Consider the following 72,089-nt stretch of genomic DNA (forward strand, 5'->3'; position numbering starts at 1 on the left):
TACCCAAAAGAAACAAAAGGTGGTTTCTTTTATAATCCTCAGGAAGATAAGATATTTTTGTCGACAAATTCAATTTTCCTAGAGGAAGATTATATAAAGAACCACCAACCTCACAGTAAGCTAGTAATAGAAGAAATGTCCAGAGAAACGACAAACATATCAACAAGAGTTGTTGATAGAGCAGGTTCTTCAACAAGAGTTGTTGATAGAGTAGGTCCTTCAACAAAAGTTATTGATAGAGTGGGTCCTTCAACAAGAGTTGTTGATAGAGCAGGTCCATCAACAAGAGTTGTTGATGAAATCGATACTTCACATCCTTCTCAAGAGTTGAGAATGCCTCATCGTAGTGGGAGGGTTGTGTAATGAATTATGTGGACAAAGACCAATGGATTAAAGCCATGGACCTTGAAATGGAATCTATGTATTTCAATTCTGTCTGGGATCTTGTAGATCAACCTGAAGGGGTAAAACCCATCGGTTGTAAATAGATCTACAAGAGAAAACGAAACCAAGCTAGTAAGGTACAGACCTACAAAGCTAGACTTGTGGCAAAAGGGTTTACCCAAAGAGAGGAGTTAGATTTTGAAGAAACCTTCTCTCCAGTTGCCATGATAAAGTCTATTAGAATACTCTTGTCCGTAACCACATTTTATGATTATGAAATATGGCAAATGGATGTCAAGACATCTTTTCTGAATGGCTATCTTGAAGAGAGTATCTATATGTCTCAATCAGAAGGGTTCATACAGCAGGGTCAAGAACAAAAGGTTTGCAAGCTTAATCGATCCATTTATGGAAAACAAGCTTCTAGATCCTGGAATATGAGATTTGACGCTACGATCAAATCTTATGGCTTTGAACAAAATGTTGACGAATCTTGTGTATATAAGAAGATCGTTAACAAAACTGTCACTTTTCTGGTGTTGTATGCTGATGATATTCTGCTCATTGGGAATGAGGTAGAATATCTAGCTGACGTTAAGAGATGGCTGGCTTCACAATTCCAAATGAAAGATTTGGGAGAAGCACAGTATGTTATTGGAATCCAAATAGTTCAGAATCGCAAGAACGGAACATTGGCATTATCTCAAGCATCTTATATAGACAAGATGTTGTCTAAGTATAAAATTCAAAATTCCAAGAAAAGATCTTTACCTTTCAGGCATGGAATTCATTTGTCTAAGGAACAGAGTCCTAAGACACCTTAAGAGGTTGAAGAGATGAATCGAATTCCATATGCATCTGCAGTTGGGAGTGTGATGTATGCAATGTTGTGTACTCATCTCGATATATGCTATGTCGTAGGAATTGTCAGTAGATTTCAGTCCAATCTTGGTCATGACCATTGGACTGCTATTAAAAATTCTTAAGTATCTTCGAAGAATGAGAGATTATATGCTCGTGTATGGTCTTAAGGATCTAATCCTTACTGGATACACTAATTCTGACTTTCAGACCGATATTGATTCCAGGAAATCAACTTTAAGGTCAGTATTCACTCTTAACGGAGGAGCAATTGTGTGGAGAAGCATCAAGTAGAGTTGTATTGCAGACTCCACAATGGAAGTTGAGTATGTAGTTGCAAGCAAAGCAGCAAAAGAAGCAGTATGGCTCAGAAAATTCTTTACAGATCTGGAAGTAGTTCCTAATATGCACCTTCTTGTCACTCTCTATTGTGACAATAGTGGAGTAGTTGCAAATTCAAAGGAACCACGAAGCCATAAAAGGGGAAAGCATATTGAGCATAAGTACCATCACATTAGGGAGATTGTACACAGAGGAAACGTCATCGTCACCCAGATTTCTTCCCAAGACAATTTAGTTGATCCATTTACGAAGGCCCTCTCGGCTAAAGTGTTCGAGGGTCACCTAGTAGGACTAGGTCTACGAGTTTTGTATTACTAGGGCAAGTGGGAGAATTGATGGGTATTATAATGCCCTAGTTTATTGTATTTGTACATTTTATTCTCTCCATGTAAACTCAACATTGTATATATTTGTATAAATTGATCCACTGGAGTTTTAGTCCAAGTGGGAGTATTGTTGGGTTTTATGTCCTAAAACTCATAGTTTGTAAAATGATAAACATTTTCTATAATCAATAAACTTGTTATTGATTTCATAAATTGTATGAAAGTCTAAATCCAATAAACTAAGACTCGTGACTATTGTATGAGTACTTGAACTTTATGTGGAGACATAAGAGTGGATCAGGTTCGAGTAAATAGTCAAAATGATCTATGGCACATGAATAAGATTGGGTACCTTATTCTGGTAACATCATTGAATGCAACTTACTCTATAGTTGTTACAAAAAGTTGTAAAGTGCTACATACGATGTGATCCTAATTCGTACATGTTATGACATGAGGAGTAGGGGCATCCTATGCAATGAGTTTGCATAAGATCAGACCAAGAAATAAGTCACTCTTACTTTATAACGATGTTTACTGTATAAGACTAACTATTTCACCTAGATGACTTAGGTAACTCGATTTTAATCCTGAACTAACTATGAATTCCTGTTTATTCAGGATTGCCCTGAGATTTGCATAGTTGAGGGTTGGCTCAACAGCACTGACTCAATAAGACTCCCATTCCAGGGGTAAGATCGGATAGATAGCTGGGGACATAGGGTGCAAGATGGAGTTTACGCCTACTCGATTTAGAGATAGGAGAAAGGTTGTTCTCTCAGGTACTGAATCCAGGTCTTGAACAAGAGGCCCCACCCTCTCACTGGGATGAGAGAGTTTGGTTTAGTGATTGGATCACAAACTAGTTGTTCATTAGATGATTAGTAAAGACTTGAGGAATAAGACGTAATCTCAGAGCTAAAACAGATATTTGACCCAGCCTTTATTACGAACAACATGTGAAGGGTTGACTTGCTGATTATGATTAAATCATGTAGACATAATATATCTACAGTGAGGGGAGTGCAACTATGGGCTTTAGTGGAGTGATCCATTAGTTAACGAATGGAGATTAATTTGGTCTAATGAGTTTAGCCAATTAATCTCGGATCGTTGGAGCCCATGATCTGTAGGTCCGCGAGGTCCCCCTACTAGCTCGTAATGGACTAGCTCTAGAATAGCGTGATAAGTTAATTTGAAACGTTCAAATTAGAATTAAGGGAATTAGTAATTATATGAGATATAATTACATATTTAATTTTAGAATTAAATGGAATAGGAGATTTTATATATTTAAATATGATTTAAAGATATAAAGATGGATATGTGTCAAAATTAATTTAATATTTGATATTAAATTAATTAAGTTTTATTTAATAATTAATTTATGAAATTAATTAAAATTTTTATTTTTTAAATCAAAATAGATTTTATAAAATCAAATTTTGATTTTGTGATAAAATTGGAAAAAGTACAAAAAAAAAAAGCAAAACACTAAAATGAAAAAAAAAAAAAAAAAAAAAAAAAAAAAAAAAAAGAGATTTTCCATTATCCATATTTGAAGTAGCTCACACATAATGCATCTTCTTGGCTTTGTCTTCTCCAAACATGAGCTGCAACTTATGCAACTCACTCCTTTGCATGTTAATCTGCAATATAGTGAAGAGATTGGAGTGAAAAATGACGAAGAAATCTATAGAGATTTTGAGAGAAAATCTAGTTTGAAGAAAGAGTTCTTCAACTAGTTTTTTGTAGTGAGCATTTCTCCTTCTTCCCTTGATTCAAGCTTGTTTTGAGTCCCACAACTCAATCTAGAGCACCAAGAGAATAGGGGGAAGATCTTGAGGTGGTCTACAATAAGATTTGGAGAAGATAGCAGCTGCAAAAGGAACTTTGAAGAAGTTCTACAAGAGGTATGTCTTGAAACTCACTTGTTTTTCTGCAAGAGCATGCTTAATATTTTGCCAAAATTAGTAAATTTGAATTCTTAGATGATCCTTGTGCTTTCGCTCTTGCTGATACAATCCTACATTTCAATCACAAATTTATCCTCAATATCTCCATACAAATTACACAAAGTGTGATCTTATTTAAATCCTAGTCCAAAATTTTGCACAATATTCCAAACTAAATACAAACCACATACATTGGATTATAAATCCAATTTGCAACAATAGTAACCACTCCAAATGAATTTCAAAACCTTAATACTTACAACAGAAAAAAAAAAAAAAAAACCTTATGAAGCACCCTCGCACCTGCTGGAGCATGGCTCAAACCACGTGTCTGGCAAAGGGCAGTGGCTGAAACAGTATGGTGTCACAAATTGGTTACGGCATAAGTTCTGGAGAGTAGCTTAGTTCACTATTATTTATCATATTTGGAGAGAATGTAGTCTTTGTTTTGGTAGAGCTATCTTATGACCTCCCCAGGTAGTTAATTAGATTATGAGGTCTAATGTTTTGCTTTGTTGTTCCTAGTGGCTTGGGGCCTATATACAAGAGATTTATCTTGGCTCTTCCCCTTACAACCTATTCCCTTGAGTTGTATGAGCTTTTCTATGTGGTAATTGGTTTCTTTGTTCTTTTTTTTTTTTTTTTTTTTCCATCTCTACTAAATGTGGTTTGCTTGTGCCTTGACTTTAGGTTATGAGGTCCCTTTATCATTGCTATACTTCAATACCTAACAAAATAATAATAATAATAATAATTTATTATTATTATTATTGTTGTTGTTGTTGTTATTATTATTATTTGTAACTTATTTTGCAATGTAAGGGTAAATGATATGTATTATCGACTTAATTTGCTTCTTAAAAGAGGTAGAATGAATTACTATTTATATTGTTGGGGAGTAAATTTTAATCTATCAGAATAATGCTATAAATCAAATAATATAAGATAAATCAAGATAATATGAGATAAGATTAAATAAGATAAGATTAAATTTTGCTTAGGATTAGGAAAATCTCATATCCTAATCCTAGTAGATTTAAGATAAATCCTAGATCAAATCCCCTATAAATACACCATTATGGCTATAGATAAGGTAATGAAAAAAATTTTACTTCTTCTCTATTCCTCAATTCTCTTATTGACTTAGACATCAGAGCCATTTTTCTTTGTTTTGTAGGTTCTCTCTTCCTTGAATTATAAATTTATCGTTGTTCTCACATGAAGGTCAGATCTGTTTTTCCTTGGTCAAAATTTGACATCAATATATATATATATATAATCTCTTAACATATGTTTAAGAGTTAAACTTAAAAGTACAATTTTATTTGTATATAGAGACTTCTCTATAAAAATCGTTACTCCTTGTGCTTTGGAAAATCAATACAAATTACTATCTTGTACGTCATGTCTATAACACAATTGAAATAAGGTTGGCAATCTAAGAATTCATAATTTTAAAATATTCTTAAATCATCAATTGACTCAAAAACTTAAGCTGATGATGAAGGTAAATTTAATTATATCATCTAATAAATATATCCTAAATTACACATTATTTCAAGATATGTTTTATAGGAAATAATATCATTAGAGACATTCTAAGAACTCAATGTTTTCTTTCACCACGATTTTCAATTCACCAATGAACGATATAGCTAGGGCCTAGAGAATAGAGAATTCTTTTCCATATTGATTTTGGTGATTTATGTGAAATGTAATCTATGGTTTGGTCTCTTACTCTTTTATCCCATATTTTCTTACAATATGTTTTGTCTATTTTACAATATGTAGGTCTAATTTCGAGGTTAATGATACATACTTGATATTAATCGAGCTATGCTCAATTTGACATTTTTTATTTACCTTCATGTATTATTAAACATTTTTTTAATTCAAATTCAAGATTGAATATATATATATATATATATATATATTTAGAAAACTTGTTTTTCCGACTTAAAAAAAATGGTTTGTTTTTAAAAATAGACAAATAAATCAAAATATTTGTAAAATATAGCAAAATTTTAGAACTATCAATAATAGACGTCGATAAATATTGATACTATAGTATCTATCAGCGTCTATCATTGATAATTCTAAAATTTTATTATATTTTGTAAATATTTTTAACCGTTTTACTTTTTGAAATAATTTTTCTAATAAATTACTAGGATGCACGTTTTTAATAAAGGGAGAAAGAAATAGAAAAATTATGATTTACGTTTGCCCTTCCATGAGCAACAAAAAGTGAAGATGTCTTTCCACGTGGCACCATGTGGATCTTTAACATATAAACATTAAAATTCTTATTATATTTAAAATATAAATTTGGTTTAAATATTATTTTTGGATTTTATTTTATTTTGGTCCCTATATTTCTATTCAATTTTATTCCTGTTACTTTTAATCATTTTAAAATTAGTTCATACAATTAATTTTTTTGTTTTTTTTTTTTTCAAATAATTTAATGCTTTGTTTTGCATTGATGCTTCTAAAATAATTAAATTGATGACAATTGTTCTTCTAGAAAAATCAATTGTAAAGCCAACGAGAGCGTAACTCAACTGGCATACTGTTCATTAAAAAAAAAATTAGTTGTAAAATAGAGTAAATTAGTATTTGGTAAATTTCAACTGTAACACTAAAAAAATATAGATTATAGTATTTAATAAACAATGTTAAATTGTTGTGATTAACATGGATGATTAAATGGACCCATTATTAAAATTTGTATGTTTTTCTATTATTTATATTTTTAAATATTTTTTTAAAATGTTATGTGGCATATATGCTTTCAACTTTAATTATATGTTGTTTTCTTTATATCATTTCTCAAGTATAAGATTTCTTTTTTATTAAATATAAGAGGAATTAGGTGCAATTTTTTTATAAAAAATATAAAATTATTCAATATGAAAATTTAGATTATAGAAATTTATTTTGTGTGGAATTTATTAAATATAAAAAAAAATCAATTTTCATGTATAAAGAATAAAATTGAGAAATGAATTTTTGTTAGGAAATAAATACTAATTCTACCGGCATCTAATTTTTTAAAAGCTAGTAAAGAATAGATTTTAAAAATGAGAATGAATGTGTGAAACATCCAAAGTGATTGAGCTTTTTATGTAATCAGTTTTAACGCTCTCAAAAGCAATCTCAAATATAATTATAGTCTCTATAACAATCATTTTTATAAATTATAAAACCATATTCACATAGTGTCTTTTCTTACATGAAAATGGGGTATTCAAAAAATCCAATGACCTAAAAAAATCGATCAACCCACGGTTTGGATTGGGATATCAACTCATTTGGGTTGGATTGGGTTCAAATAAATGAAATTTTATGGGATGGGTTGGTTCATAGGTTGATCTAATATAACTCAAACCAACCCGAATTTATTATTAATTTTAAAATATATTTTTTATTACTTATAACACAATTATTTATATTTACATTGATTTCAATTTTATTTAATTCTAATATTTTTTTAATAACTTATTTTTCAACAACTCTTAAAAGTAGTTTCTTTGCACTTTAGAAAAAATATATCACTATATAAATTGAAATTGAGTTGTTAATCTCAATTCAATACATGAAAACAATTAAATTAGATTTTTACATATTTACATTTTGCTTCTTTTTATAACAAAATTTTAAATAAATGATCCGATTAACCCGAACCAACATAACCCAAATATTTCATGATTGAGTTCATTTTTTAATAAGGTGTTGAAAAAATTTACAATCCGAACAATTGGGTTGGATATAAAAAGTCTTTCAACTCAACCTAACCCAACCCATGAACACCCCTACATGAAAATATAGTTATCATTTAACCAATTTTGATAAAAATTAACATTGAAAGACTAAATTAAAGATTTTTAAAGTAAATAAACTAAATTTAAGATTTTTTAAAAGTATATGGATTAAAATTGGAGAGTTGAAACAATATAGGTCAAAATAGAACAAAATCCAATGTACCAAGAACCAAATGATATTTTAACCAAAATATTTTGAAATGATCCATAATGTATATATATTTTCTCGAGCAAAAAAAATTACTAAAATCATCACTTTTAACTATAAGGATCAGTCTAACTCATGGTATTCCAAGGTTCCCATAGAATGGACAAGATTTCCCTTTGATTTTTAGGATATAGAATACCTAAGAATTTCAATATACTCAGACATCTTAGAACGCCCATATGGAATATATAATCAATTTTTTATGCCTTTTTGACTTCAAAATAATTTAAGCATATAGTTAACTAAATATTTTCGAACATTCTTAGAAATTATTCCTTTGAACAAAATAGTCATCTAAAATATCAAGTATATGCCAAAATGAGCATAACTCAATTGACATGAACTTATACTATCAACCTTGTGGTACGAGGTTCAATCCCTCACCCTACATATTATCAAAAAAAAAGTCATAAATCTATGTTTTCTATTATCTATGATTTCAAGCATCTAAATATTTTTAATTATCTAGATTTTCAAAAAATGGACATGAATACTCTCACATATTCAATTATATGTATATAATACACAAGATAATAGAGTCGAAAAGATTATTTGAGATAGAACGGCAATAGCTACACTATTATGTAATTTGAGAGTCCAAAAAAGGTTTTTTTTTATTTTTTTTAATTAAAAAAACAAAACAAACAAACAAACCCTTCAATTTTTCATGTCAATTTGGTTCAATTTTTTTAAAAAAAAAAAAATGTAAAAGGGCTAAAGTAGAGTTAGTTGTCTTGTTTGCTAACAACACTCCAAAGTGTACTCATTAAAGCAAATCCACTCATTGAACAGATCTTGATCAAGTAAAAGTTAAAAGAGTTTTGATGATAGTGTTGGCTTTATGCCAATGTTGTTATTCATCTCATTTCTATGCTTTCTCTTATGGTTTTGGATACCCATTTTAGAGATTAACTTGGGTGTTTTTCTTTCATTTATGAGCTTTATCACCATAGTTATGTTTGATAATCATCTGATTTTTTGACTTGTTTTTTAAAATTTAAGTTTATAAATACTATTTCTATCAATAAGTTTCTATATTTTGTTATCCACTTTCTACTAATGATTTAATAAACTAAGTCACGTTTTAAATATAGTTAAATCACCCATCAACCCAAAAAGTAAGCTAATGAGTTATAGTAAATTTAATATTATATCAATACCCTAACAATCCCCCACCTGCTTTGGTACCATGTTAAATTACCTATCAATCCAATAAGTTATGATAAATTACTTCAATATCATAACTAAACTAAAAATATAGTTTTCAATATTGTTTTTATTTTTAAAATTTGACTAGGAATTCAAATATTTCATACAAAAATGTGAAAACCATAATTGAGAATTTAAAAGATATAAAAATAAATTTCATAACAAAAAAACTAAAAATGAAATTATTATCAAAGGAGACGTATACTTTTCAATCTCCTTTTCTTGAAATTAGGTTAGTATTAGAGAATGAAAGTTTAAATAATTTAGTGGCAGGTTTTCCTAAATAGGTGGCATTAGTGATTTACAGATATATTTAATTTAAAAGATAGCTTATAAATTAAATTTGTATTTGATAATTACAAAAGTTAACATTTATTCAAAAGATAGGTTTTACAAGCTAATTTAATTGTAAAACCATTAATGTCATAGATAAACAATTTCACATATGACATAACAAACATCTAATTGCCACCAAACTCTTTTTAGAATGAACTTCAAAAAGTTGATTTTCCAAATAAGGTTTTTCTTTTTTCTACAATAAATTTTAAAAATAAAAAATAAAACTTTTTTATGTGAAACTTAGGATAAAAATAAGATAAAAGCACAAAATGAAAGCGACATTTTTCCATTTCCAATTAATTATATAATTCAAATTAATGAAAATAAAATTATACAAAAAAAACAAGAAAACGAAAAAAGATATATATTTTAATCAACCTTTTATAAGAAAATATGAAGGAGAAAAATGAAAGAAATAATGATAGTGCACATCAGTTTGAAAAATCGAAATATTTCTTTTAAATGAAAATTTTACCGCAATCCAATTTCTAATTCTAAAGAAATTACTCGAAATTCCTATATATATATATATTTATCATCAATCATCATTCTATTTTTTTTTTTTTTTTTTTTTTTGCAGTCCTCTAATTCTGAATCATATGTACATTTAATTCTTAAATTTTCAAAACATACATTTTTAGTTCCTAATTTTTCTTAGAATAAATATATTAAATCTCTACATTTTCAAAATATACTTCTTTAGCCTTCAAATTCTTAAACATAATTTATGAGGTTTATGAACTAATCTTTTACTTTCATTTTATATAATTATATGAAATTTTGAATTACAAAAATATATTTAAATTTAATTTTACGAGAGTGTAGATAATTTTAAAATTTAAAATTTTTTAATTTAAAATAATAATAATAAAATAACGTAGAAACCTTTTAAACCGATTAAAATATATATATTTTGAAAACTTATGACTCGTTTATATACTCTTCCAAATTTATAGATTAAAAAAATAGTTAATTTTCTCTTTTGTAAAAAAAGAAATAGAGAAAAAGAAATAATGTGGTTTAACAATTATTGGAATATGATGACCGTGAGGTACATGAAGGTATGTTTTTATTGGTCCAGCGCGACGACTTTGTAAAGTTGTCTGCCACAAGGAGGAAGGAGTGGGGCTCAGAAAAGATCACAGGCAGGTAAGCGTATCTTAGTCAACAGTGTATTGTTATAAATCATTTGTCATCTATTTCTTCTCAAACATTTCAACTTTTCCTCACAAAACTCAACTCTCTTTTTCAATTTCTCTTCCCAAAAAAAAACAAATAAATAAATAAAATCTCTTTTTCAATCATTTGAAAAAAAATAATAGGTGAAAAGATAGTGTAAGAAAAATATGTCTATTATTAGCACTTTGACAGATTTTGCATTATTTCTTCAAGGGCATTCAAGATTCGTTTTAAAGTAAGTTTACTATAATAAAAAAAATAATAAAATCAATGATAATGTGAAATATAATTATCTTTGGTGTTGTTAACTTATGTTCTACATCCATACTGATATATGGGATCCACTTCCAAATTTGTAATCAAAAAACGCAAACTCATAGATGAGCAAAGTGTGCTCAATCTAGTTGTGTCTGGAAATTGCATTGTATCATTGCGTTTATCATTATTGTTACTGTTCTAGAGAAATAATTATTAAATTTGATACATTTACTATTACTGCTACAATTATCGTTTAACCTTCAGAGATAATGGTAACGATAACAGTAACGGTAGCAATAAATGTCATAAAATTCCTAACTCTAAGTAAACGCAATCAAAAGCAATCCAATTAAATTTGCAATTTAGACTCATTACAATTGATCCATCAATAAAATTCAATTACGATTACACCAGTTTTTATTACAACTTGGTAAAAGTAGCCTAAGAGCTAAACTGAAACTAAATAAAAAAATTGAGAACTAAATCGATCAGAATCAAACAACAATATGGCATATTTGAAACCAAAGCGTGCTACAAAATCACAAAAGGAAAACAAAAAAAAAATGACTAGGTTCGATTCAATTTTAAATTTGGTTTAATTTTGCCCAATTCAATAGGTGCACCCCCTCTTTTTATTTTCAACTTTATAATAATAAAAATTTTCTTAACATCGACTCATGCAAATCAATTAAAATTGAATCATCACAACTCAAATGAAGTTAGTTAATTCCGTTACTAGTTTAACCAAGGTTCATGTTGAATGAGAAATTTCAACCAATTTCAAATCAATACCTGATTATTTATAAATTAATAATGAAATTATATTTAGACCCAACGTTCTAAATTAAATTTAAAAAAAACAAACAAACAAACAAAAATGGCAACTCCAAATCATGTCACTTGTCTTCATTATCACCATTTGATCAATTGGACCTTATTGCATTTGGCCCAAGTTCAAAGGAGCCAAAAAAAAATGTTCATAAAGCTTAAGAAAAACCCAATGAAAAATGGCTAAAAAGTTTTTAGGTATTTAGGGGAATGATTAACATGATTTTAATTTTAGAAGAAGAGAGTAAAGAGTTTTCTAACTATTTATACCTATCATGTATTCATAGTCCAATCAATCTGACTAAAATTTGATATTTATTTAATAAAAAAATCGAGATATATTTTGTATTTACACCGTTCACGAATAAGATTTTAGAAGAAAATCATAGTAAAGAGTTTTCTTCTCATTTATAACCCTAGTATATCTAGGCCCAACAAAAAATTGACATTTTTTCTAGGAAAAAAAATGATGAAGTTCCATTTTATATTATGCAACGCTTCACCTTTTTTTCTAAAACAATCCAGATATATTTTTTCCTCACACTCACCATTAAATTCTTCTATATTTACATATTTTTCATACTAAGAGTAGTTACATATATAGTAAAATGGACTAAACTATTTACAAAAATAGCAAAGTCTAAAAAATTATAAATATGGCAAAATCTAAAATAATCTATCAATAATAGTCCGTGATTGACTATTATATGGAGGGCAATCTAAGCATATCCATATCAAATCATATTCATTTTATTTTATTATTTTATTATTTTTTCTGCTTTTGTAAGAAGATCAACCAACCATAGAAAAAGTTGTGTTACTATTAAAATAAAATAATACAAAAGACCATTGTTTTGGTTGTTCATAAGCTTTTCAAATTCCTTTTCAATCAATATTTCAGCTTAAATTATATTGAATAATATTTGTCATTTCATAAAAGACTTACATTTTGTGGTAATTGGAAATGGGTCAAACAATTCAAGATGGGCTAAGAAGCACAGATACATATACGAATACAGGATACGACTACGACATGACAATACACGAATTTCTAAACAACTAAGATACGGATACGTTGAACATATATTATTATATATACGTGTGTGTATATATATGATAATGCTTAATTGATTGTTATAATACTTATTTTAAGTTAGATTAAAATAGATAAGAAGACCGTGAAAACTTGAAAAGAAATCCAATAACAATGAGTGGTGGTTGAGCGATTAGAGCAAAGAGTAGGAAAGAAGTAGAGAATGAAGATTGAATAATGAAGTTGAGGATGAAAGAGAGTGAGAATCATGATTACATTTCGAGTTTTTCTTTTAATTTTTTATGTTTTTATCATTTTTAATTTATTTTGTTCTGAATTGCTAGATTTAAGTGAACTTTTATGTTTGAAAGTGATTTTAAAATGGTTAAAATTACTTTTGTCATTTTTAAAATACCTAGAAACATGTTTAATCCTTCAAAACTAATTTTGATGACATGAAAATTGTATTTAAAAGTGTAAAATTTAACTAAATTAACTTTGAGTAATTAAAAGTGTGTTTCCGAGTAATTTTAAAAATGAAAAAAGTAATTTTGATGATTTTAAAATCATTCTCAAACACACACTTAAATAAAATGGGTTGTGGATTAGGCTTTTTAAGTGGTTGGGCTTAAATTTGAAAAGAAAAATGACCCGGTGTATCCCTTCACGTATTTGGAAGCAGATATGCGTATCTGAAAATTAACAAAAAAAAATTTAAAAAAAAAATACGTATCTGAATGTATCTGTATCTGATACCAATTCTCTAACAATTAGAAGTATTTGTGTTTCTCGAAGATGGGGTTTGCCAAATGAATCATAGAGGGGGTTTTAAGAGTGTAATAATTGGGTAGTTGTTTTAGAACTACAACTTGAAATTTTTCTAGTAGTTCTTTTATCAATGTCTATTAGTGATAGTCAATGATAGACTAACATCAATATCTATCAGTGTAAACCACATCAACATTCAATAGTGATAGCAAAAACCTTGCATCATGCTAATAGACAATGATTAAAAAAAATGCAAATAAAATTCTATTACTCTCTCCTTGATAGATAGTGATAATATAACATCATTCTTCATCACTGTTTGGTAATAAGTGATAGCATCAACTTATTAAAATTGATTTGAAAGATATTGTTTTATTTGTTTACAACTCAAGAAGAGAATGAATCAAAAAATAACTTTGATAGACATTAATATCAATCTATTTAGTAATACACATAAAAGAAAGAAAAAGTCAATTGTCATGATTACATCATTGATTAATCAGGGTAAATTTGCAGGTCTTACGATTGAGACCTATATGCGATCACAATTATTGCATTTTGTTGAACTTTTAGCTTCACCTATAAATGACATTATTTGTTTTCGAGGTGTTTCTGCTTGACATTTAACGATATGAAGTAATGTTTTAATGTCATCATTTACAACCCTCCAATCAGAATGAATCCCAATAGGACCAATACAATCTTTATGTGATGATGACAATGTCTTCGGAAAATAATGCTCAAACATGTAAGAATAAGTATCCACATTAAGCATTCGAAGAACGAATGCATCAGCATATGGAACTTCATTGATATCTCATACTCAGCAACTCAAGATCGTAAGTCCAGCTTCACCATGAATTATTTATCACTATTCAATACTTTGTATTCAATATTGCTAATAGGGTCAAACTAATAAATAAAAACAAACAAAAAAATTAATCAATATCAATCTAAAATGGTATCAAATAATATTAAAATTTATCACTATATTGACTACTTGGGTTGAGTAAAGAATGTAAACCTCGTGATAAATTAAGAAGTTTTTTTTTATATGAGTTCTTTGTTCTTTTTGGTTTTGTTTTCAAATAGAAGCAAGTGTTGTAACAGTGACAAAAATTGTAGACTACTTATGAGCCGTTTGGGACAAAGAGTTAGTTATTATAGTCCTAAGTTTAGTTGGGTTATAATAGTTGTGTTTGAGATGTAGAATATTTTAGTTTGGGTTATAATTATATATGTTTGAGGTGTGAACTATTTTAATTTGAGAATGAAATAGTAAATATTGTAACAAAAAATAAAAAAAGTGATCCATATAAAATAGTAAATACGGTAGCAAATGAGGATTTTGAAATAGTGTTGATTGTAGCTAATTGGGGGTTTCGAAATAGTATTTGTTGCAGTAACAGGTGGTTGTTATAGTCTTATGATAGTCCTTACCTCTAACGTCCCCTTACTATCAGTGATAAAATTGTATCATCATCTATCAGTGATACAAGTCTATAGTGATAGACATTAACATTATTTGATAGAATTTTAGATTGACACTTATTACTTTTATTTATTTATTTATTAAGTTGATCTCATTAGCAATATTGAATACAAAGCAATGAATGGTGATAAACAATTCATGGTGAAGTTGGACTTAGGATTTGTAATTGTCGAGGATGAGATATCGACGAAATTTCATGTGCTCATGCACTCATCGTTCTTCGGATGCTTATCGTGGATACTTATTCTTATGTGTCTGAGTATTATTTTTCGAGAACATTGCCATCAACATATAAAAATTGTGTCCGTCCAGTTCAATTCATTCTCAATGAAGATTATAGATGATGACATTGAAGCATTACCTCCTATCGTTAAACGTCAAGTAGGAAGACCTCGAAAACAAATGATGCTATTGATAGGTGAAGCTAGATGCTCAACAAAATGCAGTCGTAATCGCATAGGTCACAATTGTAGGACCCGAAATTTGTCCCGATAAATCAAGAATGTAATCGTGACAATTGAATTTTTTTACGTATATTACCAAATGGATTGATATTAATGTCTATCAAAGTTATTTTTTGATTCATTCTTTTCTTGAATTGTAAACAAATAGAAGAATATCTTTCAAATTAAATCTAATAAGTTTGATGCTATCACTTATTATCGAACGATAATAAACCGTGAGTGTTCTATCACTTTTTATCATTGATAGACAATGATAGTATCTTACCATTCTCTATCAGTGATAGTCAGTGCTAGACTAACATCACTAATAGACAATGATAGCTTCCTATCAGACATTTGTTTGAAATAAGAAATTACAATAAATTACTTACATCATTTGCCTGAAATATATTCTTATGAAGATTTTGCCACTCATCTAGCTTCATGCGTATTTCTAATAAATGATTCTTGGACTTCGGTTTCCTAATTTCCATTCAATTCCAATATTTAAATCTGAAAGTTTGTGTTATTTTAAAAGCCCAAAATACTAATGCAAGTGGCAAGCCTCAATTGAAGGTTCATCTTTTTCCTCCAAATCAATTGAAGGAAACTCGTCACCTTTTAATCCCATTATTAGACAATACTCTTTTAATCTAAATTCAACATGTCCATTAAAGTTGAAAGCTAGGATATTAGATTTAATTGTAGTACACTATCTTCTAATGAGATAAGAGAGGAATTGGTGTGCTATTTTTGCCATTTTGAGATTAAAAAATGGTCAAAAGGTTCATCTCCAAAGGTCCTTAGACAGGTAGGCTAGCACAGACGCTTACGGATAGAAAAAAAAAAAAAAACTAAAATATTCAATCCCATAGTTTTCTAGACTTAAATTTTAAATATTACAACAACATAGTCTAAGTTTCAACTTAAATATTTCTAACATGCATGATCATAAATATTAAAATATCTAAATGTATTAAAATACGGAAAAGTTTGAATGAAAAATTAGAAAATGGCTAACTGATAGAGCCATGATTATATTTAAGGTATTGGGGAGTTGGGGCCAAAGACAGAATATAATCCATCCCCATCCCTGTGTAGCCAACAGGGAAAAAAAATTCCCTATTCTCCATTTTTTTCATCTAATCAAGGATTCTCCACCTCGTTCAAGACGAGTTTGTGTAGGATAAATCGACATCTCTACTCACATCGCACTTTTATGCCTAGTTACCACTGAACACGCCACATTTGTTGTATATTTCCTGCTATGCATTATTATATCAAAGGAAATTTTTTGAATTCGACCCAGGAATAGTTACTAGGTATCGATTGAATTGTTGGCACGTTAATACGTGCATTGGGTGAAATTTTATTGCGTCTTTCTCGGATAAACTATCAATGTATATGTGCCAAACTTAAGTGCTTTATATACAAAAATTCCATAACACAGTTGACTTGATATGTAGATTATGGGGTGAAAAAACACCAAAATATGTCAGGTCAGGTTAGATGAGTATTGGGTTGAAAATGGACGCATATTCATCCTTCTCATCTTCTTCTTCTTCACAGGCAACAAAACGACCACCTTAGATCGTAACTTCTTCTTCTTCAGCTTTGCCAAGGACGGCAAATATAATATAATTTTAAGTGCCGTCATCTCATATTATTTCTTGCTCGTATTTTTGTCAATAAAAAAGTTGTGCAACTTTGAGTTTGCGTGGTATTTTTCAATTAATTCTTCTTCGAAGCCCACAACATCCTTTACACTCAAGTCCTAGATCTTCCAAGTTTCCATTTCATTTCACAACTTTGAATGGGTTCTTGAATACCATGTGTTTTACTCGCAATATTTGCAATTCCAAACATTATTTTATTGAACAAAATTCAAAATTATTTATTTACAGATACCGTGAATAATAATCATTCATGTTTTAAGTTCTTCCCACACTTCAGAATTGACGAAGGATATGTCAACTACTTTGCTAGGTCCAAGATAATTGTAGTACGAAGAGATGAATGTTATTGAATAGATTTGTCTTTCTTTATCGTTTTTCATAACCATGAGTTCTTTTTTCTTTTATCTTGAACATTCTTTTAGCATTGTAGTATTCTATTCTTGGACGATACATGCAATCTTCATTTTAGTTTCCATTTTGAAAATTGACATCAGCCCAAAATTTTCAAAATTATAAAAAATTTGCTCTAATGCACATGCTTCGGTTTTTTTGTAAATCCTCCAATACTCTCAATAATATCTAGACCTAGAGTGTAATTAAATTTTGCCCTTCTTCTATTTGAATATCAATAGGATCAAAATATAGCATAAAAATAGCCATAAATTTTTTATCTTAAGATAGGATCCATTTTTTTTTTTTTTCAAATCTCACTTTATCTCAACTTTCTATTTTTCCTTTCTTTTTTTAATTATATTGTTTTTCCGCATTATGACACTTTTGTCTCAATTTACCTTATTTTTCTGCATTGATCTTTAATCAACTATGAACTTGGTGAGCATTTATTGTATTTAACTAATGATACGGTTTTATTCTTCCTAAGGATTTTGATTGATAGCAAGTGAGATGAAAATTATCGATATCATGACTTAGTATCAAGATGTCTATTCCTAGAAATTCATTTTTCAATCACTTTGTAGATTCATTGGTTTTCCCCTTTCAACATTATTTCTTGTTTGACTATGTACCGTGATTGCTCCAACAAGTCTAACACTAATAGGATTGTTGAAAATAAAGATGTATGATGGTTAAAAGTTTGTTAGTTAAAACTCCCACCACAACAATGTGTTGTGGTTACCATGTTTCATCCGTTCCCCAAATTCGGTAATTACAGTGCATGCAAGTGCCAATATCCTTGAAAAAGGTGCTCCATTAGATCCTTTGATAACCCTATCAAGATCTCTAACCTTTCAGATCCCGATTCATGTGACCTTGACATTAACAGAAGAAAGTTATATACTTGCTCACTCTTAAAAACAACTTCAAACTTAAGATCTCTAGGTCAAATCAAACTTCCTTTGAACTTTGTTGCAAGGACTTTTCAAGTAGTTGGTAATGGACATGTAGTTGGTAATAGGTATCTAATAGTCAAAAATTGTGGTTTGTGGATTGTCTGCAATTTCAATAAGAACATCAATGTATCTAAGTTGTAAAAAATGGCCATAGGCAAGCCATGTTGTGCATTGTATCTAAGTTTACAAAGTCTTATATATGAACAAGTTGTCTTGTTGTCTATGCAATGTCATAAGCTCATTAAAAGGCAACATGACATTAATATAAGTTATGATAAGGCTTAGAGAGGCTAGGAACTTCATTCAATTCAATCTAGGTCACTTCTGATACTACTTTATTACTCTCTTCTCATCATGTCCATTGACGGTGCAATGTTAAAGAAAAAAATTGGTATATTACTATCTACTTGCAAATTAGACGAAAATTCACAAATAGTTCCCCTTGCATTTTCCATTATCATTTCTAAGAATAAAAATTCATGAGCTTGATCTTTCTACAATTTAAAATCCACTTTTTGAGTGAGCCAAATGAACTCGTCATTTTTTCGAATGAGTATCAATCCCTAAAGGTGTTAGCGATGCATACAATTATTGAACATGGTTTGTGTGTTTTTTACTCGCTTAAGCATCTTAAAAAAGCCACAAGTCGGCTCTCATTAACTACTCATTCCATATGTGTGCTAAGGCCTATATAGTCATTGATACAACTGGATAATGTTTCTCCATCAATAACACTCCAATTAGAACATATAGGCAAACTTAGATGAGTTAGGGAATTTTGTACAAGAAAACAATATTCTTTGATGACCACGAATATATCTGAAATTATGAATTCAAACTTGAAGCAAGCAAGTAAGTTATGTTCAGATTCTTCTTGAATTCCTTTATGGTTTAATCCCGAGATGGTTTTATGAACATAGTAGGAATTTGAGCTTCTAGCATTCAATACTCTCTCCTCATATGCAGATGACATGCTTCAATTGGCAACAACACACCTCCATGGATCTACTTTTCCCTAAAACTAATCAAAACACTTCATCTACATATAAGAAAAATGTTGAACGTTTGGAAACTCAAATTACTACAAAGTTCATAAAACCATCTCTAAATCAAATTACTAATGGATTCAAGGGACCTAGAACAGGTAACTCACACGCTTCCTTCAAGTTTGAAATCATACTTCTAGACATATTCGTGGTTATCAAAGAACATTGTTTTCTTGCACAAAATGCCCTCACCCATTAAGGTTTGCCTACTTGTTCTAATTCGAGTGCTATTAATAGGGAAACATTATCAAATTGTCTCAAGTAATATTCATAGTCAATGACTGTATATGTCCTAACACACATGGAATGAGGTGGTTAATAAGAGCTAACTTGTGACTTATCTTAAGATTCTTAAAGTGAAGAGCACATAAGTCATGTTCAGCATAATTGTATGCAACACTAACACCCTTATGGGTGCCTCAAACACACCCTTAGAGATACTCTTATAACCATTAGAAATAATGACAAATTTTGTTTGGCTCAAATAAAACAGATTTCAAATTGTAGAAAAACCAAACCCATGAATTATCGTTCTCAAAAACAACAATGAAAATGCAACGGAAACTATTTGTGAATTTTCATCCAATGTGCAAGCTAATAATAATGTACCATAAAATTTGTTCTTTAACGCTGCACTATCAACTAACGTGATGGGAAGAGAGTAATCTCATGCATGAATTAAAGCAGCAAGAGCAATAAAATAGTATTTGAATCTACCTTTGTCATCTACTTCTTGTGACAAATCATAATAGTTATGATTAAAAGTGATGTATGTATTTAAACAATTCGTTGTATTTGTAATACGACGCACCTGGATTCTTTTCAATTAGAATGAGAGAGAATGCCGGCAGAAGAACATATGAGGACTTGGGAGTGCCCCAAATTGAATTCAATGCGAGCTCCCCTAATTATAACTCAACGCCATACAGCCTTTTCATTAAGCTTATGACATAATATGGACACCAATGCACCTTGCCGTTCATTAAAAAAACAAAAAAACAACTTCAAACACTTAAATACAATCCACGACGTAACCTGTACATGTCCACATTTAACAATGTCAAAGGAACATTGATGAACATTATTTAATTTGCAAACAATCCACAAATCACTTTTTTTGTAAGCAAATGCTCGTATATACCAACCACATGAAGAGTTCTTGCAACAAAGTTCAAAGGAAGTTTGATTTGATCGAGAAGTTTAAGTTCAAAATTTTTATTAAGAGACAGCAAGTACATAACTTTCTTAAAAACAAACTTACTGTTAAAAACAGAATCTTCTTTAATGTCAAAGGCCAATGTACATGAATCCAAATCTGAAAGGTCAAGGATAATACATGTCTTCAACAATATTATTAATGTTAGACTTGTTGAAACTATCATCATATATAGTCAAATAGGAAATAATGTTGCTGGAGGAGGGGAAGAGCTTACTTTCGATTAAGTCTACCAATTGATTGAAAGATGGATTTCTAGGATAGAAATCTCAATAACTCGAAAGTCATGATACCGAGAATTTTTATCACTTGTCATCAAACAAAATCCTTTGTTTTTTAAGAGTCATGGAACGAGGAAAATTTGTCAAACAAAACCAAAAAATAACTGTTAAATGATGATGGATGATGACTACTTACTTCAAAATCATTAAGAATAAAAATGAATTATCGGTCAAATAAAATAAATGCATAACAAGTTCACAATAGAACAAGTATCAAAATACAGAAAAATAAGATAAAATATCATAATGCGCAAAAAATAATATGAAATACAAAAAGATGGGGAATTGGATAAAGTGAGATTTGGAAAAAAAAAAAAAAAAAAAAGATTCTATCTCAAGATTCAAAAAAACGGGAGGGGAGGCTTTTAGGCTATAATCTAATTTAGTTGATATTCAAATATATGGACAAAATTTAATTACACGGTAGACCAAAGATATTGTTGAGGACATTTTAGGATTTGCAAAAAGCATCGGAGAAAATTTGATATAATTTTGAAAATCATCAATTTTTGTCAATCTTCAAAATGGAACCTAAAGTGTTGCTACTCAGTCCAATTTCCCATGGGAAAGTTATCAAGAGGGACTTGGATGCCCTGATCACATAGAGCAGTTTTAATTCAAGGCAAAAACCATCTTTTCATCGCAACAAACTAGGGCAAAACATTTATAACTGGGGCAAAACAATTGTAGTTAGAACCATGGCATTAAATTTTCATCATTAATGACGACCTTGAATATACACAAGTTGATGGTTTAGTGCTTTCTTGAGTGATGCAAAAAGTCCTACTTAAGGTGGGCAGGATAAAAAAAGGAGAAGAGGTTCTTGTCAATGAACTTTGCATGGTGTACCTCTTTCTATTGGAGGTCACTACAAAGACCGACCAAGTCATTTGTGATGTGTTAGATGTGGATGCCTGTCAGATGTTACTTGGAAGACCATGTCAATATGACAATCAAACTATACACCGAGGAAGCAACAATACATTTGAGTTTGATTGGATGGAGAAAAAGATTGTTCTTTTGCCTATCAATCCTAAATTAATCTCAACCAATGAATGGATTAGGAAAACAAAAGGGATAATTTTTTCCTCTGTTGCCCAATAAAGAGGCCTTCATAAATATGCTTTTAAGTTTACATTGATTCTGTTCATTCAAGAAGCAGCACATCCTTTGTTTACTACCGCTATGGACAGCAAGGTTAGTAAGCTTTAGAAAACTTTCGTCCCCAATGGTCTTCCCTCTTTAAGAGATATCCAACATACATTGACCATATACCCAGATCTTCTCTCCCACATGACCTCATCACAAAATGAGTCCTACAGAATATCAAGTCTAACATGACATAATCCAAGAATTGCTCAACGAAAAGCATATCTAAGCAAGTCTCAACCCTTGTGTTGTTCCAGCTTTGTTGGCCCCAAAAAAAGGATGGATCACAGCTCCTTTGTGTTGACAGCTGCACAATAAAACGCATAACCATAAATTATCGCTTCCCACCACCACAAATTTCTGATCTAGTGGACCAACCAGCTGCATCACAATTTGTTTCTAAAATTGACTTACACAGTGGATACCATTAGATCCGGATCAGACCTGGTGATGAGAGGAAACTGCACTTTAGACAAATGAAAGGTTATTTTAATGGTTGGTTATGCCAATCGGGTTGTCCAATGCCCCCAACACATTTAGGAGGTTAACAAACCAAATTTTTCTACCCTTCCTCAACAAATATGTTGTATTTTACTTTGATGACATTTTAACCTACAGCAAATCTATTGAAGAATGTCTTGATCACCTTCAGGTAATATTTGCAACTCATGATCAGAACACTTTTTATATTATCTTGAAGAAGGGTGTTTTTATGACTGACATAATCTCTTTTTGGGTTTTATAGTTAGCCATGCGGGGATACAAGCTAATCCTTTAAAATTAAGGCAATCAAGGGCTAGTTTATCCTATCTTTAGTTAAAGAGGTCCAATCTTTCTTTGGTCTTGCCTCTTTCAATCGCAAATTTATCAAAAACTCACCATTCTTGATCCTTAAACAAACAGTTTAAGAAAAGGTGGAATCAAACAGCTTTTGACAGTTTTAATTCTCTCAAGTCCAAGTTAATGTCACCTTCAGTTTTGGCCTGATTTTTTTAGACAATTTGAAACACCGGTAGATGCTAGGGGTGTTCGTGGGTTGGGTTGGGTTGGGTTTAGGGATATTTTAGGTCCAACCCTATGCTTCGATTTGTGTATTTTTCTAACCCAAACTAACCATGTTCAATTATGAACCCGAACCAAACCAACCAAAAAAAAATGGGTTGGGTTGGTTCAGTTCCATCAGTTCCCTTAAAAAAAAAAACTTGGAATCACCAATAAAAAAACCTACAAAATCTACATTTCTTGATACTTGTAATTTTTAATTACTTGATGTTTATGTGGAAAAAACATCAAGTAATATGATTTTGGACAAAAAAAGTCAAGTATAAGAAGCTCTTACTTGACATTTTTTTCGTGTCAAGTAAAAGGGTTAAAAAAGCGGAAATTGACGGAATATTTCGGATATTTGATAGGCCTCCAATTTAGTAAGCGAATCATATAGCATTTGGTAGTTCCGGGTAAGCGATCACGGGGTCTTTGTGGGCGATCATCTAGTGTTACTCAACGATCGTGTAGCCGAGCTCAGCGATGGTATAGCATTTGGTAGGCGATCGTATAGCATTTTGTTACTCAGCGATCATGTAGCAGAGCTAAGCGATCGTGTAACCGAGCTCAGCGATCATGTAGCATTTGGTAGACAACCATATAACATTGGGTAGGCGATCGTATAGCATTTTGTTATTCAGCGATCGTGTAGCCGAGCTAAGTGATCATGTAGCCGAGCTCAGCGATCGTGTAGCATTTGGTAGGCGATCGTATAGCATTGGGTCGGTTCAGTTCGAACCGAACGGTTTTCCTACGAACCCGAGAACAGAACTGACCTATTCGGGTTCATTAAAAAAAACCCAAACCAAACCAATTTTTTTTAACCAACCCAAACCAGGTGGGTTAGGTTGGGTTGCTCAGTTTTTTCGGATCTTCGATTTTTTTGAACACCCCTAGTAGATACTAATGGCATTGGAATTGGAGCAGCTTTGTCCCAAGACTCTAACCCAATCAAGTTAATTTTAGTTAAGAGCTAAGTGATCCTAGACGAGAATGGGTTACATATGAGCTGGAGTGGAATTTTATTCATTAGTGCAAGCTCTTCATCAATGAGAATACTATTTGATTGGGAAAGAAGTATATCCTTCTCACTGATCATTATTCTTTGAAATTTTTACATTCCCAAAAACATCAATCACATGCATGCCAGATGGATTTCTTTTATCCATAAATTTGACTTTGTGATTAAGCATAATTCGTTCCAATAATTGATTGTCTCCCTTTAAAATAATAATCCATAAAAACAGTTTTTTTAAAACTTTTGAAGTGCAAACCCAAAAAAAGTCCTAAAAATGGCATTTCTCAAGGTGGGTGGGGAAAGACAGTCATCTTGAGATAAAAGGAAAAGGGAATAATGATACGATATGATACATTCTACCCTACAAATTTGCCGCCACGGAAGCAGTTTACACGCCCCAACAAATATTTCACTCAACAATTCGCGGCAACCATACAACAACTAAAGCATAATAATTATGGACTCTAAATATTAATTGCAAAATGTGTACCTGTTCTGATGATTATTTCCTATTAAGCTTTTATGCCATCTCTAACTAGACAGATCAACCAGCTAAGCTATAGTATCCACCTGGACAAGCACCATATCACAAAACTAGTGGCTTTGGCTCTGCATGTGGTTTAGTTATATTTCAAAGTCAAGAAGTTTATCACATGACAATGGAGCAAAAACAAATTCTGTAACTTGATCAAGCATATGTTTGTGTAAAAGATCATTTCACGACTCACCGTTCTCCATTTTACTATACATTTGGTCAGTACTTACTCCCATTGCCTTCCCGGAATTGGATTTGGTGGCCAGTCTCTTTTCCTTTGAAGAGCTCAAAGAGCCTTCTACTGTTCAACAGGAACATGGATATCAGAATGTAGTGGAGATAGAAAAAGATAGCATGTCAGGTTTCATATCCCTCACCCGGATGCATGGGCATTTCACTGACCCGTTGAGCCTCCAACACATAAATTCCTTTTAGTGTTTCTAAGCTTTAAGAAAATAGGTTTAATTCCTGTTTTGGACTATGACCTTCCAAATTTATTCGTCTTCGTTCCTAGTTTTCAATATTCTGTTTTTAACTCTTGACTTGAAAAGTTATGTTTCAGTGCCTCAATTATTATAAACACCTATTTTAGTCCTTATCATTAACCTTTTAAAAATATTTAACGGTAACCCAGATCCAATTGCAAATTCAATACTAAAATCCATTACATGTGACTTAAAAATGTTTGGGATAAACATTCACTAATTACACAATTTAGAAATATACGAATTTTCTTTTTCAGAATATTTCATCTCATGTGAAGTTGCAGATACAAGCCTAGAACCACTAAGCTACACTCATGTTGGCACGTGTTTTCTGCATTGTTGAATTCTTCATCCACTCACCACAATTTTATCTATAGATGAGAATGTTCCATTCTATATAAGGTAGAAAGAGAAATAAAAGAAAGAGCAATACTTTCATACCTTGCCATTCCCATACTTCTTTTCCATCACCCTTAACTAGTCTCGGGTAACGATCTATTCGTGAGTCTTCCTGAACCAACTCCTCTACCTACATATGATAAATTAATTGTCAAACCTTATTCAAGCAAACAAACTGATAAAATTAAATAAATAAATAATAAAAATAAAAATAAAACAAAAAGATCTCAATGCACTTGTGTGGTCAAAAATTACAAGGGAAAGCATCAAGAATGAATTGAGATTATAAATTGGCAACTGGAGAGGGCGAGAAGACCATGTGATCTCTTTACTGATGGAGTTCATTAGCACTGCATAGGCTTGCATATAATTACTTGGTTAACAAATTTTAGCCAAGGCTAAATCCAAAAAGAACCTATTTAACAGAATAAATCTCATAATGAATCGAAAAATTATATCATCTAAAGTTGTGATACGGAAAAAAAATCTAATTTTAGGTAGGTTTCAATGAATTTAAGCACCCAAGTAGAATAGCAAACTCCGAAGCCCAAATATTCATAACTCCATTCACCAATCAGATTGTTATTTCAGAAAAAAAGTTTAACATTAAAAAAAAATCATGCAACACAAAACAAAGTGATGAAATAATTTATAACTTGATAGCTCTTGAGAACCAAGTTAAATTGTTCTTCAGCTCTAGGTGAGATATATTAATTATAAATGAAATAAGAGAAAATGAGAGTCAAGGAGGGACATGATACCTTCCTCCATAACAAAGGATTCTTCCTCTCTCGTGGCAAAAGAAGGTGATCACGTAACCTCGAAGCAACAACCCATGATTCACATTGACCACTGTTTCTTGTTGACATCAAAGCATTTTCCTCAAGTATTTCACAAACCTGCGAGGAAGACAGACAGAGAGTAAAATAAATTTGTATCTGCAAAATGTCTATGCTTCTATTTTCTTGACAATAGAAGACATTCTCGATAATATAAAACAAAAACTTTAAGGCAATAAATACAAAAAGGTTTTGGACTTCAATAAACTCAATGCGATAAACCTCAAAAAGAATCTTGTTTGGGAAATCAAAGAGTTAAAAGATGCATACTCAAGCATAGATAGGACTCTGCATCTCAATAAAGCTTAAATGAAGGAAACTGATTTTTTTTAAGCAACCAAACTTGCATTCAGGAAGATGAAAGGATAGAAAGGGGAAAATAATAATAATAATAATAAATTTAAATTATTATTATTATTATATTATATATATATTAATTAAAAAAAAAAAAAAAAAAAAAAAAAAAAAAAAAAACCACCCTCAAACCCAATGTAGAAAGGGGCTCCAATCGAAAAGAATCCTATTGAGCTGATTGTTTAAAAAAAAAATCATATTAACAGACACCCGATGGGATGGGTTGAACCTAACCACATCCCAAAATCACCCCCCAAACCACTCAAACCCACTAAAAATTATACTATTCCTCTCATGCCAAATGTCACACGAAAAAACCAAAAAAAAAAAAAACAAGACTGCTAAAGAACCCTTCATTTGTCATAAAAATGAGAATTCAAGAGAACCTCCTCAAACACCAAACAACAACCTCTATTGCAAGCAAGCACAGGCCCAAATGTCCTAAAGGACCTATTCCACATAGAGGTAACAAACTCACAATTCCAAAGTAAATGGTAAAGATCCTCTTCCTCTCTCCTACAAAGAACACACCATTGAAGACGTATTACCATGGAGAAAAACCACTAGATATGATTGTGTGTACTCACTTCCCCATGGAGAAAAATCTCGAGCTATCCCCCAAAGGAAGACCCAGATAGGATCCAAGAAGCTGACCAACTGCACACCCCACCAAATAGGCCAGGTAACTACTTAGCATCCTCACAATTCACTCCAAAAATGTTCTTCCAACAATTGATTTTTAGACCTAAGATAGCTTAGAAGGACAACATACCAATGAGATTGATAAAAATCAGTGTTTTCAAAGCGCAAGGCAAACCCTAAGGCAACAAGTCTCCCAATTGCCTCAAGGCGAGGCGATAAAAAGGCATCGCCCGAGTTAAGCAAGGCGCACCTTAATAAAATAATAAATAAATATTATCTAAAACTATAATAGGTAAAATATAAGAGTATTTAATTTTCAAAATACAAAAAATATCAATCAAGCTATTTAATATTTAATTAAAAATCAACTTTTTTGATAATTACAAAAAAAAAGCATATGTAATTTAGAAAACAAATAGTTCTATGAAAGTGAGTTTATGCAATTAAACAGAATATGTTTATAATGTCATTTGTTCAGTGGTTGGCTTTTCTTCTTAAATGGAAAATGATACTAGCAAGATACTGATTGGAAAAGAGAAATAAATGCCATCTGGCAGTCATGGAGAGTGGAAGAGAGAAATAGATGGCCATTTGGCATTCATGGAGGAGAGATACTACATGCAACATGCAAACAACTCTCTTTATTGAAAAATGAAGGCGTGCATTTTCATAACTAAGACTTTTCTTCTTCTTTTTCTTCCCTGACTCTTCCTATTCTTCTTCTTGTACGGTAATTTTTCACTTTTCTACCTTTTCTTCCACTTCTACTTCTTCTCCTCTTCTGTATCTTCTTTCTCGTTCTTTTTCATTTTTTATCTTTCTAATCTTTTGACTCGTCTGGTCTTTATATAATCAATCTTCTTCTCGTGATTTTTCATTTCTCACTAGTTACAAAAAAAAAATTGAATGAAAAAAGGAAGAGAAAGGAAGACAGGCACTCACCTTCATGTATGATGAAGGCACAGCAAGGTGACAAAAGGCGCAACCAGGCGAGCGCCTGGTTGAAGGTGCTCGCCCTAGCTATCTTCAAGGCACAATGGCTCAAAGTCGCTGATAACTTGTAGAAATACAAGTTATTTATTTGCGTCCTTAACGAGATTGACGAACTTGCGATGTCCCTTCCCTCTACTCATTCTTTTTCTTATTCATTCACAAGACTTGCCATCGCATTCATTAAATTCTTTTGTACAACTTCACAGCGAGTCCTCGCCCTGTATCATAGTAGTTTAGACATTTATTTTATCATCGCAATTTACTTTAATGCAATTAATTTTCATCGCAATTTACATTTCCGCATAAACCAAATTCTTTATTCTTTATGACAACTGGTCGCATTTACCACATTAGTATCGCATCTAAACGATAACAATCCCCGTGTTCGACTTCAGGTCATTCTGAGAAACTTGCGTTGGAATTATACTTGGTTCCAACACAAGGAAACTTGTGACACGCACTACATCATCGCATACTACGAAGCATATTACCATCAACGCATACACTTAGGACGTAGTATCGCAATAATATCTTTATCGCAAAGCACTTGAGCGCATATAGAGCATCATCACATTCATTCATAAGTAGCGCAATAGATAAAAATAGAGATTCATTTTTATCGTTACAAGTTTATGACGCCGTTGTCGAGGACGTGAACTTGATCCATTCATCATCAGTAGTGTGCATAAGCGATACAACATAGCATAACATTTCATTTTTTATCGTTACAAGTTTATGGCACCGTTGCCAGGGATTGGTAACGGTTTAGTGTTGAATATTCTTGTGGTATTTTGCAGGACAGATCTCTGCTGAACTGTCTGTTTATCGCGAAGAGTAGGCTGACGATTTATGAGTACTGGAACTGATCCAGAATTCAAAGCTGACCCAGAGATCGAGCGTACTTTTTGCGCAAGGGCACGCCAGAACCGAATTAGGCGAAGAAGAGCAAACATGACAAATAATGAAAGGCCCGAAGGAAATCAAGGGGCGAATCGGCCAGCGCAAGATTCTGTCTTTCTTGCTACCGACCGCAATATCCCTATGAGAAACTATGCGGCGCCAAATCTTTACGACTTCTCGCCCGGAATTTCAAGACCAATGGTTGAGGAGAATGCACGCTTCGAAATTAAGCCGGCCATGCTTCAAATGATCCAAAACGCAGGACAGCTTGGAGGTATGCAAGGTGAAGACCCGCACGCCCATCTGACCAGTTTCGTGGAGATGTGCAATACTTTCTCCATTCCTGGCGTGACTCCTGAGGGAATTAGACAGTACCTCTTCCCGTACACACTGAGGGATGAGGCAAAGAGGTGGGCTCATTCGTTGGAGCCAAACGAAATCACTTCATGTGACCAGTTGGTAGAGCGGTTTATGAAGAAATTCTTCCCGCCAACCGTCAACGCAAGGAGACGGAGGGATGTGTTGAATTTCGAGCAGATGGAGAATGAGACTCTAAGCACCGCCTGGGTGCAATTCAAAAGACTGGTAAAGAACTGTCTGCATATCGGGATCCCCGATTGCGTTCTGATGGAAATCTTCTATAATGGCTTGAATCGATCAACGCAAGTTGTTGCTGATGTCTCCGCAGCAGGAGGATTTATGGACAAGACCTACACTGAAGCCAAGGTCATCTTGGATCTCATTTCGCGAAACACGGATGATTGGGTGGACGACAGGTATGGGGGAAGAGGCCCTAAGAGAAGAAGAACTGAAAATGCCATTGTACTAGCTGATACAATGACAACATTGGCCGCACAAATGGCCGCAGTGACCTCTCTCCTCCAGACGATGGCAATAAACCAAGGTGCCCTCTCTCAGGGTGCAACGCAACCCAATGCGCTGGCACAAGTGGCAACAATCAGCTGTACCCAATGCGGAGGGGGTCATGCTGCAGAGATGTTCCCATCGAACCCGCAATCAGTGTTTGCCATTCAACATAACCCTTACAGCAACACATATAATCCGGGTTGGCGGAATCACCCTAACTTCGGTTGGGGAGGTAACAATGACCAAGGAGGCCAGAGGAATCCACAGAACAACTCAGGGAATCGAGGAAATCCTCCAGCTTTTCACCAGGGTTCGAATCAGAGTCACCAACGGCAATCGCATAACCAACCTTCCACATCAAACACCTCTGTAAATTCATCATCCTTGGAAGCCCTGCTGAAACAATACATCGAGAAAAATGATGCAGTTATGCAGTCGCAGGCAGTATAAAGAACTTGGAGGTCCAAGTAGGGCAACTGGCAGTTGAGCTTCGCAATCGAACACCGAGAACGCTGCCAAGTAATTCAGAAGCCCCAGGATCTCATGAGAAGGAACAATGTCTGTGATGACATTGCGCAGGCAAGTCTGACCGCCTGCGGGGATGCGGATTGCGGTAATCCTGAGGAATTTGTCTTTCAATCAGCATCCCTAACATCTATCTTTACTACTTTTGTTAACGCTTTCTCTATTGCTTTCCTCTACTACTTTCTTCATTGCGTTATTTACTGCTTTCTTAAATTAGCCTTTACTGCTTACTTGAATTTACGTTTAATTCAATTCCAGCTTGCGTTAGTTTAATTTCATGCTTTTATTTACATTCCTGTCTTAGCATTGCGTTGTTCCTAATTTGCTGTGAATGAGTTATTAAAAAAAAATGAACACCACAAAGTTTTATCGACTTGCGTTGTTGATGAAGCAATATATATATATATATATAATAACATCCGGCATGCATTACGATGACGGGTGTATCTTGCGCTGATAAGATACACTTTGCGTCCATCTTACATAAATGCATTATGTTGAGGGGTGTGTTGCGTGTGTATGTACTCTGCGCCCGTCCTCAGCAAAAACGCACTATGTCGAGGTAGTGTTGCGCTGGTAGAAATACCGTGCGCCCATCCTCCAGAAATACGCTGAGTTGAGGGGTGTGTTGCGTTAATGCATGCGTTGTTGCCCTTCCTCCGCAAATATGCATTTGCAGTAACGGATGCATTGCATTAATCTTTAACATTGTGCCCGTCCGAATAAAATACAAAAGATAAAATCTTTTTGAGAAAGAGTAGTCTAATTGTTTAAGCTTCCAAGGAAATGATGACTTAGCAAACGAAAGGACGTCCTTTTATGCTAATTCATAAATGCGAGGAGCGCAACAGCAGACTTTTTGAGAATCTCGAAGCCTGTCACGCAGAGTTTGCGTTGGGCCCATCAAGGCCCAACCTACAAATCTCCCCCCTTCTCCAACTAAGGAAGTTTATTTGAATCCCTCGCGAAAAGAAAACCCTAAGAATTCCTCTGCTTACCAGACCTTCAAATTTCCTTCCTCAAACCAAAGAAATTTTCCAACTCTTTCACCCAACCGAAACCATGGCCGAGCAATCCTCAAACCCATCTTCCCTACCTTCATCACCTTTCCAACCCCCCGTCACCGCACGGGAGGCGGCATTCCTTGCAACTAGCCGCCGTCTCGCCGCCCAGCCCAAGCCTATCCAAAGAATCGCCGGAAAACCTCGGCGAAAACCCTTTGTAGCCAAACCACTCATTCGAGAGGGGCCGAGCACGAAGAGTGCCCCTGCCACCAGACCTGAGGTGGCGCTCCCAATACCGTCATCAGAAAGTGAGAAGAAAAGAAGAGATGACAAAGAGGTATTTGGGAGCATCTTAAGCAACATGGAAAGAGAGAAGGGCTACCTGAAGTCGGAGTTGTAAATCAGCCCTTACTTTCAGAGGAAGAAATGGTGAAGGCTTCGCGGAGAAGTGCCCTGGCCGTTGCGGATCCTAAAGAGACTGTTCCAACAGACTCCAATGAGGGACCCATTAGGGCCGTTCTGGAGGAGGTAGGAGCGAAGAAGCAGCCGGAAACGGCCGAAGGGAAGAAGAAAAGAAAAAGCAAGGAAAAACGGGTAGAAGGCGATGAAGTTGCCCGGTCAAAGAAGGAGAATAAAGAAAAGAAAACGAATTTAACAGGCATGCGTGCTACAATTCTTTACTATTATGCCCTTCTCCTTCATCTGCTGCCTGTCCTTTCTCTCTACTCTGAAAGGTTAAAATTCTAAAGAAGGTCAAGGTTTTGCGTGGCAAGCTATACATGGAGTGATAATACCATGAATCGTGTTCAATATTCCTATGTGTTGTATCTGTCGTACTGAGTGGAATGAGAAGGACCTCGATTGTATGTCATGGGATTACCAATTTGCTCAATACCTTTCGGGTTGTTGGATAAGGTTGTTTAGTGTTTGTTGGGCATGAAATTGAGATGGTAGGGTTGTTACCTAGTCCCTTTAAAGAGATGGTGAAAGGCAAAGTTTTGCGGTATGCTTTCTTTGTCATTTTGGGGGACATTTGGCTTGAGAAGAATAAGAGAATATTTAGAAAGGTTAAGGGATCTTGTGAGGAGGTCTTGGAGGAAACTAGGTTTAATGCCTCATTGTGGGCAATCGTCGCTATGTTCTTTTTGTAATCACGAGCTTGGTCTTGTTCTTTTGGATGGAGTCCTTTTCTATAGTTAAGGCCAAACTCCTTTTTGTTGGGGCTTTCTTTTGTATACTCTTGTATGTTCTTTCATGTCAAAAGTACGATTTCTTACATCATAGAAAAACCATATTCTAAAATTCAATTTTTTAATAGAAATAATAGCTTTCATTAAGAAAAAAAAATAATAAAATAAAAATAAAATAAAATAAAATGAAAATCAGCCCACAAAAGACCCCTTAAAAGAAAGGAGCATCTACTAAGAATAATGTTTCCTGTTCTAAAATTCATTTGTTGGAAGATCTTTTATTTGCAACCTATGTAGTATGTAAACAAAGTTATTCAGATAAAGCATCCTTTGAGGACAAAATTTTCAGCTTGAAATAGGAACCACCCTGACGACAAGGCAAACCCAGAAAAGAAAAATGATTATACAAAATAAAAAATCGAAAAGGCCATAGCCTTGTACCTGGTTGTACAGATCTTCAGCTCTATTTGTTATATATTGTCTTCGGTAAAGTTTCCAAAGTAACCATGTGCATCCCACAAGCTGTACATCTCAATATCATCAACTAGCTTCAACATATTGCAACTAAAACCTAATCAGTTCAAAGCTCCCTTGTAGAGTAGAATACCAGTAAGAAAACTGGCAAAACAGCGAAAGCATGCTGCAAAACCCAGTGACGAATACGGCAAGTAAAAGGCTTGTAACTTTCAGCTAGCAGATCTGGACATTTCAATTCCTTGATCCTACACAAGGAGCACGCAAAGAAACTCAATCAAATGATACAATGTTTCCACTAAATTTCAGGGGTTATAAGAAATATCGAATGGTGTACCCAAGAGAATTTTGTCGCGTCTGAAATAACCCGCCAATAGTTTCCAACGCCTTACTCTTTGCATACGTAAGAGTGGTGTTGTCAGAGCCAATACTTTCCACCAGCTCTTTACCATCTAGATCATCCCATATATCATCCTCTTTAACCTGATAAAGAATTCAATTCAAAACTACATATGCAGTATGCTGACAACAAAATACTCAGTCGTTTCAGATCAAAGGTGCAACTCAATTTCAGCCATTAAATTTAACAATTAATAAGAAAGAAATTCATTCATCAAGAGAAATAGAGGCGACGAACCAAAAAGGGGCAAGGCTAGAGAGACTTATAAGAGGAAATAAATACAAAAGTGAAAATTTGATAGGGACATCAAAATAACAAACCCAAACTATCCCAATTCCATCGCATAAGAACTTGACATTTGCTTCACAGAGGTGAGATTCTAGCCATTCTGACTGCAAGAATTAGATAAAGCGTGAAATTTTGACAAATAAAAAATGGATAAAGAGGATTCCAGCTACCAGGGAAAAAAACTCAATACATACAAGTTTATTAACTGCTTCATTGATTACTCCATCTTCTATACATAACCTTCCATGCTTTCTATAACCATGAAGGCACTTCAACTTACCATCACGACATTCTCCATGCCTTGGACAAGGCTCACAAGCATCTGAAATTAGTTACATGTTTTTGGTAAGCTATCAGACAAGAACCAAAAATAATGAATATCAATTATCAATATATCGCTTCAAATGAAACTAGTTACATCGCCTTTACATTCAACTTGGAGAATATAAATGGCATAAACATAATGTTATAAAAAGCAAATATTAGGGTAAAACGGAAAGGCCCTCTAAGTATTTACAGAAAAACAATCGATGAAATCAGAACAAAGAAGAGAATAGAAAAACTTTTAATTAGATAACATGACAGATGAAAATTTAATCTCAAATATTCCACGGACGATTAGACACTTGGTTAATCAAGGGGCGTTTCCTTTGCACTCTAAAACGGCTAAAAAATTAACGTAAAGAAGTCATTTCATGCGACTGGAAATTATTGTTGGCAAGTGAAAGAAGAAAAACTAAATGCAATGTGCAAAAGTGAGCTAAAATATGCGTCCTACTTGTGAAGAACATTACTTCACAAAGAACGAACATACGCAAGAAATCATTCAACAATGTCGTTTCCAGTTTCCTCGCTCCCATTTTCTAAAACACCAGAACACACGAACACACAAGAAACGTAACAATGGCAAGACTTACCAGAAAGCAAATCCAAAGAATCAGCGTCGGTATCACAGAAAGGCCTCGGTTGGCGACTTGCAAGTCTAGATACGAAGAAGTCACAACTCACAAAAATCAAGCAGGCGATGAAGAGTACAGTAATTAGCGCAGCAAGATCATCCTTCGAGGGGAAGAAATCGCGAGGCGGTTCCTTGATAGACTTCAGCAACATTGTAGAAGATGAAACAGACGAATCGCCTCGAGAACCGACATCGGAGTTCGTATTACGTTTGACTTTGGTTCGCTTTTTCGGAGTTGAAGACATCGATCAACGTTGTTCTTCGCGGCCTGCGTTCCCTCCAGCTTATTTCCTTTGCCTCGTTTTTAAGAGGGGTGATTGTAATTTTGGAAATTTGGGCCAATGACCTAGGTGTATAGTGTCAAATGGCCCGATTTTTTAAAAGACTGTCAATACTATTGACATCATCGTGGTATGAGATTATAACAATTTTCCCTCATAATTGTCTCGCTCTCGCTACATAGATCTTGTTCTTATTGTCTGTCTATCTTTCATCATGATGTGATTGTTTGTCACTATACGATTAATTTGACAATTTTCACGAAATCATTTGTCTACAACTTAAAATTGTTAACACACAACAAACATGTAATGGTGAATTCTTTAAAATCTAAACTTCATTTGAACGGAGTTTTTCGAAACCAAATGGAGTTTTCAGAACGGGTTTTTCATAACGGAATGGACTTTCTTGAACGTGGTTTCATTGGTGTTTGTAGGAACGTGGTCTCAGAAAAGATACGTAAATAGCATGACGAAAGGGGTGTGAGAAAGAGCGACAATGAGATTGGTGAAGAGAGAGAGCGACAGTGAGAAAGGTGGAGAGAGAGAGAGCGACAGCAAGAGAGTGAGATAGAGCGACAGCGAGACTGAGAGGGAGAGAGATAGAGCGACAACAAGAGCGGGTGGGAGAGAGAGCGACAACACGAGAGTGAGAGAGAGCGAAAATGAGAGGTAACGACAACGAGAGTCATGAGAGCGAGAGCAATTGAGAGCGACAACAAGAGAGATCCATGTGTATTAGACGATAGTCATCTGCTTAATAAAAACATGTTCTCTTGCTTTGTAGGATGGCAAAAAAGTGTTTACTAATTCGATACGGAGGTAATTGAGATGAGAACCAAAATTTTTATGGAGGCGAGCTAACAGGAATTATTGTGCCTATTAGTAATTATATGTGATATAATTACACGTTTAATTTTGGAATTAAAAGGAATTGGAGAATCGATTAATATTTAAATATGATTTAAATATTAAACTCGTGAATAAAGATTCATGGTAATTGAATTGGCGACGAATTAATCTAATATTAGATATTAAATTAATAAAATTAATAAAATTATTTTATTAATTTATTAATTTTATTTAAAAATTAATTTTGTAAAATTAATAAAATTTCAATTTTTTAATTAAAATGTTTTTTGATTTTGGAAATCAAAATTAAAAAAAATAATTCCATTCTTCTTCAGCTCAATTTTTCAAGCATGAGTTGTGATTCATGCAAGGCTGTTAGTTGTATGAAAGTTATGCAATATAAAGCTGAAATTTTGAGTGGAATGGAGATATAGCAATCGTTGCTAAAGGCTGAGAATTTGTGTTTGAAGAAGTGTTCTTCACACTGTGTAAAACCAGTAACCTCCTTTCCAATTTCCTTTAATTCAAGCTTGTTTTGAGTCTCACAACTCAATCTAAGGCTCCAAGAGAATAGTAGAGAAGACCTTGTGGTGATTCACATCCAAAGAAGAAGGAGATTGCAGCTAAAGATCGTGATTCAATAGGTACTTCAAAGGTTAATGTTGAAACTCTATTTTAGTTTATAAGCATGCTTATTTTGCAGCTAAAATTAATGAATTAGAATGCTTAATGATCCTGTTTTGCTTCTGTTGCTTACTTCTTGAATCCAACATATGGGTGGTTGAACAGTGATAGGAAAGGCTGTGATATCAGGCTGTACAGATAAATCGAGATGTATAGTGTTAGGCTGTACAAGTGAGGTAGGTGACCTAGATAGAGGTGGGTTAGGTGCCCTAGGTAGAGGTGAGGTAAGTGACCTAGGTGGAAGTGGGGTAGATGACCTAGGTAAAGGTTGAAGAGGTGACCTAGGTACAAGTTGGGTGGGTGACCAAGATAGAGTCGGGATGGGTGATATGGTGGCATCATGGCCTGTCTATGGAGTGGGAGACCTTGCCACCTCAAACACCGTGGAACCTTTCATAGACTGTAATAGATACAAAATGGTTGACAATTGTGCTTTGATGTCTCTCATGTCTGTCTCCAGGTTTGATACATGACTGTCCAAGCTCGATATGGAGCTGTCAATACTCCGCAGGTATGAATATACAAGAGGATTAACATTGGCTCCCTCCCTACGGTCCAAAGCCTCAGGCTCAGAACGATCCTCCTTGGGTACAGAGCGCTCCTCCTCAGGTTCAGGACATACGTCACCCACTAGCACATCATGAAATATATCCTCGCTAGGGGTGTAGTAGACTGGTGGATGTTCATGTCCTCATCAGATTCATCGTCCCTCACTCCACCTTCTGAATTATCCTACTCATCACCTTCCTTACCTTCAGAACTATCCACTAAACTACTGCCACTCTTTGAACTACTAGAGCTCCATCAACTCTCGGTGTCGAAATGTACTTTTCTTACGGCCTGTCTATCAATTAGGGTGTCCCAAAACTTATTCTCAGCATTGGACATGACAAGATCCTCTTTGACTTTTGTCTACATTAAGGATCCAACCCAATAAGATGGTTAGGGTATATTTAACAATCAAATAAACATATTGTGGCTAGATTGAACTTACATTTTGATACTAAAAAGTGTCTCTCTCAAGTACTTTGAATGACACCGAGTGGGAGCATGACCACCGTAATATACGAGGCACAACTACCTTGCTCTTTCAATTGATAACGCTTCCTGCTATCCACAATAAGATCACGTAAGTCCGCATCTAAACAACTCGTATTTATAACTATGTTAATGTTAAACCAAAGATAAATTTAAGTTAAGGAACATCTACCTGGAATGCTTGGGGAAATCCACGGAGTGAGTACTTCACAACATATTTTTTATTTCCCTTCACCTTCTCCTTGTATAAACTAACCTTATCATTTAGTTTAGTCTTGAGGGCATTGAGCGTCCTCTGCCAAATAATTGTACCCCAGTCAAGATTGTTGTAATAATCCATGTCTTCAACATCTTCAAATAGAGTACGATCGACAACACTAATTTGCTTGTTCTTACCCATCATTGCAACCTCTGTGTAATACACTAGGGTGATTTTAACAGCATCATCGTCGTTTTCAAATACCAAATTCTTGTATTCTTCTTCCAGTAAATTGAGGTGGAATGCGTCTAAGGTCGACCGATTAATAAAGTACCTCATCATAAGTTCTTGTGAGGACCTCTCACTCCGTACAACTCGCTTAGGGGATCGCCACAAACCAGTGATCAATAAAAAATCATCCTTCGAAAATGTGACGACCTTTCTTCTGACAAAGAAACTAATTGAGTTCGCTCTCTACTTCTTCACTTCCCTCAATAACATATGGTGGATAATTGGGATATTGGATACAAGTTTAATGTCTACAAATCGTCCAAAAATTGTTCTCTTGAATATCTCCAACTACCTTCTAGTAAACTTCTCCTTCACAATCTTGTTGGCATTTGCAACGTGGGCCATGCTCGTTACTTGCCCGGGAATCCTATCAGCTTCACGTATTTTCAAAGATTTTGACATCTTAAATTACTCATGCATTTTATGAACATTCAATTTTTCAGTTAATAGGTTCGTACTAAAAAATCACTAACAATACATACTGTTAAAGTTTCGCTCTCGCTAATCTTGCTTATCTCGCTCTCGCCCGTCTCGCTCTTCTCCATCTCACTCTCGCCCTATATCACTCTCGCAAAACTCGCTCTCCACCTTGACTGGCTCTAACTATATCTTCTTCATCCTTAACCAATGTAGAACACATAAAAAACACATCGAAACCCAAAATAAAAAACATACGCGACCGATTAAAACCCGAAACCCACAAAACATTATCGATCAAACGAAACCAACATAAAAAAAACACAACACAACATGCAAGAAAAAGATTAAATTCACTTACCCAAGAACTTCGATATAGCAGTAGAGAACTTCGATTACGACAGTAGATGGATGATGGTTTTGCAGAGCGAGATTGAACGACACTTACACGAGAAGTTTGAGTGACTGAGACAATCATTGTGTTTGAGCACATGAGTATCGTATAGACTGGAGGGGCATTTTTGTAATCTCATACCTTGATGATGTAAACAAAGGGTCAATTGACATTTTTTTTAGAAAATTAGTCATTTGCCATTATGGGCCGAAATATTAGGTCATCGACCCAAATTTTCCTTGTAATTTATATGGCTAATTTATAGAAAAATCCTATCTCAATTATTTTAGGATTTTTGTACAGAAGACTTGTTTTAGGAACTAAATGAAATTTGGCCCAAGATTCAATTTTTTGTCCGAAAAATTATCTTTTGCTTATGTTGGTCAAACGAATTTGCTTGAAAGTACCATCTTGTCCCTAGATCGCGCGCGAGGGCCTGGTGCTCAAATGAATTCTCGCTCCTCATTCCTTCTTCTCGCTTTTTCCCATCAATTTTGAGGTTTTTTCCCTTCATTCGAGTTCTCATTCTCCCTTCTTCCTCTCGCTCCTTAGTCTCACACTCGCTTCGTCCTCTCATTTCTTGGTCTCTCTCTCATTCTGATTCATGCTCCAACTTTATGTCTTTGATTCGAGAAGAAGAATTCTCTCTCTCTCTCTCTCTCTCTCTTCTATTTAACATTATGGTCCATCTTCTTTAATTTAATTGTGTGCTTTATCATTTTATATTTGAACTAGTTTAATTTTGGGGATTTAAATATTTGATTGCCGATAATATAGGAGTAGAAGTCTAATATGTAAAAGACCAATTAGAATTTAATTGTTCAATGCTAAGTTTTCTTTTATTGATTTATAGTTTTATTATTAGTTTAGATCGTTCATCTAAATTAATATACTCAAAATCTTGTATAATATGAAAATGGTTAGATTAGGTTTAGAACAAATAAAAGCAATATAGGATGGAAGTTTAGACATAAGATCTCACTTTCGACCCTATACATAGGGGACCTATATAAAATCAAAGGGTTGTGTTTTAAATCAACTAAGTTACATTAGCCATAGAAATATTGGTTCAATGACTTAGCCTCCTAAAGATACTTCATAGAAGGTCAAATAGGTGTAGAATTTGATTTACCTTAAGCAATTCATATTAAATAACGAAATATTTAAATTATATTCAAATATATTTATTCTCCCATATTATATAGTTTTAATTTGAATCATATTCATAATTAACTATCTACTAATGTATCTAAATACATTATAACTTATATTAATTGTATATAATATAATAAATATAGTTTCCTTAAATAACTTGAACACTTCAAATTATTCTTTCAATATCTTGATCCTTGTCGATCCATTATGACATGGGCCTATAGATTATAAGCTCCAATGATCCGAGATTAATTAAACTCTTGAATTAATTAATTTCTATTCATTAACTACGGGCAAACCACTATAGACCTATAGTAACACTCTTATGCCCTGTAGGGCAAGTTGCATCTATGGATATAATCATTATTCGTAAGTTGATCCTTCACGAGATTTTCATAATTATAGTTGGATCAAATGTCTGTATTACCCCTGTAATTACCTCTATGTCATCAAGTACCATTGATCCTTTAATGAACAATTTGTTTATGGTCCAATCATAAACCAAGTCCCTCTCGGGTCAATGAGAGGGTGGGGCCCCATTGTTTAAGTCCCAAAGTCAGCACTAGAACTATTCATCTACTTACCCTATACGGGAATGAGCGAATTCCATCTTGTGAAGTTACGTTGTCAGCTCCCTAATCGGTCAAGTCCCCAAAATGGTAGACATATTGAGTCGGCAACATGGGCCACTCTCACTCATGCAAATAAAAGGACGGACCCTTATAGATGAGAGTTCAAAACTCACTCACGATTAATATCGAGTTACATATGATTATCCTATGAAATATAAATCACTTCAATTAATAGATTTACAAAGTGAGATTTAATATTTCTTGGTTCAGTCTTATTTAAATTATTTGTATAGGATACCTTCACTCACATGTCTCCACATGAACAATTTGAATTAAATCATTTGAATAATTATAAAGTGGGTCGTATTCATAGTGTCACCAGATAATACACCCAACCTTATCCATATACTATATATACCTTTAAAGTTATTACTTGAACATGATCCACCCGTATGTCAATCACATACTATTCCAGATTTCATATAATAACCTGAGATTTTGCTTGATTGGATTAAGTTATGAAAAATTAAATATAAAATAAAATTATAATTATTTTGTTAAATATCAATAAATAGTTTATTACATTACAAACAACGAGATTTGGGCATTAAACCCAACATCATTAACTATAGAGAGTAATTGTTGGATCAGTATGAAAACTTTAGATATGATGAATTGAGTTTAATTAAACTTTTTCTTTAAGTATGCTCAAACTAAACTGATTAGGTACTTTTTAAAATAAACTATTTTAATAATACGTGCATTGCACATGGATTTAAATGTCTAAAATTGTTGCATATGAATATATTTACATATTGTTATTTTCATCATTTGAATTATGTAGAATTAATTGTTTCTATTTTTTAAACTAAAGTTTTATAAAATATAAATTAGATAAATTTGATATAAGTACTTAAGAGATGTGGAAATTAAATTGAAAATTTGAGATTTTTTTTAATATTCTAAATTTAAATAGTACTCACGTGCCTTTAATGTATAGGTCATTTTAAATATTTAAGTATGATTTACACATATCTAAATTTGTGAATAATGGTATATATTTTTTAGATAAACTCTTAATAGAATTTTTAAAATAGCACGTATTAAAAAAATTCTGAAGGTGAAGGAAGCTGACATTCCTAAAACCGCATTTAGAACAACATATGGACACTATGAATTTCTACTAATGCCATTCGGACTGACAAATGCCCCTGTGGTATTCATGGATCTTATGAACAGGATATTTCATCCCTACTTGGACCAGTTTGTGATAGTATTCATTGATGATATATTAGTATATTCTGGCAGTAGGGAGGATCATATAACCCACCTGAGGATAGTATTGAAGACGTTGCGAGATAAGCAGTTGTATGCTAAGTTCAGTAAATGTGATTTTTGGTTAGATTGGGTTATATTTCTTGGGCATGTTGTCTTAGCAGATAGTATCAGTGTAGATTCCCAGAAGACAGAAGCAATAGTTAATTGGGAACGACCCACGACTGTTCAGAGATACGCAGTTTCCTAGGTTTGGTAGGTTATTACCGGAGGTTTGTAGAGGGTTTCTCTAAGATAGCCCTTCCATTAACGAACTTGACCAAGAAAGGCGTGAGGTTTGAGTGGTCGACGGAATGTGACCATAGTTTTCAGGAGCTGAAATAGAGACTAGTATCAGTGCTAGTGCTTACCTTGCCTGTTCCAGGCAAGGAATTTGAGATTTATTGTGATGCATCCCGACAAGGATTGGGATGTGTGTTGATGCAGGATGGGAAAGTGATTGCATATGCCTTTCGTCAACTTAAGAAGCACGAGAGTATTTATCCTACGCATGATCTGGAACAGGATATTTCATCCCTACTTGGACCAGTTTGTGATAGTATTCATTGGTGATATATTAGTATATTCTGGCAATAGGGAGGATCATACAACCCACCTGAGGATAGTATTGAAAACGCTGCGAGATAAGCAGTTGTATGCTAAGTTCAGTAAATGTGATTTTTGGTTAGATTGGGTTATATTTCTTAGGCATGTTGTCTCAGCAGATGGTATCGGTATAGATTCCCAAAAGACGAAAGCAATAGTTAATTGGGAACGACTCACGACTGTTCAAAGATACGCAGTTTCCTAGGTTTGGCAGGTTATTACCGGAGGTTTGTAGAGGGTTTCTCTAAGATAGCCCTTCCATTAACGAACTTGACCAAGAAAGGCGTGAGGTTTGAGTGGTCGTCAGAATGTGAGCATAGTTTTCAGGAGCTGAAATAGAGACTAGTATCAGTGCCAGTGCTTACCTTGCCTGTTCCAGGAAAGGAATTTGAGATTTATTATGATGCATCCCGATAAGGATTGGGATGTGTGTTGATGCAGGATGGGAAAATGATTGCATATGCCTCTCGTCAACTTAAGAAGCACGAGAGCATTTATCCTACGCATGATCTGGAGCTGGCAGTAGTTGTTTTAGCTCTGAAGTTGTGGAGATATTACCTATTTGGAGAGCATTGCAGAATATTCATAAATCACAAAAGTTTAAAATATATCTTTGATAAAAAAGAGTTGAATTTAAGACAAAGAAGATGGATTGAATTGATCAAAGATTATGACTGTTCCATCGAGTACCACCCTGGTAAGGCTAATGTTGTAGCGGACGCATTAAGTAGGAAATCCTCGGGACCCAAGGCCATTATTGGTTCAATGAGAGGAATGCTATTGCAGGAGTTCAGGAATTCTAGAACCGCTTTATCAGTGGGACTGTCAGGAGAAGTGATAGCTACATTCCAGGTAAGGCCTACCCTAGTAGAAGACCTTAAGCAGGATCAGGTGAAAGACCCTGACCTTCAGAAAATTGCTGATGATGTAAGTAAAGGAATCAAAGTTGACTTTCAATTGAGAGCAGATAATGTGCTAGAGAAGGAGGGAAGAATATGTGTGCCTAGTAAGCTACAGCTTAAGCAAGCCATTATGGAGGAAGCACACAGTTCTGCTTATGCTATGCATCCAGATGTATAGAACTTTGAAGAGATCTTACTGGTGGCCTAGGATGAAGAGAGATATAGCAGAATATGTGGATTGATGTATAGTCTGTCGACAAGTGAAACCTGAGAGACAAAGACCAGCAGGATTACTCAATCCACTCCTAGTGCCTAAGTGGAGGTGGGAGCATGTGACAATGGACTTCCTGTTTGGATTACCTAGGACGCCCTTAGGATATGATGGTATTTGGGTAATAGTCGATAGACTAACCAAGACGGCCAAGTTTATACCAGTAAAAGTTACTTTTACACTAGACCGTCTAGCTAAGATTTATGTGAATAGGATAATCAGTCAATATGGAGCCCTAGTATCGATAGTGTCAGATCGAGACTCGAGGTTACTTCAAAATTTTGGCCTAGTTTACAGAAGGCTATGGGCACTGAATTGCATTTTAGTACGGATTTTCATCCACAAATAGATGAACAGTCGGAAAGAACTATATAGACACTGGAAGATATGTTAAGAGCTTGTGTATTACAATCAAAGGAAGTTGGGATACACATTTACCGTTGATTGAATTTGCATATAACAAAAGCTACCATTCTAGTATCGGAATGGCTCCCTATGAAGCGTTGTACGGTCGACCTTGCAGAACCCTAGTATGTTGGAACGAAGTCAGAAAACGAAAATTATTGGGTCCAGAATTAGTTCAACAAACAATAGAGAATGTGGAGCTTATCAGGGATAATCTTAAGGCAGCCCGCGATAGACAGAAGAGCTATGCTGACAAACGAAGAAAAGAACTAGAATTTGAAGTCGAAGATCGGGTATTTCTTCGACTGTCCCTATGGAAAGGAATTCTTCGGCTCAGGAGAAAAGGAAAGTTAAGTCCACAATACATCGAAACATATGAAATTGTGGAACGAGTTGGTCCAGCAGCATATAGGTTGCAGTTGTCGATGAAGCTAACTCGTATTCATGACGTATTTCATGTGTCAATGTTAAGGAAATACGTGCCCGATCCTATGCACATACTAGCAGCACAACCAGTACAGCTCAAGGAAGATTTATCTTATGAGGAAGAGGCCATCTAGATTTTAGACAAGAAAGACCAGGTACTCAGAAGTAAGGCGATTCCTTTGGTGAAGGTGCTATGGCGTAATCATGGAATCGAGAAAGCTACCTGGAAACTTGAAGAACAAATGAGAAAGAAATATCCCCAACTTTTCAAATGACATATCAGGTAAATTTCGAGGACGAAATTTCTTTAAGGGGGAAGTGAATGTAAACCCCGAACTCTAAGTTTCCTAGATAAGCATGTCTAGTTAAGGGAATGTTGTATTAAATACTTAACAATTGGAAATCTATATTTATTTATAGGAGTTGTGGAGAAAGGAAAAGAAAAACATATTAAATGAGGAAGCTCATTTATTGGTTTGGCTGGAGGCACTAAGTATGGGGTGACGTGGCAGTTTAATCCTTGAACTCGGAAGGCGATAGGAAGATAAAAAGGAAGAAGAATTTCAAAAGCTTGGTTTCGGCAATTGGCATGAGCAAATTTAGTGAAATTGGTGCCATTTGAAAGCTAGGAGAATCTAGTTTTCGAGGTTGTCTTGTTGAAGAAAGATTGTAGGAGGAGAAAAACAAGAAGTGAAGAATTTGCAGAGGAGGCAGAATCTTGTATTAATCAGGGCTTGAGGTGAAGATTGGAAGCTCCAGGCCAAACTATAAGGAATTTTCAGCTGAAATTTTAAGGTAAGAAAGTTACTTAATTCTAAACAAGTTTGTAGAAGGAAGTGTCTTGAAAAGAGTTCTGGATTTTGAGTTATGAATTTTTGAAGTTGAAACAGAGAATCTGTGTAGAAGTAGACAGTTGCTTGGGAAGAACATGAAACAACTCACTGTGGAGAGCGAGAGCGAGATGAGGAGGATAAGGATCTCGCTTAGGATGATAATCTCGCTGATTTTGTGATGAGAATCTCGCTCGAAAAGGAAATCTCACTAGAAATGTGGGTTGAATCTCATTGGTGAGGAAGCAAAGCTTGTTAGAGGAGGTGAGTATCGCTAGGATGAAATTTTTGCTAGGAAAAGCTTGATCTTGCTCATGATGAGGATCTCGCTCATGAGGATGAATTCACTCATGATTATTATCTCGCTAGTAATGTTGTCTTTGTTGATGAAAGTTCCATTAGTAAATGAACTATTTGAGTTATTTTGCTAAGAATTCTAAGTTGTTTAATCGGGAATTATGTCCTTTTAGGCCAAGAAGAGCTAGGAGAGACGTATAAACCGTTAAGAGCCCGACGAGCTGTGAGTGACTAAGTGAACTTAATGTTTTTTATACTTATGCATATAAGGCCAAGTAAGTTACAGTGATGTTAATGGTGAATTTATACTCCCTCAAGCAACAAATGGTTAATGAATAACTTAATGTATCTTCCCCGACTTGTATATGTTTAACACAGGCCAAGGTATGTTGTGAAATCATTACAAAAGTTAAGTTTCTAATATTGAAAATGCATCCTAGAGGAAGGCTATGATAGAATGAGTTCTTGTGTAAATGACATGCAATGAAACTTAATTTGATGCTACGAAATAACCCAATACTGAAGGACATGGAGAAGGTATCTGGGTAATAGTACCTAAGGTATTGACGGTACTTAGAAAACTCTATGTGCACGTAGGTAGTTCTGAATGAGAGGCCGAAGTATGGGTCTTCTAGGCCATACACCACCAAAGGGAGGCTGAAGTATGGGTCTCTTGGCCAGTAATAGACGTTGGGAGCTAGAGCGTTGTAGGCTCGTTCTCAACTAAGGAATAATGATGTTTGATGATGTCCAAGAATGGTTTAAAGCTATATTTAGATAAAGTTGCTTGAGATACTCATCAGTATACTTACATGTTTATAGTGATTTAATGCATAATGTAATATGATTCTATAGTCACTCACTGGGCTACCAGCTCACAGATTTCTTGTGTTTTCCATTTACAGGTAGCGGTCAGATTCCTCAAGGTTGATCCTATTGCTACTTGCCACTGAAAGACCCGACTTATTAAGAAGACTTAGGTTTTATGTACACATGTTTTGAGAGGGACTAGGGCTTTGTTAGAGATGTTTGGGCCCAACTGTAAAAATTTCTTCCGTAGATGTTATGTCATGGCTGTATGCATGTGTTTATATAATCTTACGTAGGACCGTAAGGAGGCATGCTGTATGCATACATTATTAATGTTAAACAGGTTGGCATTTGGATTAGAAGGCTAAAGTGGTGAGTGCTGGCGGTAAGGCTAGTAACTACCATGGTCATATCCTCTTTCAGATTTAAAGGATAATCTGGGAGGGGGTGTGACACTAAACTCTTTAGTCAAGGGATCCACCATCCATTAACTGCCAGACACTTCACTAAAGACCGACAGCTTAACTCTTCTTACTACAAATATATTATGTGTCCATCTTAACTAATCAACAGTGCGATAACCCTTCACAGATCGCTCGTAAGTATAGCTTGGCCAATAACCATTATGCCCCTGTAGTTACATTTAACTCCTTAAGTACCACTGATCCCTTTAATGAACATAAGTCATAGTCCTACTATGACTGAGTCCTTTCTTCCAAAGAGAAGCTGTGACCACTATGTTCAAGCCCCGAAATCAGCCCTTAAGGGAGCAATCTATCTACTTACCCCTGCTTTGGGGAAGGAGTGAATTCCATCTTATGTAATTGAGTTCTCAGCTCCCAAATTAAACAAGACCCTAAAAAGGTAGGCATGTTGAGTTGGCAATCTGGCCACTCTCATCCATACTAATCAAAGGACTGCCCTCAAAGAAAGGAGTTTCCAAAACACTCAGGATTGAGGTCATGTCACCTATGGTTGTTTAGATGAGATGTAAGTCTCCAGTATCAATAGCATTATATATAGAGATGAATCATCTCGTGGTCCGGTCTTATACAAACTCTTTATATAGGACACCCCCGCTCGCATGTCTCCACATGAATGGTCAGGATCTACCATCTGTAGTAATTTATAACACTTACAAACCTTTACAAAGCGAGCCGTATCCGTAGTTTCACCAAGATTAGGTATCCCACCTTAATCCTTATACTACATACCTATTTTGGTTATCCTTAAGGCATGATCCACTTGTATATCTCATACACATGCTTAAGTTTATATACGATAACCATGGAGCTTTGTTTATTAGATATGAGTAAATGCCAAAATGAAAAACTCTTATTTTATTCATAAACAAAGTGTATAATTACAAACAACGAGACTCTGAGAGAATTAGGACACCAATCCCAAAAATCTCCCACTTGTTCTATGCCTCAGGAGACTAATGTATAATACAATAGAAATACATGTACAATATACATAAACTAGAACATACCTTAGTATCATCTCCCACTTGTCTTAGACAAGATGTCGCATGTCCCACAGACCTAGACTCTCCAGGTGACCCTCGAACACTTTAACTGTGAGAGCCTTTGTAAAGGGATCAACAACGTTGTGCTCCGACAAGATCTTCGTGACTATCACTGTTGGACAGGTACCAGCACGCAGCGGAAGTGACGAGGATCGATAAGCACTCTAATTCATTAATTTTGGTAGAAAAGAAACATGATCAAATAGAATTTAATGGGTTTCAAGACATACCTTTGAAGAACCGTTGAAATCTTGATTTCCAGCTACTAATTCCTCCAAATCTTTGTACAGACCACTACAAGATCTTCCCTACTATTCTCTTGGTGCTCTAGATTGAGTTGTGGGACTTAAAATAAGCTGGAATCAAAGGGAATTTGGAGAATGCTTATTGCAACAACTCAAAATGAAGAACACCTTCTTTCATGAATTTTCAGCTAAAATTCTTTCGGTTGCATCACTTCAACTTCATTTCAATCTCTTCAATATATTGCAGATTATCATGTAAAGAGATTTTTTGCATGGGATGTAGCTCATGCTTGGAGTTATTGAAGCTTGAAAGTAATGGGTTCTTTGTGAGCAAGTTGAAGATGAAGATGAAAAATCCAATTTTTCATTTTTGTGTTTTTCTATTTTCAAAATCCAATTTTGATTCCAAAATCATATTTTATTTCTAAAATAAAAATTTATTAATTTTACAAAATTAATTTCATAAATTAATTTTCTTAATAAAATTAATAAATAATTATTTAAACAATTTAAACAATTCTAATTAATTTAATATCAAATATTAAATTAATTTTTACACAATTCCATCTTCAAATATTTAAATCATATTTAAATATTATTTCTCCAATTGCATTTAATTCTAATTTGAACACTTCAAATTAACTTATCACACTATTCTAGAACTAATCCATTTACGAGCTGGTAGGGGGACCTCGCGGACCTACAGATCATGGGCTCCAACGATCCGAGGTTAATCAGCTAAACTCATTAGACCGATTGAACCCCTATTCGTTAACTAATGGGTGATTCCACTAAAGCCCATAGCCGAACTCCCCTCATTATAGATATATTATGTTCACTTGATATAATCATGATTAGTAAGTTAACCCTTCACAGGCTACTCGTAATAACGGCTAGGTCGAATCTCTGTTTTACCCCCGAAATTACCTCCTGTTCCTTAAGTTCCACTGATCCCCTAATGAACAATTGATATGTGATCCAATCAACAAATTGAATCCCTCTTAGGCCAATGAGAGAGTGAGGCCTCTTGTTCAAGACCCAAAATCATCACTTGAAGGGAACAACCTTTCTACTATCCCTAATCGGGTAGGAGTGAATTCCGTCTTGCACCCTATGTCCTCAGCTATTCATTCGGTCTTATCCCTAAAATGGTAAGCTTATTGAGCAGAGGCAGTTGGTCTACTCTTACTATTTGCATATCAAAGGATAATCCTGAACAAACAGGAGTTCATAGTTAGTTCAGGATTAAGGTTAAGTTACCTAAGTCATCACTTTGAAATAGTCAGTCTTAAACAGTAAACAACGTTATAAAGTAAGAGTGACTGGTTTTGTGGTTCTATCTTGCACAAAACTCATTTACACAGGACACCCCCACTTCTCATGTCTCCACATGAACGAATTAGGCTCACTTCGTTTGTAGCATTTTACAACTCTTTGTAACAACTACAGAGTAGGCTGCATCCAATAGTGTTACCAGAATAAGGTACCCAACCTTATTCATATACTATAGATCATTTTGACTATTTACTCGAATCTGATCCACTTGTATACATAAAGTTCAAGTTCTCATGTAATAGTCAAGTGACTTTGGTTTATTGGATTTCTAAAAAACAATATATTCAATAACAACTTTATTGAATTTTTAGAATAAGTTCTATTGTTTACAACCATGAGTTTTAAGACATAAAACCCAACAGTATCCTTATGTACTTGAGCATGACAACAGGTGAGAAAGTTTCCTCATAGTCAACTCCCTCGACCTGGGTAATAACCCTTTGCCACGAGTCTAGCGTTAAAGATTCGCACCTTTCCATCTACACCTCTCTTTCGCTTATAGACCCACTTACATCCAATAGGTCTTACCTCATCAGGTGGATCCACAAACTCCCAGACGTTATTGAAGTACATAGACTCCATCTCCTAGTTCATGGCTTTAATCCATTCATCTTTGTCAACATCCTCCATTGCTTTCTTAAAAGACAATGGATCCTCGACCCGATCATTAGAAATGACGTTCTAGGCTTCAGTCAAACCCATGTAGCGATCCGGTGGGTTCATAACCCTCCTACTACGTCGAGGCAGTCTCAACTCTTAAGCTGGTTGACTAGATGTACCAACCTCAACAACTCTTATTGATCTATCGGCTTGTTCAACAACTCTTGTTGAACCCTCAGTAGTCTCAGTCTCACTAGAAATCTCACATAAAACGAGCTTATTTCGTGGCTTATGATCCCTCATATGGTCTTCTTCCAAGAAGATAACATTTGTAGAAACAAACACTTTGTTCTCACTCAGATCATAGAAGTATTCACCTCTCGTTTCCTTGGGATGGCCTACAAAAAAGCAAACTTTCGAACGCGGTTCCAACTTCTTTGGGTTAGTCATAAGCACATGTGCCAGACACCCTCAAATCCTGAAGTGGCGTAAAATACCTTTACGGTCTCTCCACAACTCAAAAGGTATTTCAGAAATACTTTTCGAGGGAATGTTGTTCAGAATATAGCATGCAGTCTCCACTGAAAAACCACAAAACGAGTTTGGAAGATTAGCATAATTCATCATAGACTGAACCATGTCCAACAAGGTTCTATATCTCATTTCTGATACACCATTCTACTGAGGTGTACCTGGGGTCGAGAGTTAGGACGCAATCCTATGTTCTATCATATAGTTATGGAATTGGAGGTCCATATACTTTCTACCACGATCAGATCGTAGTGTTTTTATCTTTTTACCTAACAAGTTTTCACCTTCAGCCTTATACTCCTTGAACTTGTCAAGGGCTTCAGACTTATGTTGCGTTAGGTAGAGATACTCATACCTTGAATAATCATCTATGAAGGAGATGAAATATTCATATCCACCTCGAGCCCTAACACTCATCGGACCATAGAGGTCTGAATGTACAAGCTCCAAGGCTTCCTTGGCTCTGTAACCTCTTCCAGTAAAAAGTCATTTGGTCATCTTGCCTTCGAGACATGATTCACACACCAACAAGGAGTTTTCTTCTAAACTCTTTAGAAGTCCACTTTTCACCAACTGCTTAATCCTATTGAGGTTGATGTGACCTAACCTTATATGCCAAATATGGTCGTTTTTCTTAGAGGAAACCTTTGGTCTTTTAGCTGTTGTCGCTATACTGAACGTTTCAGTGTTAAACAAGGCTTTTGTGACTAACGACCTTAGTACATACTGAAGAAACTCTTAAACAAGAGTATCCATGAGTGCGTTCGGATCTTTCCTATTTCATTGTGATCGAATTACCACACACACATTTTAACAAATAGGTATGCAAATTAACACTAATTAATGACATGCTTTCAAAAATAAAATACAAGAGATTGAGTTCACATACCAGTTGAAGACTGTCTTCACTTCGAACTCAATCCAGCGGAAGCTAACCTCTCTACATTCTTTATCGCCTAGCAAACAGTCGACTACAAGCAGCACGATCGTCTACACGAACGACAGCACATGAACAAGCAGAAGTGGGGATGACACCACCACTTAGAGCCCTTGGTATTCTCGGAGTGAGAATCCAAAGAAAGGGATGATCGTGTAAAGCGACAAACAAGTGGGAGAAGGCTATTGTATAGCGGATGCTTATCGTTTAGAGAAAGCTACACGATGCGTATGTTTTACTAAGCGATCGTCCAGTAATTAGTAAACGATCGTTTAGAAAACTCGGTACGCTAAGCGATCATTTAGAAAAGCTGAGCGATTGTTTAGTACGCGAGGCGATCGTTTAGGCGATAAGGCACTATCGTATAGGCTCTCAGCTAAACGATTGATATGTTTTCACACCTTGAACGATTTTTTTGAACTCTTTGCAAAATGAAACCAATTTTCATTTTATTCTTCAGTTACAATAACCGAATATGATTTTCCCACTAATGCACGATTGAGGATAAGTTTCCGGCCAATTATCACATAATTAACCAATTAATTAATAAATGAATATAATCATATTATATTCTTAACCAATAGTTTGATATCATATATCTACTATAGTAATTTCTCCTCCACTTGATATAAATCATATTTATATCTAATTTCCTCCAAAATAATGTATTTCATACATTTACTCAATTACATCATATATAATTAACCAATTCAATTATATCATATATAATCAAACTCCCTTTTGTCAATTTAAACATTTCAAACTAACCTAAAAACTGATTTTCGACTTTATCCAAGCTACCTAGAAGACCTTATGGACCTGTGGCTCGAAGCTCCAACGGTACTTGAATAGCTGACTAAACTCTTTAGCCACGAGATCCACCATCCGTTAACTGTCAGGCATTCCATTAAAGACTAACAGCTGAACTCTTCTTACCACAAATATATTTCTATGTCCATCGGATATAACCAATCATGAGTACAATGACCCTTCACAGATGCTTGTAAGTACAGCTAGGCCAATTTACCGCTTTGCCCCTGTAGTTACATCTCACTTCTTAAGTACCAATGATTCCTCTAATGAACAATACAACATAGTTCAACTATGTGTGAATACCTCTCGGGCCAAGAGAAGGTGTGTGGCGCCACATCGTTCAAGCCTTGGAATCAGCCCTTAAGGGAGCTATCTATCTACTTGCTCTTGCTTCGGGGAAGGAGTGAATTCCATTTTGTGTAGCTGAGTTTCCAGCTCCCAAATCAGACGAATTCCCAAAATTGTAGGTTTAAGTCGGCGACCTGACCACTCACACCCATACAAATCAAAGAACCGCCTTCAATGGCAGGAGTTCGCAACTCACTCAGGATTGATGTCATGTTACTTATGGTCATTCTAGTGAAGTGAAGTCTCTGTCATGAACGGTGTTATATAACGAGACGTTAACACTTCGTGGTCAGGTCTTATACAAACTCTTTGTATAGGACGCTCCCGCTCTCATGCCCCTACATGAATGATGAGGATCAGACCATCTGTGACAAGTCACAACACTTGTGATCATTCCACAAAGCGAGTCACATCTGTAGCGTTACCAGGATAAGGTTTCCCTCTTATATCCATATACTATAGACCATTTTGGTTATCATTCAAGACATGATCCACTTCTATGTTAGCACATACATGCTTAAATTACATACTGATAACCAGGGATTTTATGTTGATTGGTTTATGGTAAAGCAAATAAAACAAACAATTGAGCAAAATCAAGATGTGAAGTAAAATATCATATATTATACAACACAAGCGTTCGTACGAACTATTTACAAACTACAAGACACGTGACTTTAGGGTATCAACCCCAACACATACAATTTACTTTCCATTGAATCAAAACCAATCTCCATTCCATTCTTGAAAATAAACACTTTATTCTCAGAAAAGAAGACGGTATACCTTTGTTCAATGAGACAAGAAGCCGAGATTAAGTTCCTCTTGATATGAGAAACTACAAAAATATCATCCAGTAACAGATAACGTTTCTTGTCCAAAAATAACTTTAGTCTGCCTATAGCCAAAGCTGAAACAACCTTACTAGTACCGACTCGAAGAGTCATCTCTCCCTGTGGCAACGTTTGCCAGGAACTAAATCCTTGGTAAGAGGAACTAACATGATTGGTAGCACCCGAATCAAGGATCTAGGCAAACCATCATTCTCTACCAAACACGTCTCCAAGACCAATAAATCACATTTATTGTCTTTAGAATCCTCCTCTTTTGGAGAGTAGTGGGATCTGTATTAGAACCTAAATAATCTCCAAGTTGTATTTTAGAGAACACTTCTCTTCCATGAACCTCAATAGAGTTAGCAACAATTGCTTCCTCTTCTTGGAGTTTAACTTGAGAACTGACACTACTGGTTTTGTCATCCATCCCTTTGTGCTCGAAAAGTAAGAACTGACGCTCAAACAAATCTTGCAACGAGTCCGTGATCTCACGCACAATAACCATTTCTCAACCCTTTTGGCCAATACATCATGCTAGCCAAAATGTGAAGTCGAGCCAATGAATTAGCCTTCATCCACACCTCATATATATTACGAACACTTCGTGGTGCATCAAAGGTTAGAACTTGAGGACATTCCTCAACCATGACAAATTCGAGGTCGTTTGCCATGAACAACGTTTTACACGACTCTTTCCATTGTATGTAATTGGTCAAATTAAAGGCATTAAATGGAAATACAAACAAGTTACTGAAAACAAAAACACATTGACCTACATTACGTTTTAAGCAAATACCCGTTGAAAAATAAACAACATCCAATAATGTTTAGCAAAACTAACATGAACCTCATGTGACATCTAATTTTGCAATGACGCTTCAAAGATTTAGAACAAAAGTCATCGAAGGGAGGTCAATTATCACTCCTCTGAATTGACAAGTTCTCAACTAGTCATTAATACCAGAACAACTCTTGCTCCTATAACGATTAACCATAATTGATTTGGTCAAGAAATCATCAACTTACTGAACAATCTCTCGTAAGTGTGACCCGCCATTTTAGGTCCTAGAAGTCCGCCCCAAGTAGCCAATCGAAGGGAAAAAATCTGTTTGGGGCAAAATCTAAAGCAACTGTATCCATTTCTGGAGTTCACCTTGATCTTGACCAACTACAAAAAATCCATCCGAAGGGGGATGCTCCTAGGGTACCACGAGGGAGTACAGAATGATCTCATGGTGTGAACCAATGACAGACCGTAGGATGTCTTGACACACACCCTTCACCCACTACTATAAACACTCTCTCTATCCACCTTGATATTGATTCATGCAAACAACATCCGAAGGGGGATGCTCCCAGGGCACCACGAGGCCAAGAATGAATCTCACGATGTGAACATTCAGGGAGAAACATGAGTGAAATCATTGACATATCAGATACATCTCTTCCTCCCACTGAGTATTTTATAACATAGTGTTTAGTTTACTTAGAAAAAACACGGCTAAGAATTTTAACTAAGTCACTTGTTAGGTTTTCCCAAGAGTAACTTTTACCTTGGATAGTTGAAACAACTTTTGATCATCATCCATTAAACTCTTTAACGAAATCTTTAACCAACTATTGCATGCTTGCAGAAAATCTATCTAATTCATCTTTCCAGGTAGATTCCCAGGTAGAGGTGTTCCGTTTCCATCAGCTTACGAACCCCAGCCTAGACAGAACTCGACTTAGACAAAAACTCCCTTATAGATAGATTTAATACAATTTTAATCTTTTATGCCAATCAATTTAATCCTATTAAACAGATTTAAAAAGATTAAACTAGGTTGCTAATCCCATTAAAACCTTTGAACTTAGGTCTATCTCAATCCAATTTTAAAACCCTTTTAAAACATGAGTTCACCCTAAGTCCGCATGCAACTCTTTTTTATTGATTTTAGTTCTAATTTCTATTATAACACTTATAACTGGAAACAACCAAAAATGAACGCAACACTAAGCAAACACATGAAAGACATTCATAACGCTTATAAACAGCCTAAGTGTTGTTCATTTATTACTACTTTTTATATGACTATTATACAAACAAGCAACGAATCAAGCAAAACATGCTTCCATTCACCCTTATACTATCACGCTTATAATATAAAGATGATGCATGATAATGCTTACTACATGCCAAAATATAACTCTTATATTTCATAATACACGCGCATGCATTCATGTAATTTCTTCATACAATATTATAACACTTATAATACATGATGCATGAATAATGGCACAACCTAAGATGGGTTTTAAATCTATATGTCAAACACTTTGCCATATAAACCCCATACATCACATGTATAATAAACAAATGTTGATGAATCGGGTAAAATTGCCTCAAAATCCCGATGATGTAAAATTAGGCGAACGTAATATGCGATGCATGTCTTAGGTTATGCGTTTATACTCATGCATCGGTAGTCATGCGTTGGAATGGGAAATATGCGTTGATCTCTTATGCAATGACCATGCGTTCCTGTACAATTTTTCTTGTGCTCTCGCCAAGTATAATGCGAACGCAAGTTTCTCAGGTGATCTAAGGTCGAACTCAGGGACTTGTAGCTAAATGTTATGCAGTGATGTATTTGCGGCGGATGAATAAAAGAATGATGGGGGTTATAAGCTAAGCACTACTTCTACTCCTAACAGACAAAACAGTGGGAATATGACTGAGAGGTGGAGACACAACAACTGTTGACGCATAGTAAAATGCATGGAAAAACAGATAAAATGTGAGGATGTCTTCATTGCAACACTGAGCTTGACCGCAAGGGCAACCCTAGCCAGCGCAAAGCTATGCGATCATGCTACACACACTTGTGCCTAATTCTAGAATGCATGCGATGTATATGTGATAGTGTCGAGAAGCATATTTCTAAGCCTCCATAACCCGCTCACGTGCTCTCACACATAAGTGTGATGAACACATACCACCGTATCCTACTTCTGGATGCGTGCAATATCCTATCCATAGGGTGCATACATTGTGTAATAGCAAAAAGAGCTTATTCCTAAGTTCCCCATTCTTGTTTATGCGATCCAATCCGCTCTCTTAAGTCTTAGATTTGGTTTTTAGACTACTCTCCCAAGTATGCCTGAATGATGAATGATGCGCTCATAAGACAAGGTAATCACATAAACCTGGCTAACGTAAGATTATTCCTATATCTAGTGAACACTTGCTTACATTGCTTAATGCGACCAACCACTTATCCTCCCAGGTAGTTAGTTGCTGCTGATTTTACTCATAGACAAGCATTGTGTCCGCTTATAGACAAGCGTTGCTACAACTTCACACTAAGCAAATAAGGTTTTCTCACAACACTCACGCAACGCACACCTCCCGCTGGTTTGCTACATGCTTCATATTCCTATGCCGCATGATTAAGTATGCGATACTCTAATAGTCTTACCCAATGATGCAATGAAAGTTGAGGATGCTAAGTAAATGAAGATAGAGATGGAATTGAAGGAAATATAGAAATGCATTGATCACAAAATGTATTAATTCCTTAAGCCAAAATGTAATACAGTACAAGGAAAGAAGAGAAATGGAAGGACCAGTTGGAAGTAATGTCTTGCTTCCAGCAGATGTGTGTCAAGGCTGCCGGTGGTACCATGGATGGGCGGTGGAGCATACTCTCTCGAGCTCTAACTCCAGCGAAGGCTCCGATCGTCACTCGGAATGGATGAAGGAGATGAAGAACTCTCAAGCTATCTTCTCATGCTTTGGTCTGGATCACAAGGATCCACCCTAAGGCAGGGAGCCTCAGGCAAAAAACCTTGGATGACTTGAAATTATGCTCAACGGCTTCTATTTATAGAGTTGGATCGCCGACAACATTAATGAACCTGATCTGATTCTGACATTCGCGGCGCGATGGTTCTTTTTTGAATCTCTACTGCTAACGGTGTGGTAGGTGGAATGTCAACATCACCTTTTGATAATCCCAATGTATGCATTCATGCTTTCATTCCACTAACCTTGCATTCATCCCTCTATTATGGTTATCATTATATAGCCGCAATCTCTCTGCGATGACCACATTTGCTTGATGACCGCAACTTCTATGCGATGACCGCATTCGTTTGACGACCGCAACTTTAATGCGATGGACGATGCGGTCGATGGCCGCAACATCCATGCATTGAACGTATGCGTTCACTTCTGCAATGGAGAGATTCCCCGTATGTGGTCGTCTTTGCGATAGCCTGACTTTCGCGTATGCGTCCGCTTCCTACGTTAGCTACAAAGATAGACAATTGAACGCATAATAACGTATAATAGTGGGTTAGCCGAGATTCTTAATGCTGATCGACGCAAACTCGTTTTCTCATGAATTTCTAACATAATCGCTGCATATTTTATTTAACAGCCCTCATAATTCTATGTAAAAGGCCTATAATGACATTCATTTCTACCCGTCATCAAATCCTCAAAACAAGCTAACTATTACAAAAACAAGGAGTCTCCGGTTCAAACAGGCGAACTGGGTCTTGAACCGTCCAGGCGAAGCAACGTGTCTCCACTGATTGTGCACCAAACACCCCGTGATCATCTACACAAAAGAACAAACGCTTTGCTCAATCGTTTACCAATGCTCCCAGAGCTAAATGATCTTTTAGTAACTCGTATACCTTTTACTATGTGATCAAGCATGAGGTATGCGATCGTCTAGCGCACTACGCACAACGCAAGCCTTATATGATCATCTAAACAACTACGATGCGATGAACACGATCGTCTAAACGATCGCTGAGCGAACACCTTCGTCTAAACGATGAGCATCAAATGCTTCCACTATGATTGTTTACCTCTAGCGTCTCCGCGATTGGGCAACCAACGCTACGTGATAAAGTAAACGGTTTACCCCATCGTTTAGAATTAGCTAAACGATCATTTAGTAAATACTACATGATCGTATAGAAAAATCTACACGATCGTTTAGTTAAATCTCAACGATTATTTACCTAAGGCTACACGATACGACCAACTCTTGGTCTTCTTCTTCGTTAAGAACCGTATCTCCATGCTTCAAAACTTCATCAAGAACGACTCGACTAACTCAAACTCTTTGAATTACAGACTCAATAGCATGTTAATTACACTAAAAAACATAGGGGCCCTTACAAATTAACACTTTGTAATTTAAAGAAAGCTTTAAACAGAGGAAATTAAACTCGTAAGCATTCATCAACACCATCCACAAACGCATTTAACAATTAAACACAATGCAGAAAACCCACCATGATGTAAAAGAAGTTCGAAACATCAGTGAAATTTGGAATATCAAAACAACCTAGCTCTGATACCAATTGAAAGAAATTGGACATGAGGATTTCCATGAGCAACAGAATGATTGTTCCAAATTTCAATCATATATGAATATTCACAATTACAGTACACAAACGGAAACAATAGGCTATGCACAAAACCAAAATTATAGTATACTTTACTCTACGATCAAAGGAAAGAATACACATACCTTTGAAGACTCATCTTCAAGACCCTTGATCACGAACGCTCGTTCACAACAACACAGCAACACACGAACGCACGAACTCTACGACCTGTACACTGCACGATCACAATGAACACGAACATTGCGATCCTCAAGTCACGAACACCTTGAACACTGTAGGAATGTATCATCAACAGTGGAAGCAACAAGGATCATTTAAGCACTCTAATTTATTAATTTTGGCAAAATATAAAGCATGCTTTTGCAGAAAACAAGTGAGTTTCATGACATACCTTTGTAAAACCTCTTCAAAGCTCGATCTCTAACTGCAATCTTCTCCGAATCTTGTTGCAGACCACCTCAAGATCTTCCCCACTATTCTCTTGGTGGTCTAGATTGAGTTTTGGGAATCAAAACAAGCATGAATCAAGGGATGATGGAGAATTGCTTACAACAACAATCTTGTTGAAGAAACTTTCTTCAGGATGAATTTTCTCTAAAATTCTCTCTTGATTACATCCTCGAAGTTCACTCCAAACTCTTCAATAGATTGCAAACCATCATGCAAGGAAGAGAGTTGCATGAGTTGCAGCTCATGCTTGAAGTAACACAAGGCAATGGTGATGGATTTTGTGTGAGCAAGTAGAAGATGGACAAGTTTTTCCATTTTGTGTATTATTTTTCCAATTTTCCAATTTTATCTCAAAATCAAAACTTGATTTTTTAAAATCCATTTTGATTTTAAAACTGAGAAAATTAATTTCATAAATTAATTTTTAAATAAAAGTAATTAATTTAATATCAAATATTAAATTAATTTTTACACATATCCATCTTAATATATTTAAATCATATTTAAATATAAAATTTTGTATTCCATTTAATTCTTAAATTAAACACGTAAATATATCTCATATAATTACGAATTCTCTTAATTCTAATTTGAACGTTTCAAATAAACTTATCACGCTATTTTAGAGCTAGTCCATTACGAGTTAGTAGGAGTACCTCGTGGACCTACAGATCATGGGCTCCAATGATTCAAGATTAATTGGCTAAACTCATTAGACCAGATTAATCCTCCATTCGTTAACTAATGAGTCACTCCACTAAAGTCCATAGTTGCACTCCCCTCACTGTAGATATATTATGTCTACATGATTTAACCATAATCAGCAAGTCGACCCTTCATAGGTTGTTCGTAATGACGATTGGGTCAAATGTCTATTTTACCCCCGAGATTACGTCTTATTCCTCAAGTTTCTACTGATCCTCTAATGAAAAACTAGTTTCTACTGACCCAAGTGCTATCTGCAATGGGATAGATAATGCTTGCATCTAGCCATTTGATAATTTTCTTCTTGATGACCTCCTTCATTGCAGGGTTAAGTCTGCATTGATTTTCAATAGTTGCTTTGTGGTCGTCCTCAAGACGAATGTGGTGAATGCAGTACGCGGGGCTAATTCCTCTGATGTCAGCGAGCGTCCAGCCAATTGCTCGCATATGTTTCTTGATAATGTTCATCAACGCATTCTCTTGATCTGCATTGAGCGCAGAGGAAATTATCACTGGCAGCTTCTCATTCTGCCCCAGAAATGTGTACTTCAAATGTGTTGGTAGGGTCTTCAGTTCAAGTGTTGGTGGTTCCACCAGGGAAAGTTGCGTTGTTTTTCTTTCTTCTTTTGGATCTTCTTCTTGCATTGCGATCATTTCTTCTTCTTTGTTTGTTTTTGCCATGATCGCATTGCAGGCAGCTACAGATGCGTTGGCATCCTCTTCTTCACACTCATCATCAGACTTTTCTTCTTCAATCAAATTCAGGTCATCGTCAGAATCTTGTAGGTCTTCCTCATCCAGGAATTTCATGGCACGAATTATATTAAATTTGAGCTTCTGTCCATTTATGCTTAAAGTGATTTCTCCTTTGTGCACATCAATTTGAGCACAACCCGTTGATAGGAAAGGTCGCCCCAAAATGACTGGCACATCTTTGTCGGCCTCATAATCTAGGATGATGAAGTCAGCTGGCAAAATAAATTTATCAATTGTGATCAGCACATCTTTCACCTTACCTTCTGGATGAACTAGAGATCTGTCAGCCAATTGAAGAGTTACTGATGTGGGCACAAATTGCCCCACATTTAATTGTCTAAAAATTGACAGCGGCATCAAATTTATGCTGGCCCCCAAGTCACACAGGGCTTGCCCAATATAGAGTCCTCCTATGGAGCAAGAATAGTGAAGCTCCCAAGATCGCTCATCTTCGGTGGAATAATAGATTTGGAACTTTGCGTTAATGCCACCGTGGCAAATTTCCCAGTGCCTCTTTTCTTAGTCACCATGTCCTTCAGAAACTTGGCATAGGCAGACATTTCCTCAATCGCTTCACTGAAAGGAATGTTAACATGTAATTGCTTTAACATAGATAAGAAGCGTTGGAACTGTACCTCTTCGTTTTTCTTCTTTCTTAGCCTCTGAGGGAAAGGTGGTAACTGGACTTTCATGGTTCCCTTTTCATTTGACTTTGAGGTCAATGCAACCTCAGGTTCCACTGCTTCGTTCTCTCTTTCTTCTTCTTGCGTTTCGCAATCTCGGGCTTAGTTGCGATGGAAGTTGTTCTACACTGATCCTTCTTTTCTCCCTCCACAGTCTTCCAACTATATAATGTCACAACCTGACATTGCTCCTTACCTGATCCCCTTGGGTTGCGTGGAAGTTCGGTAGAACTTGGCAACGCCCTTTGCGGTCTACTTTTCAGCTCATTCATAATCTGGCCCATTTGCAATTCAAAGTTACAGATGAACGTAGCCTGAGTTTGAAGTACTGTCTCGTTTTTTTCTATATATTGCTTCAATAGGCTCTCGAGAGAGGAAGATTGCGTTGGTTGTTATGAGCTACTTGCTTAATTGCTCTGTTGACCATTGTTGCGTTGGAAGAATCCTGGTGGTCCTTCTTTTTGCGCCACAGATTGAAAATTTTGTTGTTGATTCATCTAAGCAAAATTGGGGTGGTTTCTCCACTGGCGTTGTAAGTGTTTGAAAAGGGATTATTCTTTACAAAATATACAGACTGTGGATTTTGCAGGCAATCTTCCATCACATGCCCATCACCGCAAGTCGCACACCTTGCGGTGTTTTGACTTATTGCGTTAATTTTCCCATCTTGCGGTGTTAGGCTGCTGATCGCCATTCCTTGAATCAAATTCATCATTGTGGTCATTTGGCTTTGTAATTAAACAATGGCACCGTTATTTGCATCAAAATCTTTGAGTCTTAATCTCTGGTCACTCTCCCGCCAGTCTTCATTATCCTTGGAGATGCGGTCCAGAATATTCTTCACCTCCTCGTAAGTTTTGTCAAGAAGACCACCAGTGGCTGCCGCATTACAGCGGTCTGTGAAGCAGGATTCAAACCATGGTAGAAAATTTCCATTTGAAGGCTGTCTGGTAGTTCATTATACGGACAATCTCGAACCAACCTTTTAAACCTCGCCCAAGCATCGCTGAGCGATTCATCCACATCTTGTTCAAAATTAGTAACAAGCTTTCTTCGTCTTGCGTTCTCGGCAGGTGGAAAATACTTTTTCATGAATTTCTTCACTACCTGCTCCCAAGAAGTAATATGTCCTGGTTCGAGCGAATAAGCCCATTTCCTAGCCTGATCACAAAGAGAAAATGGGAACAACCTTAGTCGAACTACTTTAGTAGAGATGTTCGGGAACACAAAAGTATTGCAGATTTTAATAAAACTTCGGAGGTGGGCATGCGGATCCTTGCCACGCCTTCCTCCGAATTGACCTGCAGTCTGGATCATCTGCACCATCTCCAGTTTCATCTCGAATCTTCTTTTGTTGAGGGCAGGCCTCATGATTCCCGGAGAGAAATCATAGAGGTTTGACGATGCATAGTCCCTAATAGGTCTATTGCGATCGTTTGCCAACAGAATCGAATTCGCCATGACATTATTATCATTTGGTGCTCCATTTCTAGGCTGCTCCGCAATCTCTTCTTTATCGGACTGTGGTTTCTGTTGGCGGTCTCGGAGTCTCCTTCGAAATGTTCTCTCAATCTCCAGGTCATAGTTCGCCAGAGATTGAGAGTCCTGCAAAGAAATCACAAAAATTACCGTTAACAACTATTTTGCTGAAGTCCCTGGCAACGGCGCCAAAAACTTGATGCGTTATTTTATGAATGGAAATATGGATGATATACATTGGTGGATTGCATTGTGCACTCAAGTTTCCCCAGCGGAATTCAAGTGTAAATTCCCCTGAGTTTCCTAGTAAGTCCAGGGTCGTACACAGAGACTTGTGAAAATAATTACGTTAGTAATATTTATGAAAACTTTGTGATAACCAAGTAAATAAATAAGTTTTGGGTGTGTTGTTGTGTTGATGAAAAAGAAGTAAATAAAGGCGGCGAATTTGAGAAAGATAGTTGCGTTGATGGATGCAATGAGTATGTGATGAATGGGTTGAGAAGATCTTTAGCTAGTGTTACTCGGGAATGCGTCAAACCTTACGATCATGTTACAACCATGCACAGCAAGTCATTTCTCAATGTAAATGCGATGCTCCTAAGTCTAGGACGCATGTGTTGAATGCAAAATGTCCATAGAGCTTATCTCTAAGTCTCTACTCTTGTCCTATGCGTTGATGCAAAATGCATGAAAGCAAGGTGACCGCATACAATCATATCTTATTGCTAAGATGCATGCGATTCGTTATTAACAAATAGTGCTCATTCCTAAGTGCCTATCTTCCATTTATGCGTTCTAATCTGGTTCTTCCAAACCTACATTCTGACATAACCTTCCCAAGTCTAGATCTTGTCCTTAGACTACCCTCCCGAGAATCTCTAATAGACGAATGAAGCATAAATAAACAAGATAATCGCAAAGATGAAGATTCCCTCATTATGCTAGCTAACTATTTCTCAACCCATTCAACTAATTTAGCTACTCATGCATAAATAACAGAGGGTGAACAGATATAGAGAAAAACATTCCATTCTTATAACTGAGTTGAGTACAAAATGACAATGGAAAATAAAGGTAGAGAGCGTGGTAGCAATTCCTTGCTGACCGAGGCTTTTTACACTGAATCTCTATTCTGATCTACAAATTTTTCTGCTTCTACAGGCATCGGCCCTCTCTCTGTCTTGGAGCTTCCGGTGCTTTCCCAAGCTTCTTGGAACGATCTACCGGCACACCTTCTTCCTCGCGTCCGCCTTAAAAATGGAAGAAAACTATGGACAGAGGCGTGAACTTTTAAAATGATGAAGTAATCGACTGCTTAACCCCTTCTCTGAAGAATGCACTTGGTATTTATAGAGTTTCCATGGTGAAAGGCGGCTTCTGTCTCCCGGTTGTACAGATGGGACAACTTTAATTCCTGATTGACGCACCAGATGATTGTTACCAATAAAGCTGAATGTACTTTGTGACCGTTATCAGCTGTTAACTTAATTTGGATCCGACTGTCATCAGCTTTCTGTCCCATCGCTCTTAATTATCCTTTCACCTGGATGCGCCCACCATGTTGTGCTGACCAAGTTGCGGTGATTCTTCTCGGGCGAATGTTTGCGAGCACGATCAACGCAAAGTCTTGTGGTGAAGTTGTGCTCGACCAATGTATTCCTACAATTGCAATCTCTGCATTGCGTTAACGCATTTTCTACACAAAAAATGTAAAGATCAACTGCTCCAATGCGTTGGACGCATGCGACCACAATATTATAGAATTTATTCTTAATGGACATAATTTAACATATTTCATCAACGCAATCCAACATTGTTTAAGAACTTAGTACCATGATAACATGCATTTCTACCTGTTATCACACCCCCAAATTTAAACAATGCTTGTCCTCAAGCATAAGCTAAAGATTCCTTTAGCAAGTTAACCACAAAGCTTTCTTTCCCTAGATTTCTTAAGGATACTTCGTTCAAATCCTATATGCCAGAATTTCCTTAAGTCTTATTCAAGTCTCTTCCTAAAATATTTCTAGGACTTAGGATATGAAAGCTTAACTTTCAAAAGGATTTTACGAAATTCCGGAACATCGCATGATTTATTTCAAAAGAAAATTTTCTTCCAAGGTGTCAAATGATTTTATCCTTGCACAAAAATTTTCTTCATTGCTATTTTTTTTTTGACCTTGTGCTGATCCAAGTGCCTTACCTTCATTTTGGCTTGCCCCCACGTGTGTCATGTGGACATCCAACTATGAGCAATGCACTCTTTCTCAGACGGATGACTGGTTACGGAAGGACTGTTTCGTCCGGGACGAGGTGGTACTTGTGATATTTCGGGCTCCGGTAGAAATTTCTCGATTTCAAAATGTATCCAAGTAATAAATGCCCAAGTTTCCTTTGGGTTTAGTTTGAGAAATTGAAAATTTAATGAATTGGTCAACAAATTCCTAGAATTTTAGGTGGAATGCCGCCAGGGGGACGATTGGGGCGTGGACATAAAGACCTCATACCGATTTGGCAGTAGAGTTGCGGTCATTGATTTATGCGTTGATCCTGGTGACTTACTTTCGTTTTGTTTTGCCCCCACGTGTGTCATGTGGACATCCAACTATGGGTAAGTGCCTTTCACAACTTAACTCTTATCAACATGGGTTTTCCATTGCGTTGACAGTGGAGTCGTTATTCAAATATTATAGATATATATATATATATATAAATATAATATATAAATATATATATATATATTATATAGCAAGGTCGAAAATAGCAAGGCAAGGTCATTATATAATAAATATATCACCCAAGGTCGAAAATAAATATCTCACCCCCAAATTTAAAATGCGGCAATGTCCTCAATGCCAAAAGAAATTAAAATAGGTCATGCTATGGTCATAGAATGCTTGTAAAGAGAGTTTGAAAGAAAACTAGCAAACCCCTAACTTCTAGAAATATTTCATGAGATGACTATTTTAAGACTAAGTTGACTCTAGTGTATACGAAAGAATAAAAGCATATTTTTCATCATTGAAATCATACTTGGCAAAGAAACAACATGCGGTGAACTACTAAATTTATCCACTTGGAAAATGATTCCGGTGATTAAGGAGGATGCGGTGATAAAACTTAAAATGCAATGGGATAGAGCAAAATTTGAAATAAAGATAAGGGAGAGTATGCCCCCAAATTTTTGCGTTGTCGCCCGCATTGTGTATTGATGCATCCATCCTTGCGGCGATCTTTGCTCCTGTAGATTGTGGTGATGGAATGAGATCATTTTCTTCTTCACAATCTTGTGCCTTAATCCTTGTAAACAGACAAAGAGAGGGTTAAATGATTTTAAAACAAAACAACAAGGTTTTTTTTTTTTTTAGAGAAATAAGTGAAATACTGATAATCGTAAAATAACGAAGGGTTAAATTTTAAGAGTTGAGTAAGGGATAGTTCGGGTTGTTCAACTTTGCGGAGACTGTTTTTGGCTGGAAATCTCCTCCGCAATGTGCCTTTATCCGTTGTCCATTAACTTTAAATGTGCGACTGCCATCCTCAGTGATCAGTTCCACCGCACCATGTGGAAATATTTCTTTGATGATGAAGGGACCGGACCAACGCGATTTCAATTTTTTCGGGAAGAGCCGCAATCTTGAATTGAAGAGTAAGACTTTTTACCCGACTCGAAGGTTTCTAGCGCATATGCATTTATCATGCCAGCGCTTGGTGCACTCTTTATAAATCTTCGCATTCTCATATGCGTTGACCCTCCATTCTTCTAGCTCGACCATCTGCAATTTTCGCTCTCCCCTTGCTTTCTTCAAATCAAAATTCAGTTTCTTGACCGCCTACAATGCTTTATACTCCAGCTCCAATGGCAAATGACACGCCTTGCCAAATACCAACGCATAGAGGGACATACCTATTGGTGTTTTAAATGCGGTCCAGTATGCCCATAACGCATCATCAAGCTTCATTGCCCCATCTTTCCGTGAAGGTTTTACTACCTTCTCAAGTATCAATTTAATTTCACGATTGGACACTTCAGCCTGGCCATTTCTTTGTGGATGGTATGCGGTGGCCACCTTATAGAGGATATTGTACTTGTGCAACAACTCCTTTATATTGTGATTGACAAAGTGTAATCCTTCATCACTGATGACGGCATGGAGAGTGCCAAAACGAGTGAAAATATTTTTCTTGAGGAACTGGGAGACTACCGCTGCATCACTTGCGGTGCATGTAATTGCCTCTACTCACTTGGAAACGTAATCGACGACCAATAAGATATAATGCTTGCCATGCGAAGGAGGGAATGGTCCCATGAAATCAATCCCCCAGACGTCAAATAATTCCAGCTCCAAGACAGTGTCCATTGGCATTGCGTTCTTCCATGAAATGTTGCCAGTGCGTTGACACCGATCACATTTCATTGTGTAGTCAGCAACATCTTTAAACAATGAAGGCCAAAAGAATCCACTTTGCAAAACTTTAGCTGTAGTACATTGCACTCCAAAGTGCCCTCCATATGGCGAATCGTGGCATTGTGACAATATGCGTTGTTGAGCGGCGTTTGGTACGCATAATCGAATGATTTGGTCTGCACCTCTTTTATATAGATTTGGCTCATCCCAATAATAATGTTTGCATTCATGCTTGAGCTTCTTCTATTGATGGTATGTGTAATCTTCAGGAAATTGTTCACAAGCCAAATAATTAACAATGTCCACATACCAGGGCAATTCTTCTATGTGGAATAGCTGCTCGTCCGGGAACACGACACTCACCTCAGATTCATTGTGGTCAACCTTAGGATTTTCCAATCTGGACAAGTGATCCGCAACTTGATTCTCTGTCCCTTTCTGATCAATTATCTTGATATCAAATTCTTGAAAGAGGAGAACCCATCTGATCAGCCTCGACTTTTCATCCTTCTTTGTCATCAAATATTTGATTGCCGAGTGATCAGTGTGAATGAGTACCTTGGTTCCCAATAGATATGCCCAGAATTTTTCCAACGCAAAAATCACAACCAGGAGTTATTTTTCAGTGGTAGTATAATTAATTTGAGCAGGGTGCAGAGTTTTACTCGCATATACGATGGGGTGCAAAATAGTTTTCTTCTTTTGCGCCAATGTGACTCCCATCGCATACTCGCTTGCGTCGCACATGATTTCGAGCAGCAGTGTCCAATCCGGCGCAATCAAGATGGACGTGGTAATCAGCGCATCTTTTGAAACTCGAAATGCGTTGAGGCAATTATTGTCAGACTTAAACTTTCTGTCCGCCTCTAACAACGCACTCGTGGTCGTGCAATCTTAGAAAAGTCTTTAACAAATCGTCTATAGAATCTAGCATGCCCCAAGAAGCTTCACACCACCTTCATGCTGGTTGGAGGTGGAAGCTTTTCAATTGTGTCGATCTTTGCTTTGTCAACCTCCAACCCTTCCTGGGAAACTTTGTGTCTCAACACTATACCCTTTTTCACCATGAAATGACATTTTTCCCAATTGAGAACCAGGTTCGTCTCTTCACATCTTTTCAGAATTTTCTCCAAATTGGCCAGGCAGACTTCATAAGTGTTCCCATAAATAGATAAGTTATCCATAAATATTTCCACTGAGTCCTCGAAAAAATCTGAAAAAGATCGCTATCATACACCTCTGGAATGTGCTCGGCGCATTGCAGAGGCCAAATGACATGCAACGAAAAGGGAATGTCCCATATGGGTAGGTGAATGTGGTCTTGTCTTGGTCTTCAGAAGCTATCATTATTTGATTATACCTGGCATATCCATCCAAGAAGCAGTATAAATCATTCCCTGCTAGTCTGTCTAGCATTTGATCAATGAATGGCAGAAGAAAGTGATCTTTCTTTGTGGTCGCATTCAATTGCGGTAGTCCATACATATGCGCCATTCAATGATGGATATTTGCAGTATTAATTCATTGTTCTCATTGGGGACTACCGTCATTTCACCCTTCTTCGGCGCACATTACACGGGGCTGACCCACGTGCTATCTGCAATGGGATAGATAATGCCCGCATCCAGCCATTTGATAATTTCCTTCTTGATGACCTTCTTCATCACAGGGTTAAGTCTGCATTGATTTTCAATAGTTGCTTTGTGGTCGTCCTCAAGATGAATATGGTGCATGCAGTACGCGGGGCTGATTCCTCTGATGTTAGCGAACGTCCAGCCAATTGATCACACATGTTTCTGTAGAATGCTCATCAATGCATTCTCTTAATTTGTATTGAGCGCAGAGGAAATTATCACTGACAGCTTCTCATTCTGCCCCAGAAATACGTACTTCATATGTGTTGGTAGGGTCTTCAGTTCAAGTGTTGGTGGTTCCACCAGGGAAGGTTGCGTTGTTTTTCTTTCTTCTTTTGGCTTTTCTTCTTACGTTGCGATCATTTCTTCTTCTTTGTTTGTTTTTGCCATGATCACATTGCAGGCAACACAAACTTTTCTTCTTCAATCAAATTCAGGTCATCGTCAAAATCTTATAGGTCTTCCTCATCCGGGAATTTTATGGCACAAATTATATTAAATTTTAGCTTCTGTCCGTTTATGCTCAAAGTGATTTCTCCCTTGTGCACATCAATTTGAACACGACTCGTTGATAGGAAAGGTTGCTTCAAAATGATGGGCATATCTTTGTCGGCCTCATAATCTAGGATGATGAAGTCAGCTGGCAAAATAAATTTATCAATTGTGATCAGCACATCCTTTACCTTACCTTCTGGATGAACCAGAGATCTGTCAGCCGATTGGAGAGTTACTGATATGGGCACAAGTTGCCCCACATTTAATTGTCTAAAAATTGACAGCGACATCAAATTTATGCTGGCCTCCAAGTCATACATTTGGTACTGTACCTCTTCGTTTTTCTTCTTTCTTAGCCTCTGAGGGAAAGGTGGTAACTGGACTTTCATGGTTCCCGTTTCATTTGACTTTGAGGTCGACACAACCTCAGGTTCCACTGCTTCGTTCTCTCTTTCTTCTTCTTGCGTTCTGCAATCTCGGGCTTAGTTGCGATGGAAGTTGTTCTACACTGATCCTTCTTTTCTCCCTCCACAGTCTTTCCACTGCGTAATGTCACAACCTAACATTGCTCCTTACCTGATCCCCCTGGGTTACGTGGAAGTTTGGTAGAACTTGGCAACGCCCCTTGCGGTCTACTTTTCAGCTCATTCGCAATCTAACCCATTTACAATTCAAGGTTGCGGATAGACGTAGCCTGAGTTTGAAGTACTATCTCGTTTTTCTCTATATATTGCTTCAATAAGCTCTCGAGAGAGGAAGATTGCGTTGGTTTTTGTGAGCTACTTACTTGATTACTCTGTTTATCGTTGTTGCTTTTGAAGAATCTTGGTGGTCCTTTTTGCGCCACAGATTGAAAATTTTGTTGTTGATTCTTCCAAGTAAAATTGGGGTGGTTTCTCCACCCGAGGTTGTATGTGTTTGAAAAGGGATTATTCTTTACAAAATATACAGACTGTGAATTTTGCGGGCAATCTTCCATCGCATGCCCATCATCGCAAGTCGCACACCTTGCTATGTTTTGATTTATTGCGTTAATTTGCCCACCTTGCGGTGTTGGGCTGTTGATCACCATTCCTCAAATTAAATTCATCATTGCGGTCATTTGGTTTTGTAATGAAACAATGGCCTCGTTATTTGCATCAAAATCTTTGAGTCTTAATCTCTGGTCACTCTCCCACCAGTCTTCATGGTTCTTGGAGATGTGGTCTAGAATATTCTTCGCCTCCTTGTAAGTTTTATCAAGTAGATCACCAGCGGCTGTTGCATTGCAGCGGTCTGCGAAGTAGGATTCAAATCATGATAGAAAATTTCCATTTGAAGACAGTTTGGTAGCCCATTATGCGGACAATCTTGGACCAACCTTTTAAACCTCACCCAAGCATCGCTGAGCGATTCGTCCATATCTTGTTCAAAATTAGTAATAAGCTTTCTTCGTCTTGCGTTCTCGGTAAGTGAAAAATACTTTTTCGTGAATTTCTTCACTACTTGCTCCCAAGAAGTAATCTCTCCTGGTTTGAGCAAATAAGCCCATTTCCTATCTTGATCACAGAGAGAAAATGGGAACAACGTTAGTCGAACTACTTCAGTAGAGATGTTCGGGAACACAAAAGTATTGCAAATTTTAATAAAACTTCGGAGGTGGGCATGCGGATCCTTGCCACGCCTTCCTCCGAATTGACCTGCAGTCTGGATCATCTGCACCATCTCCAGTTTCATCTCGAATCTTCTTTTGTTGAGGGCAGGCCTCATGATTTTCGGAGAGAAATCATACAGATTTGGCGATGCATAGTCCCTAATGGGTTTATTGTGATCGTTTGCCAACAGAATCGGATTCGCCATGACATTATTATCATTTGGTGCTCCATTTCTAGGTTGCTCTGCCATTCTTCTTTATCAGATTGTGGTTTTTGTTGGCAGTCTTGTAGTCTACTTCAAAATGTTCTCTAAATCTCTGGGTCGTAGTTCGCCAGAGATTGAGAGTTCTGCAAAGAAATCACAAAAATTATCGTTAACAACTATTTTGCCGAAGTCCCCGGCAACGGCGCCAAAAACTTGATGCATTATTTTA

The 72,089-nt window shown here is 35.7% G+C and overlaps 2 protein-coding genes and 1 non-coding gene across 14 annotated transcripts; 2 read left to right on the forward strand and 1 right to left on the reverse strand.

The window, feature by feature from the left end:
* Positions 1–18,217: 18,217 nt before the first annotated feature.
* On the reverse strand, positions 18,218–35,424 carry LOC120078048 (Man1-Src1p-carboxy-terminal domain protein). 12 transcript variants are annotated; one of them, XR_016529894.1, is made up of 13 exons: positions 35,041–35,424; positions 34,318–34,445; positions 34,156–34,227; positions 33,773–33,918; positions 33,569–33,683; positions 33,403–33,483; positions 26,409–26,546; positions 25,690–25,777; positions 24,957–25,064; positions 24,719–24,837; positions 20,782–20,835; positions 20,332–20,491; positions 18,218–18,575 (listed from the first exon to the last, which is right to left on the reverse strand). XR_016529894.1 is itself a non-coding variant. In XM_039032234.2 (10 exons), the coding sequence occupies exons 1-10, from the start codon at positions 35,324–35,326 to the stop codon at positions 24,815–24,817; spliced, it is 1,185 nt and encodes a 394-aa protein (XP_038888162.2). In that variant the 5' UTR covers positions 35,327–35,424; the 3' UTR covers positions 24,478–24,814. The 12 variants fall into 12 exon arrangements, 1 of the variants encoding a protein (XP_038888162.2); XR_005481895.2 differs by having other exon boundaries at positions 20,332–20,555; XR_016529893.1 differs by having other exon boundaries at positions 18,218–20,491.
* Positions 35,425–44,539: 9,115 nt separating this feature from the next.
* Positions 44,540–45,019, forward strand: LOC150035920 (uncharacterized). The gene has a single exon (XM_090313513.1). It carries the CDS (start codon positions 44,540–44,542, stop codon positions 45,017–45,019), a length of 480 nt encoding a protein of 159 aa, XP_090169639.1.
* A 26,332-nt stretch (positions 45,020–71,351) lies between these two features.
* Positions 71,352–71,458, forward strand: LOC150035921 (small nucleolar RNA R71). The gene has a single exon (XR_016529917.1). It is a non-coding gene; the product is annotated as a small nucleolar RNA R71 (small nucleolar RNA).
* Positions 71,459–72,089: the final 631 nt, after the last annotated feature.

This window comes from Benincasa hispida, chromosome 5 (assembly GCF_027475165.1).
Source record: "Benincasa hispida cultivar pf3 chromosome 5, pf3_genome.v1.1, whole genome shotgun sequence".
Lineage (NCBI taxonomy): Eukaryota > Viridiplantae > Streptophyta > Magnoliopsida > Cucurbitales > Cucurbitaceae > Benincasa > Benincasa hispida.

Bases quoted from the DNA above. Each gene is read 5' to 3' on its own strand.
- LOC120078048 (XM_039032234.2), bottom strand. From the start codon at position 35,326: ATGTCTTCAACTCCGAAAAAGCGAACCAAAGTCAAACGTAATACGAAC. The intron at 25,065-25,689 runs GTATGAAAGTAT...CCTGTTGAACAG, and splicing joins AGAAGTATGGGAATGGCAAG to TAGAAGGCTCTTTGAGCTCT. The intron at 24,838-24,956 runs GTGAGTCGTGAA...AACCACATGCAG, and splicing joins GTATAGTAAAATGGAGAACG to AGCCAAAGCCACTAGTTTTG.
- LOC150035920 (XM_090313513.1), top strand. From the start codon at position 44,540: ATGGCTCCCTATGAAGCGTTGTACGGTCGACCTTGCAGAACCCTAGTA.